This window comes from Misgurnus anguillicaudatus, chromosome 18 (assembly GCF_027580225.2).
Source record: "Misgurnus anguillicaudatus chromosome 18, ASM2758022v2, whole genome shotgun sequence".
NCBI lineage: Eukaryota > Metazoa > Chordata > Actinopteri > Cypriniformes > Cobitidae > Misgurnus > Misgurnus anguillicaudatus.
Window position 1 is genome coordinate 22,729,756 of NC_073354.2, and position 72,089 is coordinate 22,801,844.

The window sequence follows — 72,089 nt, forward strand, 5'->3', positions numbered from 1 at the left end:
ACTTGATAGCAGCTTAGCTTGCCGTTAGCTTAGCTGGCGACTGACGTATTCCTGTGGGCGAAGTTTAGTCAAAAAACTGTTCTAGTGCATCATCATTAAAGCAGGAAGTAGAGGGCTGTAGTCCAAACCGGCCATTCGCTGTAGGCTTTGAAAGACGAATTCTGTCACAGAATATATATCGCCTTGCAGTGAACTTTGAGCTTTATCATTTTACAGGTATTATTTATGCTATTAAAGCAACATTACACACCAACTAGGGTTTAAAAAATGGTATCAGGAAAAACGTGACTTTTAAAACAACCCAGCACTGGGTCAATTTTAACCCAGCATTGTGTTCTGTCCAATATTTACCCATTATGGGTCAAAAATAACTAAGATATTTTTAGAGTTTATAGCCTAATATAATATATCAATATTATAGCAAAATACACTTTCATAGCCACTAGCAGGTGTTGCAATAAGGTGTATAGTGTTCTGCCAATCACCTGTAATTAAATGTTGTGGTGGAGGAACAGTATACTAACACACATTTTTTGCTGAGGCCTCATAGGAGCACATGACCCTGACTCACTCACCAGCCATAGGCTGTTTATAACAGTCCCCATTAGCAGCCAGTCTTCTCTCAAGAAGCATGCAGAGTGCTTGGGCCACTTATCGGAAGACCTCTGGAAAACTTCAGCTATTAGCATGTGTGTGCATAATGATTTGTAGCACGGAGAAAAGAAGGAGCGCGAGGGGGAAAGGGGGAACACGGCAGACAGCTCCTTTCACAAGATTGGACTTTAAACCAGCCAATTAGTCGTTTCACACATAGGGAGCATTGTGCAGGTCACACATTAATTTGAGAAATGAACAGGAAAAGTGGAAGCTGGTGATGTGGAGAGAAAGAGAAGGAAAGAAGAAATAAAAGAGCGAGAGAGTATTGCTTTAATTATAGCAGAATTGCATTTTACAGATTTGCAGCCCATCTTCTCTATCTCTCCTGCATATAAAAAGCTTTTCTTTACCTTTGAATGTCTTTCATTTCTCTTGTCAGCAGAACTCCAAAAAAGGGTTTGACAGCTAGTAAACACTCAACTTCCAGTTTGACAGAGAATTTGTATCTTTATGGGATTTGGTGACGGTAAGCACAACTATTTGTGCTTCAGGCCTTGTCCTTATACGTTCCTGTATGTCTACATGTACAGGCATCTAATTAGCTGTAAAGCTCCTACTCACTGTCATGGGGTATCGACATTTGAAGAGTAATTCTTCCATATCACAATATTATTTACAGTGTGTAAAAAAGTGTATATTTTTCGACCTAAAGTCTTGCTTTATTAATATAAAATATAAAAATATAAAATATTTGATTTTTACCTTTTTGGAATCCATTCAGCTGATCTCTTTAGCATAGCTTAGCATAATCCGATTAGACTGATTAGACCATTAGCATTGCGCTAAAAAATAATCTTTATTACGCACTGCCCGAAAATCATTTCCCTAGGTTACTTTCAATAGCAGGGTACTATTTCGGACACTGCGTAATATCATTGAGCCTGCTGCAGCCATGTTACGGCAGCAAAGTCCTTGAATATTACGCCAGAATGAAAGTACAGTTCCTAGCCATATCTGCCTAGAAAATTGCAACTTTTAATTATCCGTCAGTCTTAGTACAAAATGTAACTACAGAAGAGTCCAATTTTAAATAAGAAAAATATCGAAACTCTTATTTTTTGTGCGATGCTAATGGTCTAATCAGATTTAATGAATTATGCTAAGCTATGCTAAAAGTGGTACCGCCAGACCTGGAGATCAGCTGAATGGATTCCAAACCAGTAAAAATCAAATGTTTAACTCTAGGGGAGCTGGAAAATTAGCCTATTTTTTTTTTTTTTTAAAGTGGAATGTCACTTTAAGCTCTTGTTACACCAAGAAAATATAGCCCTACAAAGCAAAATGATCATTCTCACATTGCATTTATCTGCAACTCGTGCCAGTGTGGCTCCACTGAGGACCAGGAGAAAGTTTACATTACTGGAGAAAGAAGCCTATATACCAGCAGAATCAATCTAATCAATTCACCGGACCACAATGGCTCTCTGGCAGGGGAAAGCAGAGGAAATATAGATTGTTCAATTATGTTGTCAGATATGAGAGCAATGAAAACAAATAACCCGAATCTATAAGTGCCTGAAAACTTTAGCTGGATAATACATGTACTCATTTAAGAGCAGTCAGCCACTATCTTGTGTGACTTGCATGGAAAACACAACACCGGATTTATCAAATCCTTAGTATGCCTTTCCCGAAGCCTCTGTGAGGGGAATGTTCATGCAAATGTTTACATTTAATAGGCATGCTGAGTGTGAAAACACAGACCTGTCATATCTGTGAGCACACGGACCCATTGTATTACCATTTGCCAGGAATAGCCTACTGGAGGGGTGCACTTAAGCGCACTCTTGTAGGTTATATTTATGGGCATCTTGGTGACACTACTATTGTATACTCTTTCAAATACATAAAGGTTTTTGGGAACATCCATCTGTCAGAGAAAGAGATTTGCTTGTTTCATCAAGCAATATGACAAAGAGATTGAAAGGTATGTTTTATAGCCAGGCAATACATATTAATCTAACGTCCTGACCTATGGTCCCTGTTAAAAAAACTGTTCAGTGCAACAGCGTGAGAAAGGAAAGCACACCTGAGAGACTAGCGGTGATAGTTTTGGTCAAAAAGGTAATGACATACTCCTCTGTGGTTAGTGCTTTTACAGGCCCTGCATGCTTATCAGTCCACAAAATCAGCAGGAAGTAACAGAAAGCAGGCTTATCTGTGTTTTGGTCTGGAGCTTTGGGGGAAGGGTGAGGAGGGATTGAGACGTTTGAGTTGGTCATGATTTTTGCGGTCAGGGGTGGAGGGGGCACAGGGTGAAAAAATATACACATAATCTAAAATGATTCATGCAGTTTTCATAATAAGAGGTTTTGATAAATAAAAACTGATTTTGTTTTTAAACGAATACCAGAAGTGCTTTGAAGAACGCTCGAGGGTAAAAACTTAAAAATATTTTATCGGATGTGCCTTTTGTCTACACGGCGACAGCGTTTTTGGGGCTTAAAAACGCAAAAAAGTGAAACCACCCTCCAGAATGGAAATCTTAAAAACGCTCTACCGTCACGTTCTCGTCTAAAGAGTAAAAACGCAAAAGTCTGCTCACGATGGCTCTCGGCAGTTCAGGAAAATAACAAACAAACATGTCGAGATTGTTTCCATATGTTCAAGTTGCCATAGCAGCTCTGATAAATATACAAGAGTCTTTCCAGCAGTGCCACCTAGCCGCCTGGAGTGCATACTACATCGAATATCACACACTTTTGCGTCACCATATGCACGCAGATTTCCCCCTCAAAACGTTAGTATAAATGCGGAATAAAAAGTGATAACGCAACGCCACTTTGCGGTTTTCTTTTCGGATCGTTTCCATGTCAACGTAGCCTAAATAAATGATAGACTAGATAGACTACTAAAAATTATCTTCAACTCAAGCGTTGGGTCAAAAAGGGTTGAACCCAACACGTATGCTGGTTGGTTTCAACTCAAAATGCTGGGTGGTTATTACACCGATTATGCTTAGTAAACTGATAACGTGTTGGGTCACGTAAACGCGTAAATGCATTTTTGTTTTGTTTTATCAGGGAAAGCCCATAAACGGTGTAATCAAAAAACGTTTACACAGGTAGTTTTTTGCTCATTACCTCGATTTCGCGTTGCATGTAAACACCTTAACCAGCTTTCACGCAGTTTTGTTCATGTGCACATGTCTCACTCAGCGTGTGAAAGATAAACGTAAGCGCAAAGAAACGCATAAAAAAGTCTGCGCTCGACTCAAGCAGTTGGTAGAAAAACTGTGAAAATAAAAGCTACAACAGTATAGTTTAAAGGGATAGTTCACCCAAAAATTTTTATTCTGTCATCATTTACTAACTCTCATGTAGTTACAAACCCGTATAAATTTCTTTGTTCTGATGAACACAAAGGAAGATATTTTGAGGAATGTTTGTAACCAAACCGTTTGTAAACCACATTTCCTTTCATAGTATTATTTTTTCTTACAATGGAAGTAAATGGGGTTCACAAATGGTTTGGTTACAAACATTTCTCAAAATATCTTCCTTCGTGTTTATCAGAACAAAGAAATTTATACAGGTTTGTAACAACATGAGAGTGAGTAAATAATGACAGAATTTACATTTTTGGGAGAACTATCCCTTTAAAACAGATTTTCCGTCTGTTTTTTTTTAAACTATATGGCCGTGACGTCACTGCCTGCAAAAAACCTGACAAATCCCAAGTAAACGCAATTTTCTGCATATAGCCGGTTTATTGATTTGCATGTAAACACATGATAAAAGGTTTCTATAGTAAGCAGACTTTTGATCTTAACTCACTTTTAGGTCCAATATAAACATTTTCTGGGATAAATCAACCCAACCTCTGGTTATGTCCCTTTCTAAACCCAAATTAAGAGCGTACAAACAGGCAATTTGAAAATTGGTCCAAAACGTACACATTTAAAGTTGATGCAAAACCTTTAAGTTGAGAAGACCAATAACCTTCTTCCTTTAAGGGTGCACTCTGTAATCTGATGTGACATCTCTTTGCATAAACATGACAAGCTCAATTACAGAAATATGAGGATAACGGAAATTCTGAGAGTCGACTATAAAAAAATCCAGACACAAAAAGCATGTAGACACAATGTAGATGACAGCCAGTCCAGATGAAAGCGGCAAAATGCAGCAACATTTAAAGGCTTTCTGACTCATGCAACAAAGAATATTGTGACAATCTAAGGACTGAACAGAAAACCAATAAATAGTTTAAAAGCATGCTGTCATGTCACGCTTCCTTCTTTCTTATTTTTTTTTACTCTATTTTTGGCCGATCTCACTTTGAACATTCAACTGACATATGTCACAAATGACAGAACAGGATGTCTGTGTGCTTACAAAAATAAAGACAGAAGATTTGTTTCTGTGTGGTAAGTGTCAATCAGAAGATTCATAAAGGGTTGAAGGAAGAGCACGAACAACAGGCTATTCTGTATCTTTCCTGAAATGGATGATGTCATCTATTTTCACATGAGAGCGAAACCTCTAAACACATGAAAACAGCATGTTTTAGGTATCAAGTCAGCATACTGTTACATTAATGTATATGAATTACTCATGTGTCAGTAAATTGTGTAGATTTAACATATGTATGGTCAACACGCAGAGCGAAGTGGAGAAAATCAGATTAATCCTTAACATTCCATCATAAAATATTTTAACATGTCTGGAAGGCAACTAAGTAGTCTGGGTTTCATTCCACACCAAAAATATTATGCACCTGTCAGAATCATTGATTTAAAATTGTGTATTCATATGCTGGTGCAGCAGACTGGTGTTACTAAATATCATTTTATAGATAAATAAATAGATAATAATTGTCATGTGTTGCATTATTTACCTGTTGCTGAATTCTACAATATGAAATGAAAGCAGATCATGTAACTTTGAGCTCAAGAATTGTGTAAAACAGTTAAGAAATTATATAATCCAGGTTAATTTTAGACTGGTTAGACTGCTAAGAACTAACTCCTAACCGTGTGTCATTTATGAACTCAAAAAGATGTTCATGTTTACATTATTTTACAACGAATAAAAAATATATAACTGCGATTTGTTAATGAAGACAGCCATGGGTAAAATTACAAAATACAACTACAGATCACATTTCAGTAATTTAATATACTATTCTACTTTAGCACTACTATAGCAGCTAACTAGCCCTTCAGTCTAACATTACATAGGAATAATACATAATAATATTACATATATCTGTGATGACACCTACCAACAACAGAGCCTCTTTATTATATTGTTCCACCCTTTGCGAGACTTCATTAACACTGCCATGATGAGCACCATTAAATGTCTGTGATATTGCCTCAGAAAACATAATCCTTAGGCCTTCATGATGGGCACTGTACCTTTAAAACCTGTTATGATTAAATGAATCCTGATGATTCTGAAATGTTTAAACTTTGTTGAATTTATTTATTTATGCAGATATGTCAAATTAGCACTCAGACGTGTGAATTTAGTTTAATTTAAAACACAGTGGGATACTTCTCACTATGTATATAAATAAAATATTACAATAATACCTTTCCTCCATTCACAAGCAATCATGCTCCCATAACTGGTACACCACAGTGAATGTCACAATTCAAATAAAAGCTTAAGCCAAAGAACACACTGTAGCGAGTATAGAAATTTGGTTTATTTAATCTATCTTTGTTTGGCTTTAAATAATGGAAGACACAAACATGACATCATATTCTCTTATCAGAGAATGGGAGCGGTAAAATTTGACAGATGTTTTGTGAAGTATGACTAAGTTTCTTATTATTCTATGTCAAGAATACTGCTCCAAAGCAAGACGCAGAAACCCAAAAGTGTAAACATAATAAAGATCAGGACTGAAGATAGAGGGTATGTGTGAGCTGGTGAAAATCTTCTGAAACTTAACAAACAAAAATGCCATAAACATCTTCCTGTACAAATGAAGCAACAGGCCAAAGGTTGGATAAACTTATATGATGTAACCAGAAAAAACTTGGACTCACTTCCTGACCAGTTGTGTCTGTAACGCGGTTTGAGTCTCGACTGTGTGGTGCTCTTAAGCAAGGCACCTTATGCCCAACTGCTCACTAGGGCTGCAGTGATAGTTGCCCATGCGTGTTCACTATTCACTAATGCAGGGGTCACATTTCGTATATGGAAATATTTTACAATCACATCACTTTCACTTCACTGACCAACAGAGATACAGGTATAAGGCCTACTAACAAAATGATTTTAAATCAGGACCAAAGTAGTCAATATTCATCCAGTACAGTTTTAGTCCTACATTTTTAGTTTTCAAAAACACTAAAGAGGTGAAAAATTATAACGATTTCTTATTATTGAACAACTAGTTATACAAGAGCCACTAAGCTCTTAAAAGGATTTAGAAAAAAAACTACCAAGTGCTTTTAGCTTTGAATGGTAACAAACCCCTGAACAGAAGAATGTATAATCAAACCCATGTATCTTGGCAGATGCCCAGTGAATGACTTTCCTCCTGTAGATTTACGTATACAGCAAATAAGAGAGGAGATCAAACTCTTTCCCACCAGTTAGTTCCCTTCCCTCCACCCTGCACACAGACTGACATGTGCTTTCAAGTACACTTCTTTTCAATAAGTCAGACCAGACTGCTCACATAAATTGACCACTGAAAAGTAGTCTTAAGTATAAATCACTGCATTTCAAAAGCAATATTTCCATTGCATGGAAAAGGCATAATAGTTATGCCTCAACTGGTCTCGAAGGGCCTGATATTAATCTAAGGGAAATTAACCATTATTAAAAAAGCACATTTTAGACTTAAAATAATATGTTAGATTATTCTCCATCCTCTGTGGATGAAACAAAACAGAATCAGACAATTATCAGAAAAAGATATTTGTGCATCCTTTCATTGCAGTTTTTATGCGTTTACAATGACTGTTCTGCTGTTCTAAAATTCCACATCCCAATCAACCCAGTTTATGCTGGGACACACACTTTATAGGGAGTCATAAGAACTTGACATTTAACATGCAAATGATGGTTAAACAAAAAAAGTAATTGCTCTTAAAGAGCCTGATCACTCTTCCCAGGCCAGCACTAACTCAATGGCTTGCTACATGCATAATGCAGAAAGCAAAGAGGGTGGTGGATGGGGGGATTAAACCAATCAAAAGCTGGCTTCATCCCACACCGCGAGATTTGATTTCTTAAAGGAGCAGATGTTTACCAGTTAAAAATAACCCCACTGTAATGACTTAACTGCAAGATTTTGCATGTCCTGTTTGGATCAGTTTTAAACACACAGACAAACACACCATTAACCAGACATACATTTTCTCATCAGTTCCAGCTGATTTATTTGTGTCAGATACAGACTTCAGCATGACGACATGTAACTCATTTTCTTTGCTACAAAACGCAGATGGTCCATTTTGGGAGTATATTGCACAAAAATAATGAAAAACAAAATGTGCCATTGTGATAAAAAAGCAAAACAAAATCCAGTTTTACACCTGCTATTTGGGACCCATTCACACAGATATACATAAACTCCTAGCTTTACTATATTACAGAACATATACAATCTTCATTCTAGTACCAGAAATGAGGTCTATGTGTTTTCCCCAAAATTCCACTGTACACTTCTCTATAGAAATGCTTCAGATCTACAGCTGTACATTTGCCTCGAGCAAAATAATAACAAGGCATTTAAATGCAAGTTGTTGGTTTAATTCTTGCATGCTTTTACAAATGAAACCGGGTTGAAGTGCCTGAAGAAACCTCATTTACAGCACAGTAAGAACATTCCCCTTTAACTGTACAAAAATATGCCAGAAAATAGTTTACTTTATTTTTTAAAAAGATGAGGTATGTTGGTTATGTATCAAAATGCTTCCTGCCATACCTGTGTGTAATCTGCTTAAACATTCCCATGTTTGCAGGGAAACGGAACTGGTTACAAAAAAAGAAACATTTGTGGCATACAGAAATGACATAAGACCTCGGGAAAAGTTACATCCTGAACAGTGTTTCTGAATCGCCTCCATTCGGTCCAGCAGCCGTTTTGCCAACTCCCTGTAGAGATTTGGGTGGGATGGAAATGCATAGTTCAGATTTTACATTTGCTCTCCACCTTAGTTTAAGCAGTTTTACTGCAATCCCACAGATCAACCATAGACAACCCTGTCATAGTTAGGTCGCTTTGCTACGTTACCGGTGACATAACGTAGGCTACGTTCCGTCGTGTTAACCCCTACAACCACAGAGGCAAAGTCAAACGATAACCTGAAGACGCCTCGCTTCTAGAGGACGTTTAGTTTAGTAAGTGAAAACCAAATCTGAAAAGTTCGCCTCGAGCCAGTCTCCCGCGATCATTTCACTGAGCTCAGGGGTGCAATAGTCCGGGAACTCAAAGTGAGAACCGAGGCTGCCCTCGCTGAACGAGTCCAAATCTTTATCCACCAGAGAGAGGCAAAGGTTTCCTGAAGTGTTCCCCAAGTCCGCTCCGTGGGAGCCAGCCGCTAAGTTTAAACTGAAGTCCACCAACAAGTCGTCGGAGTCCTCGCTGGAGCTGCTGGACGAAGAAGAGACGGACCTGAATGAGGATGCTGGTGATACGGAGGCGGGATACGCCGAACTTTGCTTGGTAATGTTTTTGAAGTTGTAAAACAGTCTGCCGCTCGTGTGCCTGGACTCCTCGTACATGCTCGCGCCCTCCGACTCGGCAGCGGAGCTCAGCGTGGGGCTCGCGGGAACTTTGTGCAGTCTGATGGGCTCCTCGTCCTCCTCGACTTTAATCCGAGAGGGGTACTCGTCATCGTAGTCGTCCTCATCATCGTCGTCGTCGTCCTCATCTTCATCATCGGTAAGTTCCCTTTTGATAGACTTGTTCACTTTTAAGTTTGTGAATACGTAGTTAAACCTACAGTCTTGGGAAGATCTCGCGCTGACGCTTCCCAGTTTGCCGGGTTTGAGTTTCGTGCACTTCTTTCCTGCTGCTTTGACACTTTTGCTGATCTTCTCCGGCGACTGCATTGCCGGTTTGGCAGCACCGTCCAGTTTTGGTTTTTTCTTGGGTCTGTATTTGTAGTCGGGGTAATCGGCCATGTGTTGTAGCCGAAGCCGTTCGGCTTCCCGGATAAACGGGATCTTTTCACTGTCCTTGAGCATTTTCCATCGCTTTCCCAGTCTTTTGGAGATCTCTGCGTTGTGCATATCTGGAGACTGCTCCATGATTTTTCTCCTCTCGATCTTTGACCACACCATAAACGCGTTCATGGGTCGCTTAATGTGACCGGTGGCCGTTTTGCACCAGTCCGGTTTCGGTTGCACCGGGCTGCACGCCATCAGCTCGTTCTCCTCCGTGTCCGTGGTGTCTCGCGACATGCTGCTCTCCGTCTCGCTGTGCTCCGTCCGCTGCACCATGTCCCTGTATCCCTTCACAGTTCACAAAGTTTAAAGATTTCACTTTCTCACAAGATATTCTCTCAGCTTCTGTACTCTCTTGCCCCGCACTAGACAAACCTCTTTTCAAAGTTACCGTACGCCTTCTTAACTAGTTCCTAGGTTTTTCATATCGATTACGTCACGTATAATTATCCAATGGCGTGCTTCGGCTCCTCCCACACGCCGCCAGACGCTCTCTTAACTCTTTGCGTCCAGTGAAAGATTTCATTTGTGAGCATGCCGGTGGGTGGGATTTTCATTATGTCTGGACAGGGTGAGCGAGACAAGCATACTGAATGAGAGCCCTGTCAGGGTATAGAGATAAAATGAAATGATAAATCTAGTGCTTTGGTGTGTTTTAAAAAAAAGGAATATTACATTTTCACAGCTAAAACCTGGGTGAGAGCCCATCATTTTTTTTTGTTGTATCCTAAAGTGATTTACCAGGTAAAACCACCAGCTTGGCCAGGCTGGCCTGGGATAACTATTTTAAACCACCAGCCTACCATCTTGTTTTTTTCAGCAGGGTTAAATGCATTTTAAAATTCCCATTATTTAGTGCAATTTAGAGAAACTGCGGGTGGCGCATGCACACTGCTGGACATGCACGCAAACTTTATTGATTCATGTCATGAAAAGGATATGTAAGTGTTGGTTTTGATTATGCCACGCTGTCCCACTTTCCGTATTATGCAAGATGAATGTATGTGGGTTATTACTCCCAAGCACGAGCGCATAATAGAATAATGATTTCATACACAGCCCACTCGCCTTGACCTACATATTTACTTTGCCTATTTATTTTTAAGGTACTGTAATGATGTGTCCAGAGAGCAGACGAGAGAGAGAGAGAGAGAGAGAGAGAGAGAGAGAGAGAGAGTGCAAAGATTTGCTGTGTCAAGGAGGTGAGCAAGCCTCTTTCTGTAGACCACCATAGCCACAGCTCTGGCTGACAGCCAGCTCCTTCTCGGATAAACCTCTCTGTCGCTCTCTCTTTTTCTCCTTCCCCTAGAGGGCAATCATTTACCCCTCTGAATCCCTTCTACCCCACCCCCATGCAGAGCTTCACCCCATCAGACTCATGCGGTGACACATTACAAATACAAGGCAGTTTTGCATTAGAATATTGAGATATAAAAAATATTAATTTTCAATGTCTGCATCTCCTTTAGACACCCCCCAAATGCCTGAATCGGATGGCTGCCTTCCACAAGCCATACTTATGTAAACCACCATCTTGTTTAAAAATGACAATATTTTGATATAAACGTTTGAAATGTCTAAAGGTGGACATTTTACATGTAATGGTACTCATCATTTACTATGAACATTGTTTTAATAAGCTTGTGAAGCCACTTGCCAGGAGCATTAAAAAATTTGTGTTGTCACATTAAATTGCTTTTGGTGCATACTCCCGTTTTATATTTATATAAATACCCGCCTGCTCTCAGAGCAGTGGTGCATTACAGTAAATTAGATGAGGCTTGTACAGAGGTAAAACAGTCCTGGCTGAAAATAGAGGTGAAGATGATAGAGAGAGAGAGAGGCAGAGACGAGCACACCAGACAGGAGTGACTCATCTTTCCTTGGCGTTTATCTTCTTTAGACAAGAAGCTGCCACTCACACACTGGAGAAGTGCTAAAGGAATGGGTCGATAGACAGTCCTGACTAGAAGTTATCTGATATTGAAGATGCAGGAATGTATTCCTTCTGAATGGCCCCTAGACGGGCTTGTTCAATATGCTTTCAATCTTAACAGCACACAAAAGGCCAAAGTCAGATTAGGTGACCGAAATGATGGAGGGACACTTGCAATGGGTGGAGTGCTACATTCACATAAATGAGTTAACAGACCTGGCGTCCTGGCCATTGATTGCGAATGCGATGGCTAGCTTTGGTCTCAGGGGCCATAGCTTACCTAACGGCTGCCGTTAGATGTGTGAACTCAAAGCACTGCTGAGTAGGTGTGGAAACGGGCTGTTTTGCAACACTTTGTTTTATTGTCTTGTAAAACTGCGTAGGTTAAAATATTTGGGCTAAATAAACTTGAATGATCTCAGGTTAAACGCAATTGCTGTTTAAGAAAAATATGGGTAGTAATATCTCCAGAAGAACATGGTGACATGCCATACATGATTTTTTATTTTATTTTTACAGATGCCTACAGGAACTTTGGTCTGTCAACTTTTAATTCACCATGCGTGTTTTGCTCTGAAGCTTCATCTAGTTTTTATTCTTCAGTGAAAATACCACGGTCACTGTGATTTGGGGAGAGTAAAGGATTTTGTTATCATGGTTAGATAAGGAGCCTCTGAAGTGGAATACATACTGTAATGCAATTGACCCCATGTCTCCACACTTTCAAGGTCTGATGCTTGGCAGACCAGAGTGACTTCACGGGAAGATAAACAGAAAATACTTAACAAGCTGGTGTGTGCTGGTTTTATATAGTTGTAAAGGTTTTCTCGTACTAAACACAGTCTGAGGCTATGTCTACAGTTATCCATACATTTGACAACAGTGTTTTAGTTTAAAACGCTCTTTGTTCACACTAGCATTTCTAAAAGCTCCTTATTCACACTAAACATCTGAAAAAAGTCCACGTGTTGCGCATGAAAAAACGTAAGACGCTTCGAAAAGCGTAATTTGCGTCACACATTTGTTTATTTTCCGCCTGTTTGAATGCAATCTGGAGTATTTACAAACGGACATTACTCTTTAATAACGCTATTAAACTGGACAGCAGGAAAACAACTGAGGTACACTGTCGTACAGCATCTTGCTTTGGGCTGAATAGGTCACATGGTGGCTTCACACGACTAAACAGCATCATCATTTTCGAAAGGCCTTCTTTTCACAGTCCACAATGTGAAAATGCTTTCAAAAGAATAGTATTTGTTGACAAAAATGCTATCTCAGTATGAAAGGAAGGCCAAATAGGAAAGAAAAAGATGCGGTTTAAAGGGTCACTGCACTTTTTTTTGAAAATATGCTCATTTTTTACCGTTTTGGAATCCATTCAGCCGATCTCTGGGTCTGGTGCTAGCACTTTTAGCATAGCTTAGCATAATTCATTGAATCTGATTAGACCATTAGCATTGAGCTAAAAAATAACCAAAGAGAAGAATCAAGAATTTTGCTGCCGTAACATGGCTGCAGGAGGCGCAATGATATTATGCAGCATCGAAAATAGTCCCATTAGTAACTTTCAATGGCAGGGGACTATTTTCAGGTGCTGCGTAATATCATTGCGCCTCCTTGATTATTACGCCAGAATGAGAGTATAGTTCCTAGCCATTCTGCCTAGAAAATCGCAACTTTTAATTTTACATCGGTCTAAGTACACGATGTAACTACAGAAGAATCAAGTATTAAATAGCAAAAATATCGAAACTCTTAGGTTATTTTTTAGCGCAATGCTAATGGTCCAATCAGATTCAATGAATTATGCTAAGCTATGCTAAAAGTGGTACCACCAGATCGGCTGAATGGATTCCATAACGCTAAGAGTCAAATGTTTAACTCTAGGGGAGCTGGAAAATGAGCATATTTTGAAAAAAAGTGGAGTGTCCCGTTAATTGAACAACATATTAATGTGGCCAGGCCTCAAGTTGATTTACAAAATGAAAAAAACATTTCCTCCAGTATGTCAAAAACACTTCTGCAACTTGTGTCATGCTGTTTACAATATTGATAAACGTCACATATACAGCATACAATAAAGTTACACTTCAACTGAAAGTTACTGTCTAACTTTATAATAAAAATCTGGACATATATGGCTTTGTAATGTCAGGCAGCACTGACATCACAAATGAAGCTGTCGACATAAGTTTACTAAGCATATTATGCATAAAACCAGCCAAGTACTGGTAGGTAAAGAGCACTTGTTTGCCACTTTTTGCAGTAATAGTAAACATGTATTCAGAGGTTCTCGTGAGGCCCTGACCCGCTATAATGAGAGTGTGTTTAGACTGAAGGCCAGGCTCTGTGTTGATGGATTGCACTGCCTGAGGGAGAGTTTTTTCTTCTCTCTTGACACCACAGGAAGGCTCGACAAGGTGCAGGGTGGACATAGATTTCTGTGAGTGTGTGTGCCCTTTTCAAACTATCGATTACTGGAGCCGATTTCGTGTCATAGCTACAGGCCTCATGCATATGGGGTGGCAAAGGGCAAGATGAAAGGCATCAATCAAATAATGTTGCTGTATTATCTTGTAACAAAAACACCTATGGTGGATAAATAATAGGCATGTTTGTGTTGGTCAGTTTGTGTTGTGCCTCAGGGGTTTTATTATTATCCAAATCGCTAGCTGAGTTGCACCATAAGACTGTGATGAGTGAAAAATGACCTAGTTTTGATAGAGACTGGAGTCGGTCCAGATCTTTGTCATAGAGTCAGAATTTAGTTCGTTCTTTTAGTTGACAAGCCAAGTTTTGTGCAACAAGAGCTAAGTTCCCCAGTTCCTATATTATGTAAAATTGCCATGCAATTTAAAGAAATTCAGATCCAAGACTTAAAAAATGTTTTTCTCTGTGAAATTTTACAGGGAACCAGGTGTTCCCGAAAACCACTGAATTAGTAAGCTGTCATGGCTTTATTTGCAAACCGCTCACAGCTACAGTACCTGAAAATTGAAGTCCTCTGCAAGCCTCTTCGCTGCACTTCATCCTCGGGGCAGACTAATTTAAAGGTAAGTAGTGGATGTCATCAATTGTGAACAAATAAGACAATGGCGAGGAGGGGCTGGGGTTGAGGAGGTGACAGCGCTGGAGATGGGTTGGAAAAGAAAAAAATACAAAGATAATGATCACGACTGCCGGATAAAAGAAGCTATTATTTCACAGCAGTTCATCTCGTGTTGACATTCCAGTTAATTACCTGGTGCAGGAAAAGAGAGGTGCGCCGAGCCCGGGCGCGATAAACACAGAAAGGCTAAAGTTGAGGTTGCAGGTGGTCGTATTCAGAACAAACCTGCAGGTAACAAGATCCACAGCTTGCACTTTATCTGAGGCACCACGTCAACATCCATTAAGAACGCCCGCGCTCCCTCGCAGTTTAATGAACGGTGATATGCCACACAGATCAGTAGGAAGTGGTGGTGGTGGTGGTGGGGGGGGTGTTGCTGCTGTTAAAACACGTTATTTAACAAAACTAAAGTGAAGTGTGAAAGGCTTTTCCCTTACATAAAAAAACACCTGAGGAGTTGTGTTCTCCATGGGTGTTGAAGCGAATAATGTTATGACTACAAAGCAGAACATAAAAGCAGTCTGAAACGGTCAATTATACATGCAACTATCGCATGATTCTCAGATTTTTTTAAATTAACATGAATTGGAACCCAAAATTAACCATGGTTTTATTACAGTTAAATAGACATTAATCTATGACACACACACACGCAATCCTCTGAATGCTTATGCTACAGGCACCTTTAAAGTTCAACCCCCACGTCCAAGAAGCTCCGCTCTCATCGACTGGTCCTAATGAGCCAGAAAGGAACTTGATGAACCTGACTGACACACAACTCAAAGGTGTTGGGAGGTTTGGTGCTGGCAAACCTACTCAAGCACAGAGAATTCATTATACTGAGAAGCTTGATGCTCTTTGGTTTTCTTTATACGTGAAGATTTAGCTGAATCTTCTCGTCTATTCATCAATGTTACATTCAGTCATTGGTGTAACGTATTGCAAAGTAATTAGTTACTGTAATCCAATTTCTTTAGTAGTGTTACAGATCCTTTAAATTCATCTAATCAGATTATAGTTGATTTTTAATTTTAATAGAAACATTTATTTATTAACGTCTCAAACATTCTCAGCCAAGTATGTCATCTGTATATTTTTTATAACACTAAACCTGACATTTCAGCCTGGTCTCACTGTTAATACGTAGTATTTACACGTAACTTTCAAAAACGTGTTTTTTTTTGTACGTTTACATACATGCTAAAACGTACAATGTAGACGTATTTACAACATTTAAACGTAGCATTACGCAAAAAAGTTTATTAAAATCATTTAACGTTACTGTTACAAAAAGCATAACAGACAGACAAATGTAATCACAAAAACCTATTTATTGCGAATATTAAAATCAGTACCAAAAGTAGTAAAAATGACGAAGTCCTCTCTGGAGTATATGAAGTAAAGTAAAGAGAAGTATTAAAGTTACTAATCCAAGAGAACGTTGATTTGCATTCCCTCTGTCACGGCGCATTTTTTTAAAAATTTCAAACGTAGAACGGAAACGAAAATGGTGGAAATATGGTCACATGGCATGCAAGAGCCAATGAGCTTTTGATATCACTGCCGTAAAGCAATGTGTCGTAAAGCTTTTTGAGGCGCGATATTTTAATTCAAATTTATATTAGCCTATAACAAACGCGCAATCTGACTTTACGGTTGCTGATGAGAACTCGGATCAAGATCGCTGGATAAAGGGCTGAATTTGGATCTGTTCCTCACAATCGTATGAATTTTAAAGATGTGGATACAGCAAATGAATAAAAGTAACATCTTTTGTGAATTTATGTTGTATTTTTGTGTAATTATTGCTTAATAGTAGGGCTTTAAGGATTTATCGTATATCCCATTGAAATTGATTCTGAATCGCAAAGCTGCGATTCTGTGTTTCATGCACAGCTTGTGCGTGTACTACAGCATTTGGTCAGTAGGAAGTCCTTATCAATCTAAAATCATTAGTCGGAGTCATTTATAATGTGCATTTAAAAAAGCAACACTCGTTAAACAAAATCATTCAAAATATTAATTATTATCATGAAAATACCTGAAACAATTTGAAGAACAGCGATATATAAATATTCTTGTAGACATTTCCTGGAATAGCGTTTGTAATGCTACTTCTTCTGTGGCACAAAGGGTGTTTCTGCATAAGAGCGCCCCCTTGCTTTTGGATGTGCCGGGATTTCACCGTAATTCATAAAAATTCATTCATTGAGATAACGCGCATTTGCACGGTTAATCAGTACACCCCTACTTAATAGTAATAATAACGTATTGCATAGAAGACGGCATAGGAGAAAACACGTTTTTGTGTCATGGCAAACAAATTAAATATTAAAAAATAGTTAAATAAATACAGAAATGTTATTCATTTTAAAGTTTTAAAATGTTCAATATTGTGAAATTCTCTGAATATCATAATCATTTCATTAGGTAAATGGGTAAACTGTCTTAAACAAATAAGTAAGGAAATATGACGCCAAAGCCCGCAATTTCAATATTTATGAATAGGAATAACTTACGTACAAATTTGTACCTTTGTAAAGCTGTACATACGTAAATAATTTGTTGATATTATACGTTTCATTGTGTTTTAAAAGTAACTCAATGTAGGTATGGTACAACCACACTGAAACGTAAAAATACACGTATTCTTATGAGATCACGTTGGACATTTGCCTAATCAAATTTTCATGTTATTTTACCATTTACAATTAAATAATTTAAATGGCAGATAAAGGAAAATGAATATAGGTCTTGGCAGTAGATATTCACATCACCTTAAAATATGCACATATAGAACGCATTTTCCACCATTCCATATCAAAGGTCTTTATTTGCCTTTTAAGTGCCTTTCTTCTCTTTATTCCACAAATGTCAGTCATTCTTTCTTATCACATTATCTCAAAACGTCACATTTATTTATAAAGTAGAGAGGTTCTGTCAGAATGACATTCCAAATCAATGTCATAAAATCTAATACTGTAGCACTGCTGTTTTTCTGAAAGATATTTTGAGGAGCCCTTATATATTTAGAAAGCCTTTCATGTTCCCATGTCCTTAACAGCAGCATTATACTTTTGTAGCAGATGTTCTCCAACAAATTTGCCTTTTCTTAGAGCTAAATTGGCCCCAGTTGTTCTATGACCGCAGGGGCTGAGAGAAAAACTGTATTGTGTTATCCAGTGCCTACTCAGTATTATTTGTAAAGTGCATTCAGTTGAAACCCTCCTTTTCAAATTCAAAATACATGCGATAAGTAATAAAATGCTAATTTATAGGACCTGTATCCACTTTCAAGACCCGTGTTTTTCTTCCTTATTAGAAGGAGCTTTCTGTATGTCTTTATTCCACTCTCCACACATAAGAAACATGTATCCTTTTTCCACTGTGATCTCAATGTTATCTTTAGTTGTGAAGATAGTAGTGTTCCTTCACAGCTATTGACACAAAGCGCACACATCATTGATGGATGGCAGCTATTATAAGGCAAAGCCCCTGCTACCCCTCGGTTCAGGCAGAGGCAGGGATTAATCTAGCCCATTACATTTGGGGGATGGGGAGGTGAGCACATTGACTCTGATTATGGAGACTGAAGCTGGAGACTCATGGAGCTCTAGGGCCCCTTTTACACCTGGTAATAACATCATTCTCGGGTGATCCAATCACAAGTGGTCAGCACATGTGTAAATATGGTCCAATGTTTTAAGATCTGATCACTTGCATTTGAAGGTGGTCAGAAATGTAACACAATGACCGTATTGTAATGTAAATGCAAATGCATACAGATGCATCCTGGACCCCAATGACTGACCACTTAAATTAATGCACTAAAACAATGGTTTTATACTTTGGCATTATACATGTGGCTTTTTAAGACAAGTACTACTTGACAGATCTTGTCATGTGTGACTTGAGGTGGAAGTCAGGGCCGTGCACAGGGGGGTGGGCCGGGGTTTGGAGACACTGCCTTTCTGCCTTTATCTCAACCGCCAACGCCCCCTTAAAATGTTCTGTTACTACTCTGCTAAAGATCCACTGATTCTGATAATCCACTTCGTGCAATGCTGATCTGACGTCAAGACTCAACGTTGATCTGACATCAAAATCCAACGTTGATCTGACGTCAAAATCCAAGTGGATATAGCAATCTGTAAATGTTTTTTCCAGTATAAGTCTGTGGACATTTATTATGAAATATCAGCTTACAACCTAAAGGGTTTCTGCAGATATTAAAGTCTTAATTCACCTTGACATCTGCTCAAAATTGGGTATTGACGTCAAAATCCAGCATTGGCCTGATGTCAAAATCCAACATTGGCCTGACATCAAAATCAGACATCGGATCTAACGTTGATCCAATGTCAAAATCAAACGTTGATCCAATGTCAGGATCCAATGTTGATCCGAATTCAAAATCCAACGTTGAACCGACGTCAAAATCCAACGTTGATCCGACGTCATAATCCAACGTTGATCCGTCGTCAAAATCCAACGTTGATCTGACGTCAAAATTTAACGTTGATTCAACATCAGGATCCAACTTTGATCTGACGTCTAAATCTAACGTTGATCCAATGTCAGGATCCAATGTTGATCTGACTTCAAAATCCAACGTTGATCCGACGTCAAAATCCAACGTTGATCCGACGTCAAAATCCAACGTTGATCTGACGTCAAAATTTAACGTTGATTCAACATCAGGATCCAACTTTGATCTGACGTCAAAATCCAACGTTGATGCGACGTCAAAATCCAACGTTGGCCTAATGTCAAAATCCAACATTGGCCTGACATCAAAATCAGACATTGATCCAACGTCAGGATCTAACGTTGATCCGACATCAAAACCCAACGTTGATCTGACGTCAAAATCCAATGTTGATGCGACGTCAAAATCCAACGTTGATCTGACGTAAAAATCCAATGTTGATGCGACGTCAAAATCCAACGTTGGCCTGATGTCAAAATCCAACATTGGCCTGACATCAAAATCAGACATTGATCCAACGTCAGGATCTAACGTTGATCCGACATCAAAATCCATCGTTGATCTGAGGTCAAAATCCAATGTTGATGCGACGTCAAAATCCAATGTTGATCCGACGTCAAAAATTTTACCTTGATCCAAAATTCCTGAATATGTATATATGACATCTTTTAGGAAACGTCTCAGAGACATCTATAATAATAATCATATTTTATTAAAACCATATTAATAGTACCACCTCCCTTTTTTTGTTTTGTTTGGGCTACTGTCCCAAATGTCTTTGCACGGCCCTGGTGAAAGTATAGTCCATTTTTTTACGTCTACGCGAGGGTTTCATTATTAGAACAGTGTACGTGTACTATACGCCCACAAGTCAAATGCACCTAAGGATGAGTAAACTATGGGCTATTTTTAATCTGCGGTGAACTATTCCTTTAGGTAAGTGATGTGTGCAGTTATGAAATCCCCTTGCAAAATCACAAGTGGTTACAGGAAACACATATAAGATAACAGTTGTAAATGACTGTCTGTCTCACCTGACAACTTGTGATCGGGTCACCGGAGACAAATGTTAATACAATGTGTAAACACAAGGTTATTGTTTGTACAAAAATATCTGGTAAGTGTACGTGTTATTTCAAAATGCAACTGAAAGTATTATATGACATCACTTTGGGTTCACCCAGCTTTATGTCATTGTGGTTCTTGTGGCGATGATCCCTTCGCCACAATATGTTACATCATCATTCCATTCAACCTATCTGATTTTATAGTGGCAAAATCAGCTGTGTTAACTGAGTTTGCTAAGAAAAAATGAACATGATAATAGATTAAGTGTCTAATAGCAGAGGAGAAGAGATAAATGGGGTTGTTGCATGTTCATGTAAAACAGTCCAGTAATTTCCCCAGGTCATCTACACTTACATTTGCACATTTTTCATGTGCATAGAGAAAGGGAGGAGGTACTTTATAATTTCTGATGAGGCTAAGATGTGGGAGGTAGTTAAAAAGATAGAATGCTAGAATGTTCAGTGAATCGTATTATCGACTAATCTATTATAGCCAATTAATTCATGGTGGCAACTCGGACACAGTTTTCTAATTTATTACACCGAAGATGAACAGAATCTTTCTTCGACTGAATGACGTAAATCTCAATTAAGTGGGGCAGTAAAAGAGTTGAATACTATAGCAAAATATATAGAAGAATGTCTTGTAAAATTGTACAAACCGAGTTTAATACCTAAAGATATATTCACAAAGTACTTAAAGGAACATTCCTATTTAAAAAAAAATATATGCTAATTTTTCAGCTCCACTAGAGTTAAACATTTGATTCTTATCGTTTTGAAATCCATTTAGTTGATCTCCGGGTCTGGCACTAGCACTTTTAGCATAGCCTAGCACAATCCATTGAATCTGATTAGACCATTAGCATCGCACAAAAAATACTGCCAAAAATAGTCCCCTTGGTTACTTTCAAAGGCAGGGGACTATATTCGGGCAGTGCGTAATATCACTACGCCTGCTGCAGCCATGTTACATCAGCAAAGTCCTTGATTATTATGCCAGAATGAGAGTATAGTTCCTGGCTCCTAGAAAATCACAACTTTTAATTTTCTGTCGGTCTTAGTACACAATGTAACTACAGAAGAGTCAAGTTTTAAATACGAAAAATATTGAAACTCTTTGGTTATTTTTTAGCGCAATGCTATTGGTCTAATCCGATTCAATGGATTGTGCTAAGCTATGCTAAAAGTGCTACCGCCAGACTCGGAGATCAGCTGAATGGATTCCAAAACGGTAAGAATCAAATGTTAAATTCTAGGGGAGCTAGAAAATAAGCATATATTTTTTTTTTAAAAAGTTGATTGTCCCTTTAAATCAAAGCCAATATCACAAAACTCTGTTGTAACTGAAACTGGAACTTAAGAACTTAAAAAAACAAAGTATTTTGTATAAAAGCTTGTCATTAAAGACTGTGGGACAGTTTCCAGACAAGGTTTGGATAAATCCAGGACTAGGCCTTAGTTATATTAGGACATTTAAAGGTAGTGTGTAACTTTTTTATAAGGATCTTTTGAAAGAAATGCAATATAAAATACAGAACCATATTTTCAGTGGTATATAAAGACCTTTCATAATGAACTGTTATGTTTTTATTACCTTAGAAGACATGTTTTTATCTACATACACCAAGGGTTCCCTTACATGTAAGTCGCCATTTTGTGCCGCCATGTTTCTACAGAAACCCTTAATGGACAAACTTTTTTTTACCAAGTTGTCTCTGAAGATGACATGTTTGTCTGGTGGCGGCTACCGTAGCTTCTCTATGCGTTTCGGTAAACGGTGGACTGAAATGTTGGTTGAAATAACCTCACCACTAGATGCCACTAAAATTTACATACTGCACCTTACAAGCATACCTTACAAAAAACAATACTGGTGTGCATCTTGAGACAAAATAATAACACCCCACTGCGTAAAGTGACATCGGAATGACGTCTTTTTCATGTAATTTTTGGACGTCCGAATCCGGTCCATAAAAGGGGCTGTTTTGTAACGCCAGGCGGCGGCTTTTTTTCGACGTCTTCTGCACATCTAAATGTTTACATCCGTAGGACCTCCGTGTAAGGAAAAGAGAAATGAAAAAAGCGAAAAGAGATGATTGTCTCTTCACTTCACCCATCGCAACACTGAAACACTTCAGTTTCCTGCTGGCTGTGGGATTCAAACTATCGATCTCTGGGTTACAAGCAAGTCTCGCTAACCACTCGGCCACACAACCATATCTTAACATTGTATATAAGACATACTTATTGCATTCATACCATGGACCTAGTTTGGACGTCGAATAGATGTCCAGAATTGGTGATAGACCGGCGGACCCAATATAGACATGATCTGCATGTCTATCTGACGTCCTGTGTTTAGTGGGACTGATGTATGTTAAGATTCAAGATGTTTATAAATTAAGGCAGCTCAAACATGCCTTTTGGTCTGGGACTAGGATAAGCCCTGTCCGGGAAAACACTCCCGTGAGTTCTTATATCTATTATATTAAGACACATAATGCAAACTGTGCTATAACAGCAATGACCCTGTTGTATTTTTCCAATCAATTTAATAGATAATCAATTTAAGCATTGACCCTAATGGCTAAATACCTTATTCACTGTGCCCTCTGAGACAAACAAAGTGTCTGGAGGGGACATACTCATCTAGGCCATTCTCCTGGCAACCTGTTATTATTTATGGAGATTATTAATAGCACGCCTTTGAAGATGAAAAGGCAGAAGAGCTCTTTCCGATCACGTCTCGGTTGCTTGGCAAGTTCAGATGGAAAGCGAAAAAATGGTTTTGCTTTTCTCATGGCCGCCACTCTATTTTGATAGCTGAAATTTGCAAGCGCGGTCGTGAGAGTCAGAGGTTTACGGCTACATCCTGTATTCAGATTTACACATCAGAGAATCCAAAATGAAGTGGAAAGAGGGGGTCTTTTCAAGGTGAACTACTTCAATGGCTGTTGATGGGAGCAGTTCAACAACGTTCAAAAGCTTTTTTGTGTATGCTAAAACAGTTATCTGTCTGCTGGGCTCTCTGCCTAAAACCTGTCGCAATAAAAACAATTTCTACATGCCAGGTCATGCTAAGCTCAAACATCCTTCTTATCCCAGTGTGTCATAGAAAGGTAAGGTGAAATAACTTGCAAGGTTTCGGTGCTGGAATGTTTTTCTTTATCAACCCTCATGTGAAATGGATTGCTAAGACACATATTTGAATTTTTTCAGCTTATTACTACCACAGGTGGAATTTGTTTGCTTGTAAGTGTGTTTCATATCAAGTGCAGAAAGAAAATTTATATTTTTTTATTATTTTAAGTAGTCTATGTCCATGAAGCCAAAGTCATTGAATTTTCACTACATTCACAACACAAAGCAATTTGCTAAGGGTAACAAAATAAATGTATGTAAATGCATTATACATTTTCTTATATATTAACAACAGTCTCACAGCATTTTGTAACTGTTTTAGGAGATGGCTAATTCATACAAATTCACACTATCTCATATGTTCATATTACTAAGATCTGTTTTTGCACCAGCGACGCTGGGTTTTAAGGCCGGAGTATAGTTTGTTTTTTATGTGTACACAAATGTACACATACCGTTGTATGCACAGCCTTACAAAGTATAGTTTGTTTGCTTGTACGTGTACACAGACATTCGACACATGCGCATACCTACATACTACATTCTCCTGTATGCGCATGCATGGCATACAATATACTAGTGTTGTAAGACTTTTTAAAGGTCTTGGTCTCGTCTTGGAATCGACCGCATTTTTACTCGGTCTCATCTCGGTCTCAGACAAAGAGGACTCGGAATTTTATTTCAAGACCGGTCAAGATCACCACTGATGGCACATCACAAATGTATTTTTTATCATTAATTTTATGCAGTTTATTCAGGTTGTTATATGATGTTTGCATTGTTTAAGCATTGTTTAAGTTTTTACCCAATGACAATTTTTCTAATTTTATTACTAAAACACCTGCATTGTGTTAAGTGGATGTCAAGCCAGAATTCAGAAAGTTGATTTCAGCTCTTTAGTGTTTGTTCACTTTTATTTGCTTATACACTGTAAAAAATAATTCAGTGGCTTTGTAAATATCACTAAAATAAATTATTAAAATAACTTAATAAAATCTCTTTATGTCACTAAGTTGATTTTTTGAGTTAGACAAACCAAAATAAATGACTAAAAAATAAACATATATTTGTGTGTAAAATGTAAAGATATTATTTAGTTGTATACATCAAATAAAATAAGTATTTAACTAACAGATTATTTCTAATAGATATCCTTAATATTTGTTGTAAATTTGAATCAATATATTTGAGAATGTCACACTTATATATTTTAGTTTTCAAAACTGTAATAATTGCTCATTTCAAGTTAACATATGTATTTAACATCAACAATAAAAAATTGTAAATTTCATGTATAACTTTAACTATGATTTATTCAATATTTTTGGTGAAACATTATTAGATTGTATTATTTGAGTAAATGTAGGCAAAAAAATTATTAAATCAGATGTAAATTTAAAAATCACAAAGCCAACGGTTTTTTAATCAGCAGCAGAAGAAACAGCGCCTCTTGCAGGAAGACAAACAACATCAAAACTCCTCAAAAATCCTGGTAAGTGTTGAGTTTATAAATATTTACACTTGTTTTTAATGAAATATTTGATGTGTCCTTGCGTAAACAACTTAAGGTGTATTTATCTGAATACTTTCGGAGCCATACCGTAAACTGGGTACAATAACAGCTTTCTGTGCACATACTGCTAGATTAATCATGAATATTTTTATTTTACCTATTTATTCAGGTCACCATAATACAACTGTGCTACTTGTGTAAAATAATCATTTCTGATCGTTTTATTACTGCATAATGTGGTTGTGTGGACAAACACGTGTAAATCTGTAGTTGCTTATAGTCAGGCGATCCGAAATCCGGTCCTCAGTTTCGCTTCACCCGGACTTATTAGACCTTTCACATGGAAGCGGAACACAACTTTACAGAGCTCACACGCTTATATACATTTATATTAATTATCTCTAGACTCCATATGCCTATGCTTTATTTTGCTTTTTTGTGTTAAGGGTGTGGCACACCGGTGGAGATGCGCTGGGTCTCGTGTAGGAGAACTCACAGTTTCTGACACCGCACCGGACGTTCGCATTAAATAGCGCGAGGTTAGTCAGACAAAGTTTACTTCCAGATATAAAATATGCATTCGTAGCCTTTGTAAATCGTTACAGATTTGAGACAAATGTGTTATTTTAATGTTAAACTAAGTGGCGCTCTGTGGCAGCGTCCAGAGTCACAGCGGACAGCCGTTTAAATAAAGTTATCTTTGTTGCAGGTACAAGTGCTGGTGGTCCAACTGTCCGGGTTCAAGAAGTGATTCTGCATGCTGTGAATTTGAGAGACCTCTCAGAGTTTATTCAGCTGATTGTTTTTGTAACATGTACAATGTTTGCCATTTTCAATAAAATAATGTATACAAATTGCTTTGTTTATCATTGATAATTGATGGTTCAGTATGAAATAAATTTATAACATTAAGTAAATAAAAATAAATTATTTTAGTTTAATAATATTCACAAAATTTTCAGCTACATCTAAGTAACATTTTTAATGATATCAACTAAATTTTTTAGTAGACTTCACTGGGATTTTTTATTGATTTGCTTTTATATTTTTGATTCCATCTACTTAATTTAATTTGTGATAGGAAATTAATGTAATTACTGAAATCTAATCGATTTCATAGCTTTCAAATTTACTAAATTTTTTTAAGTGTAAAAATGCTTCACCAAAAATATTGAGTAGATAATAGTAATAGTTTTTACAGTGTAGGCAAAGATAAATTCCCACATATCTGCAATGCCTTTGATTATTTTATCAACATCTCTGATGGCATACACGCACGCACGTACGAACGCACGCACGCACGCACGCACGCACGCACACACACACACACACACACACACACACACACACACACAGACAAGAAGTGCCTTGCATTGGTCTTAGTCTTGTCTCGGTCTCGGCCTGTCTTGGTCTTGGTCATGACTTGGTCTCAGTTTAGGTGGTCTTGACTACAGCACTACAACATACGCAGGGTTTTATAATCCAGTGGTACGCGTACAGTACGCACGGACTTTTTGGATGATAAAAATTATGTCATGCACACTGTATGCAAAAAAAAAAGGAAAACTTCGATTTACATATTATAATTCTTACGAATTAGCCACCTTATAAAATATGAATTTCCATCAGTTCACGCTGTAATTAAAGTGGCAATCCATAACTTTTGCATCTATTTACGCAGACTGATCTCACGGAAAGTCATGTTATAGTCACGCAAAATTTGATCCATTTATTCGTAACCATGGCACAAAATTCAGCTTTTTTTGTGACACTCACACAAATTTCTATAAATAGTTTTTCATGTGCGTTGCACAACTTTCTTTTTCATTTCATTTTATGTATTGTTTTCTCATTGATTTTTCCTATTTTCTTACCATTGTCGCTGTTTGGTTTAGAAGTGAGGTTACATTTTTAGACATCCTAACCCAAACCTCAACTCTAACCCCAATTCCAGGCGAGAATAGTTTTAAAAGCGGAAGAATAACATGTAGAAACCAATACATAAAAGTACATCCTAACCCCAAATCTAACCCCAATCCCAAGCGACAATGATTTAAAAATATGGGAAAAAAGAGAAAGTCGAGCCACGGACACGAGAAACTATTTACAGAAATTCATGCAAGTGTCACGAAAAAGACATTTGTGCTCAAGGCACTTAAAAAAGCTGAATTTTGTGCCATGGACACAAATAAATAGATCAAATTTTGCGTGACTATAACACGACTTTCCGTGACATCATGTTGCTTTACGTGTATTGAGAAAACAACTTCACACTTTTAACGTAATCCAAACCGTAATCCATTTATTAATCTTAGCGTTGTTTATTGTCATAAGGTAAGGAGACCGTTTTGAAAACTGATTCTTTATGTACAGTACTTGCTTAAAATTTTATTTTTATCCAAAAAGTTATGCAGTTTTAAACAACTTTGTTGTAAAAAGGTAAAATGTTTTTCTCATTCGTTTACGTCTGCCCAGTGCAAAGCAACACGCACCCATTCCCTCCATCGATCTGAACATTTCCAGCTGCTGATATGTATTTAATATCCCCTGAATGCATTCCAGTTGTGCACCTCCTCTCAAGGCTATACAGCCTTGCCTGCTATTTCATTTTTTCATTCTGAAAGGTTGTGGGCGATGATTTATAGACCATGTCCAATTGGTTTCTGCGTACCAGTACTGGGCAGGGTGTCACAAGTGTGTTGGTACAGTAGGTAAAAATCCAATAAGGGAAGGGATTAGGGGGCTCGATATGGGTACAAGCCAACATAGCCAAAAAAAGAAACGTTCAGGAAATCAAGTTCCCCATCAAAGAAAGTTTTATGCAGGGGCCTGTGCTAGAGGATTTTTACCCTAATTACCGTGGAGGCTGAGCAGCCCAGCGTCAGATAGCAGGAGCAGTGAAACATAAGACGCTTCGGCTGCAGGACCAGCTCGGTTTGCTACGAGCTTGTTATAAAAAACCCTTTCACCCATTGATACCCTTTTGAAAAAATGAGACTGCTTGCCTTCGGCAAATAAAAGTGTACAGGCACCAAAAGATTCTTTTACTGGGATAATAAAGACATGTGAAACAGTCTTTTCACTTGAGAGAGCCCTGCATTAAGTATTCTTTGGGAGAGAGAGCATGGATTTCTGTCAGTGGGATTGAAGGGGGTTAGAACAGCTGCTGAGGGCTTGGATCTGAAACCATGCTGGCTGCCTGTTTGAAGAGGGCTACGGCTTAACAGGGTCTTCTAATACCTCCATTGTTCGGCATGCAGGGGTGCAGACCTCTAGTGCCAGTCTGGGGTGAAGAGGTCCACAGCTGCTCTGAGACACTGAGGAGAGAATGGCAGTGAATACTGAAGCTTTTCTGGTGATTTCATCCTTTTTTTGGACTTAAGGAGTAAGGAGAGTTAAAAAATTTAATTTAAATGAAAATGTCAAGGCAAGTTATAGCAAACCTTTGCTCTTAACATTGGAGTCTAAGATACATTGTAATCGTATGGTTACATTTTAAACTTTGGAGGTTGTAGGCATTATGATCGCCACTATTGTGCAAATAAAATGTATGACTGATGTCTCCATTCCAATGCAGCACCACTGAGATAACTTTAGACCAGGGGTCTTCGACATGGTGCCCGCGGAGAGTCTGTGAGGTGCCCGCCAAAGCACAATTTATTCATAATCTCAATTGTAAAATGTATTCATTACATATTTTTATAATTAGCTTGGCTTGGTTCACGTATGTTCACATTTTAAAAATAAAATAAAATCAACAAGTAAAGCAAAAAAGTTTTAAGTAGACTATATCAAAAATTAGCCCTCCAGATTGTTTTATCCATTGTGGTAGCCCTTGCTCACAAAAAGGTTGGAGACCCCTGCTTTAGACTTAGACATTTCATTTTCACCTTTCTTGGCCCAAACGTAACTTACGGTAGACTTTCCCAAAGAATCAATTCGCTTGTTGAATCATGACATAAGGAATATTGTTTCTGGGTCCACTCGTTTCAATAGAGGATATTATTTAAACAGGCATTATTTATTCATATTACACATTTAAGCAAAAATGTTATAGTGTACACAGCAGTCTCTAGGCTCACAAAATTACTGACAATTATATATTAATAATTTGTAAAAAAAAAAAAAAAGTCCATTAGTCCATGTCTGGTCAACTCGGATTTTGTTATGGAGATAAAAATTAGGATCTGGTGTTTTGGTAGTTTTGGAGTGTATATTAGTGTGATTTATTTTCTAAACAAGCAGATAACAACAGCGTCTGAAAAGATTATTTCTCAAACAAGCCAAATAATTAACAAGTTTAGCCGCTAGTCAGACCGATAAACAAACACAGACCGGAAGTTAACTTAGGGCCAGGCGTGTAACCGTGGCAATGTGCGTGCATTCAATGAAACGATCTATATCAATAGTAGAGAATATAACATTATATAACACTGGCCTTAATTATATACTACGTGAATACAAAGAGAGAGTGCGTGGGGTGTATTGGTACACAGAAGTCACGGTTTGGTTCGTACCTTGGTTCAGGGGTCATGGTTCGGAGCGGATTCGGTACAAAAGAAAAAAGCATTAAATACCAAATGCCTGGGATCATTTATTAATAGTTAAAAAAGGCAGTGGTGGCCGGTGACTTCTTTTTTCGAGGGCGCTCGATGCGAAGTTCGTCACAACATGTATTTAGCCCATCATGTGTGTGGTTCCTTTTTTCAAGATATGTGTTCTGCACGTCGAGTGATCCTGTGTGCTTCACGTGTCTTGTCAAAATAAGTGCCTGCTGCAGACGCGTCTAAAGTGTTTATGATAAAAGAGACGCTCGCGTTTGCCAGATACTCGCATAATCTCATGCGTAATCAGAGTTTACTGTTAAGGGAGCTTGTTTTTTGATGAATTTTACTTTATAAATTTACTGGATATACCTTGGTTAAAATATGTTTTCTGTAGTGAGTGAATGGGATATGTGTGGTTACTATAATTTTCCTAAAAATACCATAGTAAAACTATGGTGAATTTTCCTGAGGGATAAGTGTTGTTTAGAGTCACTTCTCATAGCAGCAAGCACTGGGTAAACACATATTGTCTTCTTTTAAGAGGTGTAAGTGCACTCATCTGAGATTTGCGCTGTTGAGACCCGCCTTTACAACATCAGGTGACACACCATCCCCGTCCTATCTACCCCTCGTGGATCACCTGTAACTTAATCAGATGCAAGCTGTTTGCCGCACTGTGCAGACCGATCGGCACATCCAATTCAAGTATCGTGAGAGCAACTCAAGCGATTGCTCCTTGACATTCACTTCTTTAGGCTTCTTATTAAGCTTTCAAAAGGCTCTCATACATGTATTCATCGTCAGACTGTGCGCACCAAAACGTGACGGTTCGGGCAAATACACATGCCGCATATATATATATATATATATATATATATATATATATATATATATATATATATATATATATATATATATATATATATATAATGCTTTTTTATCTATTCCTCAATACAGAAGCATGTTAAAATGATTGTTCATCACTGGTGAGTGGGAACAAACAACTCTGCCTATTTTCTTTTACTAAATCAGTATGTGGATGCAAACTTTAAAATCATTTGACGACCAAAGAGTTAGGAGCAGACAGCTGCAATTTTCCGTAATCTGAATTTATCCGCCGCTACCGAGACGTTCGTAGGGAAGCAGCCGCGAGAATAATAGGTCTATTGATCTCTCTTGCGTCTGAATGCGCCTTCCATTGACTTCCCCCTTTGGAATAGCACGAATCTGGATCACAATAGGACCCCAATGCAAATTCTAGGCACTGTTAAACATCCAGGCCAGAAGGGAGCGTTCAATGCATCCAGCACCACTGACCCATGCAGCGGGGTCTGAGGAGAATGCAAATAATATAGGACTCTATTTTGGGCAAGACTAGGGTGGATCAGAGTCGGAGATTGAATCTGACCTCTGGTCATGTGGCTGCCTGGTCCAACAGTAACCCAAACAAACACGGTGGAGAGCCTTCCTGATGAGATTGAAAAGGGAAACGTGTGGGTGTAGTCGCCACAACCAGAGTAGCAGCACATAAAGTGGAAAACACTTTGTAGTATAATTCACTGACTCGTGGTTAACAATGTCATGTTCTTCTATTATGCTGTAACCTTCCTTGCATAGAGATAAACACGCAGGAAATGTAAATATGTAACGTGTTAGAGTCGACCTATATTTTTGCAGCCCATCATCAGTCGAGTTTCAGCTGCCACACTTGACCAGAGCAAACAGTTCGTTTGTATCAAACCGGTGAGGGCTGCGCTCAATTCCATTTTTAGTTCTCACCTCGAGCGCACTGCCTGCATTCATCTTTGACTGGAGCATTGTTAAACAACATTAAATCAGGTAGACAAGCGAGACAATTTCATTATGTGTCTAGATGAAGGTAGCAGACAAAAGTGAAGGCGGAGATGAAATCTACTGGATGTAATGCAAATGCAGGACTGCGATCAGCTCAGTAAGGGGGCTGGGGGAGTAGATCTCCGGTATATGTTTGGAATAGGGCGAAAATTGATTTATGGATGAATTTATTGGAATATAGCGTTGGATAAATCCAGATTTTTTGAAAATATTTTTTATGTAAATATATGTCCTTGCATGTAAAAACCCATCTGAAGTTTTTTTTTTTGTAATTTGCCATTTTCTACATAAAACAAAAACAAAATAATGTTAAGAATATTCTGTGAAAGGATGATATCTTTTATACTGACTATATCTTTACAGTCCCAGAGTGGATAATCTGATAACATCACCCTTGCAGTTTCAGCCAATCTGTATATTTTGTGAAACGATGATATCAGCACCCCACATCTCGACCCTTAGTCAGACACCGCTATGTTACGTAACAGCAATAACAATGGCGGATTACACATGCTTGTGTTTGTGCTGCAGAAGGTAGTGAGCAAAATATTCTGCTCCTTTGCTACTACGGTAACAAATGATTATCCACAACAACAAGTGCTGCATCCAAATACCAAACTTGAGGTCTTGACCACTTGAGAGCGTGTGCATGTGACAGGAAGTAAGTGTGCAAGACTGTCCCATGTCTTAAAACTGGCAAAGTGCAGTGCCCTTAATGCACACTAAACAAACACACTGCTTCGGGGTGGTATTCAATTTTGCATTTTGAAGTAGACGCTATCTGACAAAGCTCGCGCTATTTAATGTGCACTTCCGGTTTACAATACCTCCGAGTTATCCTAGACACGACTAGGCCGGTGTGCGACCCCCTTTAGTCTTTTGGACGAAAATGCTTTTTAGTTTTAGTCACATTTTAGTCACTTATAAACTTAATAGTTTTAGTCAAGTTTTAGTCGACGAAAATACAAAAAGGTTTTAGTCAAGTTTTAGTCGATGAAAACACAAAAAGGTTTTAGTCAAGTTTAAGTCAATTTTAGTAAAAAAAAAGGTAATCTTTAACAAATTAATTTAGGTTAAAAAGTGTGGTGTATTTAATACTATTAAAATGTGCATTAAGGTTGTCCCTGAGGGCTTGCCGTTGTTTAAGTCGTTGTGCCTCCTGCGCATGTCATAACAAAAAAGTTGAGCCTGATATACCCTCATGTTGAGTTTGTGTGTTACGCTGACACCTCGCTTATAAAGTTGAGAAATGCCTGCCTTGCCTTATTTAAATACACCACAAAAAGTATTGGAAATGGGCTTAGGTTTGACAAGTAGATACATGTAAAACCTTAAGCTTATCATGAAATGTGTCACAAGCCGATTGTTGAGTAAAATCGAATGTATATGATATGTTAACAGCGTGACTTGTTAGTTACCTTTACTTCAGGTGCCGCTTGAGATTTGGTGGTATTCTTTCCACCTAGTTTGTGGCCACATTTACCGTCCTCTCCCAATATGCATTCCGTTTTTCTTTCTGATGATTTATACTGAAAGTTAGTCCATAAATCATCTCGTTGTTTCCGTTTATTGGCGTCACTGCCACGATCCTTCGAACTCGCCACAGCCGCAGGTGTGTTGTTGTTGTTGTGTGAAATCTGGTGCGCGTGTGCGGCATGGTGGCAGCCGGGTGGTGGGCGTACCCAAAACAAGGAAAGGAAGCGGCAGCATTGCTGTTACTTTTTAGCTAAAAACAGACAGATTTCATGCAAAATAGGGAGAAATGACATGCATTGTGAACGTCAGACTTATAATCATTTTCGTTCCGTCTCGTCTCATCAATGAAAACTCGAAAGTGTCTCGTCATGTTTTCGTCACCTTAGAACCATTTTAAGCTAGTCATCGTCGCGTTATCGTCATAAAAAAGGTACGTCAACGAAATCATTTCATTATCGCAATCTTTCACGAAAACAACACTGGTGGAAACTTTTTAATTGTAAGTTAATTAATGGATATTACAAAATTTTAGTAAATAAAACTAATAAGTTTGGTGCAAATTGTTGCCACCTGGATTGACATTTTTATACTTGCTAAGTGTGTCCCACTGGGTGAATAATTCAACATGAACACTTGGGATCTTCTTGCCCACTAGAACACTAGTACAGTCTTTACTACACAGGAAATACATCATGTATGTAGTCAACATCAGGTGAAGTGCAAAGACCGCAAGTGTGGGTATTTGGACGCAACCAAGGTGTGCATCCCAATTCAGGGGCTGCGTCCTTTGAAGGCTGTATTTGAAGGCCAATGATGTCACCGGGCCGCGACGAAGGCTGTCCCAACTCAAAGGCTCCTTCACATGCAGCCTTCATTTTCCCTGAAACCATCCATAGATGGATCCTTCACAGCCTTGGCTATCCCAAGATTTAATGTGCGCTTGCCACGTCTGAGTATTTTGAAATAATGGCATGTAAACTACATCGATTTGAGTAAGTGTTTGTTTCAGTAGTTGCTTTTTTATGCAGATATTTATTGAAAACTTAACTTTACAGAAAAAAAAGATTTGGATAGGGAAAGCTCTGGCTTCATGTGGATGTGGCCTTAGTGACTGACAGCCTTAGTCCCTGCATTTACTTTCATTATATGGAAAATGGAAAAAATTGCAGTGTCAGCATTCTACAAAACGTCCTCCCTTGGGTTCCACATAAGAAAAGTCATATGGGTTCGGAAGAGCATGAGGGTTTAATAATATCAGCGAGTAAATTAAATTTTAATTTCGGGTCAACTGTCCCTCTAGGCTTTTTTCCTCTTCTGCAGTGAAACTGTTCAACCTATCAGGTGTGAATGTTATATGTCTGTCAGTTCAGCTACAGAAAAGTCATTAGAGACAACAACCTAATAAATAAGTTTTAAAGCCCCCAGTCATCTAGGAACCTTCCACTGTCTGGACTTTCAATTAAACTTCACCTAATAAATACCATCACCTCTGCAAAAGGATAATGAGCATATTCAGGTTTGGCCCAGACTTACAGGAGGAGCAACCTAGCTTTAACACAGTTACCTAAATTGCTCTTTGATTTTATGAAGAGGGTTTGACACAGTCCCATCTGGAAAAAGGTATGCTGAGGAGAACTGCCTGTTTTCATTACCCCTGTCTTCAGTAACTTTCATCTCATATAGAGAGACCAAGTGGAAATGATAGGCTTTATACAAATACACACAATGTACATAAACAAACATACAAACAAGGTCTTTCTTTCTTTCTTTCTTTCTTTTCTTCTTTCTTTCATTCTTTCTTTCTTTCTTTCCTCCCTCCCACCCCCTGAGGTCATTATAATTGGACCCTCATTTCCTGAGCTCGAATCGTCTGACTTCCTATAATGGACTTGGTTCTTCTCATGGCCTTGTTACATTCAAATAGGAACCAAATGCAAATAGCCAAAAAGCCATGGCCATCAGATAAAAGATTGTGGCGACAGACAGAGACCTGATCAAGAAAGTTTATAGCAGCCACTCCACTGTTGTTTAAATGTGTTTTGAGATAACATCAGCAAATGTGGAAGTTTTACCCGTTTGACCTGGAACACTGAGTCGCCACTTATTCCATTACATTTTGCATACAGATAAGCTAAAAATAGCTTGGAAACTTTTGCACAAACATTTATTTCTATGGCTGGAATGTCACATTATCCACATTATGTATAGACGCATGTTATATATCAAACATTAGATTTTGTGATAAACTTGAAGGGCCTCCTGAAGCCTAATGGTAATATGTCAGTGTAAATGACTGGTGCTTTGAAACACTTCATTCACAGTACAGATTTTGTTGATAGTGCACTGGTTTATTTTGTTTTGACTGCTTGCATTTGAACAGTCTATGGTCTGGTAACAATAGATCCTTCCCTCAAGCAAGTGTTTTTGCTTACCCAAAATTAACATATGACTAAAAGACTTTAATGAGCAGCATTCAGGACTCCTGCGCTTATCTCAGGAAATGAAATAATCACTTGATTTTGATTTGAGATTATTTTAGAGTCTAATAGTCTTTTTCTCATCCAGTTTAAGGTCAGTTTGTTTCATTCACATACATTTAAAGAAGACAGCAAATGTTTTTGCTTCAAACTGTCTTCCTGTTTATGGATAGACTGGTCATGCAAAATAACAGCATGAGGTTTTTCCTGTCAACATAATCAGTTTGGACATGTTTGTGATTGTATTTTCTGATAGTTTTGTCAACCTAACGCTACACCAAATGTGAGATAGGGAATATGGAAAAATGCCTGACACAAAACCTGCACATTTTTAACCTACACGTTTTTCTCACGCGAAATCACTTCTTTAAGCAAAACTATAACTATGTGAATCTGTCAATGTCGTGATAGTTGCCCTAAACAGGTGGTCTATCTCACCCTCATCCATAATAGCCCCCATGTCTGACCAACTCATGATCCATCACCACTTCCTCTAGGCTGATATCATTCTTGTCATCACCTGGATCTCCATTGTGGCCTCCATCAAGACTTTTCCTGTAACAGACCTGCATGTCTGCACACAAACACCCAAATGACTTTCCTTAAAAGCCAGCAGAAACAAGGAGTTAAAACCTGTCACTTCACATCCTGTAAACTAGCACATGCTGTTTCTGAGAAAAAGCATGTTTAAAACATCCACAGTAACTGTAAAATAAGCATAAAACTACCCTTTAAAACTCATTAGAGAGACATTAAAATCTGCAGGCGGTTTGTCTTTGATGCCTGTCATTATTAGAGTATAGTAAAGTCCAGATGAAGGGGTTAGACCGGTTCATGTCTGGGATGCAGGTGATTTAGTTTCTCTCTGTAGGGGGCTCCCTCACATGTTACTGTGACATTCCATGTGCCAAAGTATTATTAATGACTTGCTGAACTTTTACAGGACAGATCAAAGGTATCGATTAAGGCTTCACATAGAAATTCATTGATGTACAATTTCGGGCATATTTAGGGGACGTTTACACAACACTAGTGGACTACAAACTGAGACGTTTTTCATTTGTGTTTGTTTGCGTACAGATAACATTGTTATCAAAACAGTCCCTGTTCACACGGCTGAGTCTAAATATTTGGTGTTTCAACCTGATCTCACGAGAATTCGTACATATTTTACGAGTTGGCTAAATGGTATGAATTCATACGAAGTTAAAACCGAACCCCGCACCTAACCCCAACGTCACATGGGGTCAAGGCAAATCGTACAAAAACTTACGAATGTGGTCGTATGAAATGCTCGTGAGATAGCGTTGGGTGTTTCAGTCTGTCCAAAGTACGATTTCAGGACTACTCAAACTTACAGAAACATACCGTATTTTCCAGACTATAAGTCAAGTTTTTTTGCATAGTTTGGCTGGTGCTGCGTCTTATTATCAGGTGTGCGTTGTAAGTCAGTATGAATTAATTTCGACATATATGAGGCAAGAGAAACCATTACCGTCTATAGCCGTGAGAGACCACTGCTCCTGTACAGTGTTGGGAAATGTTACTTTTAAAAGTAATGCATTACAATATTACGTTACTCCCAAAAAAACTAATTGTGTTACTTAGTTTCTTTTCATGGAAAGTAATGCTTTTACGTTACTTTTTAGTTACTTTTGCGTTATTTTTTCTTGGTTGAGGCTTGATTTCTTTCAGGCCTTGAAGGTGTTTTTTATGACTGAAAAGTTCTGCATTTAGAAATTGCATATATTTTATCACAAAAATGTCTATCTCAGTTTCTGACTCAAACTGTTCCCACACAGGCCTGTACGCATAGAGTGTATAATGTGACTACGTTCAGTTTAATTCAGTACATATTTTTTTTAATTGAATTAAGTAAACTAGAAAAAGTAACTTGCATTACTTTTTAAAAAAGTAACTCATATATTAATGTGTACATTTAAAAAGTAATGCGTTACTTTACTCGTTACTTCAGAAAAGAAATATTATTATGTAATGCACGTTACTTGTTATGCGTTATCCCCAACACTGCTCCTGTATTTATATAATTTAATGAATTCAGTGATTTGGAATGACAAGCCTGCAAACTCGCTTCGCCTATTCAGGCTTCCAGGTATGTTCTGTATGCTATTGTTTATCGTGTAAATAACTAATAATGTTATGTTAACGTATGGACACCAATTCAGGCTGCTGTTCTTTGGGCTATTGTTTAGTTAAATAACTCGTCTTTCCAGATTAAATGTGTGTTCTTCAGCTTGGATTTTGTGAAATAAATTTCTAAATAAATGCGACGTATAGTCCACTGTGACTTATATATGTTATTTTGTCTGCATAACGCATTTTTGATTGGTGCGATTTATACGATAAATATACTGTATATACCCCAACCCTAACCCCAAACCCCCCAAAATGTTAAAGTTTGAGGGTTTAACATAAACTACGTTGTTGTCATGTAAACAAATTTGAAACACCAAATATTTAGTGAAAGCCCTGTTCACACGGATCTCTGGAATCTACTATAAAATGGTGTATTATGCATGCCACACTGTAAAAAAAGATTTTCGGTTCAACTTAAAAAGTAAATGTTCTTGCTGTCTAAAAATTTGGAGTTTAAGTTGACTTTTTTGAGTTAACTAATATATTTAAGTTGAATTAACTCAAAATTTTAAAGCAACACAAAATAGCCACTGGTTTCACAAATTTGCATTTTTGTTGTTTACACAGAGACGAGAAAGGTGACGTTTTCGAAAACTTGCACTATGAAACCCACTTTAAAACGGTTGCGTTTTTAATCCTCTAAAATTGTCATGTAACTTAAATGAACAGCCAGAATTAGTAAAATGTTTTTTTTTGTTGTTGTTGAAAAAAATAATTAAAAATGGTGTTGTGTTACCGGCCCCTTAGTTTAAGCATGTTTAAGTTCACATTTTGATGCCAAATGTTGCTTGTTTTTCACTTTTAAGTGTCTGCCAAACAATTTTTAGAAGAGATTTAGCAATAGAGAAGTGACAATCCTGGCGAGTGATGAAAAGAGAGAGAGAGAGGCTTTAAAAAATCCACACCTCAGGCCAGCCATCTGTTACAGAAGCTAAAGAACAACAGAGAAGGCTCATCGTGACCAGTCACCAATATCTGTGTACACACTCTGTCTATCAGAATGTATGTACTATCAACAGCTGGCCATTACCTGAGGGTAGATTTCTGCTCCGTTAAACATTTGGACGTTGCTTCAGGGGTTCGAGTTGTTTTGTGGATCTGTATTAGGTACTCAAACCATTTGGGCATGTTGTATCATATTCAATTTTTATTTTACCACATTAAATGTTTATATTAGACAATTAGCATGACATCAATGTTGTGGATTGCCAAAGCTAAAAATAGGTACACTCTGCTATGTAACAAAACATTTTTATTACTTCAATACACTTTGAGAAAAAAGAAGCTGTCACTGGGGTGGTAGTAGTATCCTTTCAAAAAATATACTTTGGTACATAAAAAGGTGCTTCTTAGTACCCCAAAGGTATATATTTTTTTTGTAAATGGTACATATTAGGACCTTTTTAAAGGGTACCGTCGTAGTGATAGCTTTTTACTAGTGATGCACCGATGTACCGTCCACCGATATGTATCGGCCTATTTTTGATGAATTTGAAAACATCTGCATATTGGCAATAGCACGAGAAACGCAGACACTGATTGTTTTTTCAACATAATTAATCAAAATAAATAAAATATTAAAATAATTAAATACTTCACAAAACAAAATAAAATACAAATTATAGTTTGTCAAAAGTGCGATGGGGAAAAAAATGTAAATCACGTTGTTAATCACATAAGAGATTACTTATTCATGTGAGCCATGCAGGGGTGAGTTTCCCAAACAACGAGGTAACTCGTTGCTGAACGACCATAGTACGATGCATCGTTGGAGAAACGACCTAGCTACTCACGACTGCTTCCCAAAAGCATAGTAACTTTGTCGCACATTCGTCGTTTGAACCATGTTGGTTTAACAATGAAGTTGATGATGTCACATGGGAGGTGAAGTACTAATTAATCTATGCAAATCGATTTAATGTCAGATTATTGCTGTAAATAACATATATTGCATCGGAAGACTGATTTTGTTACCGTGATTTAGTTATCGGTTGTTTATTTTAAAGATATTTAATTCACGCGCAAGTTCCCTCTTACATCACTCCTCCCAAGGGATTTCCCCAGGGTCTAAAAGCACGTAGGCTGCGCTCATGCACAGTTTCAAATGCAACGCTTTAAATACAAACTTAAAGACATAAAATTTGTAATATATTTAGAATGATGGATATACATTGTACTACATGTTTTTTGCTTATTTTGTTCAAAAGCATGATTAACGTAAGTCTACATATGATAATAACAAGGAACTATGCTTCTAACGACAGGTCAAGAGTTAGCGATGCAGTTTGCGAATGTTCGTTTGAATGATGGTTTCAGTAACACCAAATCATTGAACGATGTTAGAAACGATGGAACTTACGATGTTCGTTGGCTAACGATGCTTTTGGGAACGCACCTTAGTCAGAGTATTTCAGAAAATGTATGCAGTCTGGGCTTTTTTCAAAATCTCGGAAAAGACCAAAAATCGCCAAAATTGTATCTTACTTTGTGCCTCTCTTATAATGTTGGTTAGTTGAATGTTAAATAGATCCAATCCATGTTCAGTAAAAGGAATGCAGTTGATGCAGAAATAAACTAGCTAATAGGACAATTGTATAATATTGTATATTACAACATAATAGTGTTAAATATTGGTATCGGCATTGGCCAGTATTTGTCTGTTTAAATTGGTATCGCCCCCCAAAAACATCATATCGTGCTACTTCTCCCTACTTTTTACTTTTATTTCTGACAGTGTACTGTCTATATAAAACTATAAAAACTTTTTTCCTATTAACATTATGTGGTTACAAACAAACCCAACATGCGTCAGTCTTTTTATGGCAATGTATCTTATGATTCAAGATTCAAATTGATTTTTTTGGCATGGTATAAGAGACTTGTCAAAGCGTAGAAATATTCAATAGACACATTCAAAATAAAAAGTTTTACAAATATACATTGTTCCAAGCCATGGTTGGGTAAAATATGGACAAATCCAAACATTGGGTTAAATTACCCTTGAAAATGTCCATATTAAATCCAGTGATGGGTTGACACAACCCGGTAAAAAGTAAATGTTTTTTTTCTCCTATTTTATCATTGTAAATTCTTGGTATTTTCTACTTGTGTTTTCTTGGTAGCACAAGAACACAGTGTAATCTGTGGCATGTTAATTACCATTTATTTGCATGTTGAAAAGTACTGTAGCCCAGATGTTACATTATAACATGTCATAATTTTATTTTAGGATTAGCCTACTACATATTATTTAGTAATTATTTTGATTCAAAATATCGGTCCATAACCATAAATGCATTTATGTACAAATATTTTTTCTTAAAAGTATTTATTTAATGATTGGATATATTATGTTAATTCCATCTAACATTACAACAGTCATTAATTTGCATTACTTTACTAATGGTACTCTGATAACAATGTTCCTCAACCTCATACACAGATTGGCCTTGAGGAATAGTGTGAGGATTGTGTTTTAAAAATGCTGACGACTGTACAGAAAGACACTGTAGTGGAAACAGCAGAGGACAGAAGCTGGAAGGGCGGGGATTGAACCTTGCATTCATTTGCAAAACACTCAGGGAATGGCCCATCCATTTCACCCTGGCCTTTTCCAGACCCCCCGCTGTAGAGATGCTATCTTGTCACCTTAATAATGGCTGTGCATACAAAAAGTGGCTTGAGCTCGGTTGGCACTTCAATTCAGTTCTGGAGGAGGGGCCTAGATAAACACCTAGAGAATGACTTGAATGATAGCACCAAAGGCCAAAGCTTTGCCTTGGGATTCACTTATCTGAATGGTAATAAGAAATGCAAACAGAACCGAGAGTGCAAATAAAAAAGGCACAGTGTTCATTACTCATTTGGAGTAAGAAGAAAAGAAAGATGAAATGGGAGCAGATGGAAAGAAAGGTCTTCGGTCTTTAGAAGGCTTTTTTGAGGTTTTCAGAAGGACCAACTACTGCTCTCATAGATTTGAGGTATCAAAACTCGACTCCAGAAAATTCTGGAACATGAGATGGGTTTGTGTGGCTACTCCGGGTCGGACCGCTTGATAGGCTGTCTGCCTTCTTGAAAGCTCGCTAGATCAATTTGCAAGCGGGAAGGAAATACCCCTGAGGAAATCAAATCCACGGCTATTACACAGCCCTGCCGCTGGCCAAATACATGCATATACAATTGGGATAGAGCAGCTGCAGGTGACAGATAAAAAGTACGCATTCAGCATTTTCAGACCTGACTTGCCTGTCCTCCACAGGCACATACATATTCAAATAATTACTGTGAGGTACTGAATGAATATTTGATATCAATGGAGTGAGCATGCTTAGTCATATCTCATAAAACAGGCTTGGTAACTCCAGGCTTTATGCCAAGTAAACAATCAATTTTGGACCCCTGAGCTCATTGTCCTGCCGTGGGGTCCTGGTGAGAACAATCCCAGCATGCACTCTGTGGTCAACTTCATTAAAACTCTCCCTAAGCCCTACCGCCAAAGCCTTTAAATTTGCACAACAGAAAAAGGTGATGTATGACAGTCATTGTCTTCTGAATACATTGGATTGGCATAAACAAAATTAGCATTTAGTATTTTGTAACTATCTCAAAAATTACAAAATGACATTGACCACTAGGCCACAAAGGCAATTGATTTAACAAATATGATGCAGAAGTGCTCCTGTAGCTCAGTAGGTAAAGAATTGCATTAGCTGTGCAAAATGTCATGGGTTCAATTCCTAGAGAATGCACATACTGATAAAATGTATAGCTTGAATACACAGATTTATCTTGTTTGCTTAATAGACCACATGGCAAAAATTATTTATCACTGTGAGAATACATCAAACTTTAAATTCATCAAACTTACGTGCGAACATGCACGGTCGAACACACAGCCTTGTAAAGCATATTTTATTTGACAGAAATGGTTACGGTTACCAAAATCTGATGGTGCACGTACAGTGCGTGGACCCTTGAATATGCATAAAAATGGGACTGGCTTTACTACACAATGTTTTGAACTGAGCTACAGTATATTTAAAGGAAAACACCACAGTTTTTCTAAATTTTACTATGTTCTTACCTCTACTTAGATGATTTAATACACATTTTTTCAATGTGTGCACTTTAATCTTTGTACAGTGCTTAGTGAATGTGTTAGCATTTAGCCTAGCCCCATTCATTCGGCTCCAAACAAAAGTTTTATTTTGTGCCACCATACTTACTCATGTAAGTCATAGGGAAAACATGGAAGTGTTTGGTGGCTTCTAAATTCATCCCTGTTTGGAGCCATAGGAATGAATGGGGCTAGGCTAAATGCTAACACATTCACGAGGCGCTGTACAAAAATTAAAAGTGTACACATTGAAAAAAGATAGGTATGTATTAATTCATCTAAGTTGAGGTAAGAACATAGTAAAAAATTGAAAGACGGTGGTGTTTTCCTTTAAAATGTGTTATAATTTGCACCTTCATTGGATTTTTTATTGTGTCACAATTTGTCCTTGTCTAATATTGTGAGTAAAAACTAAAAACTGACTTTTTTAAATAAAAACAACTCCTAATGTGATTTTTCACCGCATAAGTTTGGAAACTCCATTTATAAAGGCCATTATAAAGGTAGGTGGAAATATAAAAAATATACATCTTGTATGACCTTGCAGTGTGAATATAATTCAGAACAGTGAATAAGTAAGTGGCACACATTGACAAATTATGTCAAGAGAAATTCATACATTTTTTCACAAATGCATAAAATGAATCTGGGATGAACAACATCATCACTGGCTGTTCATCTCGTAAATCATCACAAGGCTAATGGAAGCAGCAAATACATGCACACAAAAAAAATACCATACACATAATAACGTATGCTACAATAACAACAGGAGATCTTCATTTAAAGTCTGTGCTCAGCTCTTTGATTCAGAAACTGTTCCTTTTTCTAGATATGATCGGATTTATTTTGTTTTCCTTGAGCTTCAAAGACAATTTCTACTTTACGGCATGCAAATGGGACCATCCGCATGCTCGCAGGATTCTTTCTTAGCTTATCTGCAGCAGAGCAGGCCTGGCCAATCTTATCCACCTCTATATGTTCAATATTTATGGAGCGCAACGAGCTCTAACCAATGTTTTCTCCTTTTACTTCCTGATAAAAAAATGAACAGTGTGACACAGACCATGAAGCTTTCATCAAACTCTGGCTCTGTTTTTATCAAGAGAGACCACTGACCAATTGAGTGAGCTGACCCCCATTGCCCTGGACTTATAATCTTATGAATACAAATTTAGGATACAGTCACAGTTTCTAGACACACCACCTGAATCCCTCAAAGCAGTTTTCCCTGAATAATATAAACATGGACACAATGGCTTTAAGACCAGCAGTTTTTTATAGAATATGAATCTATGGGGCTGTTTAAATGTGGTATTAAGATGCGTTTAGGTCGATCGGATCACAAATGCCGTATAAATGGCATGTAAAATGTTTTTTAAGCTTGTCTACTTTTGACCACATTCAGAGGTACTTGAAAACACATACTAATCTACTTTGTAATTTACTGAGCACAATCTTTCTCCATCGTTCTTGCCTATCATTGATTAAACTAAAGCGGCTGCTCTTCGCCCTTTTTATCCCTTCAAAGTAATCAGGACAGAAACACTCAAAAGTGGACAAAAGATACAGATTAAAACACCAGGTGTGAATGGACATCTACTTGTGATCTGATCGACCAAAACAGATCTTAAAACCAGGTATGAATAGGGTCTATACATCTGGGATCAGATGTTTTCAAAAACACATATACATGTATATGGACCAGTTTGCAAGGCTCCCCCTCCCTCACACACAAGAAAGAAACTGGATATGTTAAAAAGACACAGGCCTATTGAACAATATCCCCTACTATAAAACAATCACAGCTCTGGGAGCCAGACCAACTTCTCTCAATGACTGATAGTAAACTCCTGCCAAGACAGACGCAGTAGTATAAAAAAAAAGAAAGAGTGCGAAAAAGTTTTGTTTGATTTAACCATCGCTATGTAAATGTCACGAAGCCCAGCAACATGTTTGCTAAATACACTTGCAGGTGGTGTTAGGGGAGGGGCATACTTATCCTTAAGATAAGCTTTTGCCATTTTTTGGGAGTACAATTCATGGCCCCAATGGTATCATACATACTAAAAACGTACTTATATCAGGGCTAGTTAACTGTGGTCCTGAAGGGCCAGTGTCCTACAGTTTTGTATGTCAGAGTAGTATGTCCAAATTACCCAGATGACCTACTTCTTCCAGCAAGATCCTGAAATGTTCATTAGATGGAAACTTTACTATCCTGTGAGCCACTGGGAGAGAAGTTATCCAACAAAGAAGAAGAAATGTCTGAAAGGGGTAACACAGCTCTATTCAAATGAAGAGTTTGGTTTCAAAACGCAATAAATCCATTTTGACTAATTTGGGTAAAAATGTATTTTCTATACCAAGAAAGTGACAAGATGAAAAACACTATTTTCTGTTACAAACTTTCACATAGCATCTTTTAGGTTATAATAATATTACAAATTCAAATTCATAATTTGATTTTCAAAGATTTACTATAAAAACTGATTATTTTTTCCGCAAAATACAATAAATGCATGACAATTTTTTTTTCAAAATGCTATAAATTTATTGAATCAAATGTATAAATCTGCATTTATATTTGCCATGTTATATTTATTTAGTTGACTAGTGGTATACACTGATTAAACTTGAATGGCATTTATCAAAACACTTACTTTGACATATTAAAAACACTGTCATTGCTGCCGTCATCCTTGGGACGTCGTCGCTGAACTTTTTTGACAGCGATAAGCTGTAAAATGTTTTGGTTCTGCTTGATTTTCGTTGACTTTGAGGAAATAATGGAACGTTTTTCATAAAATCCTCTGGGGTCAATGTGTTAGCATGACAGAAGCTTAATGCTGTTGTGTGAGAACAAGCAACAGCCAGCATTTTTTCTTCACCCGAGTGCCTCTCGCGTAAATTATTCGATTTTGATGGCTTACGTTTTTTCCCCGCCACAGAAAACCACCACAGGTTTATCAATGCCATCAAAAATAAGATTTTGTTTTTGTTTGTTTGTTGATCACGAAGTACAAAGTAGATGAAGGAAAAAAATTCTGTGTGTATTCGAAGCACTGCCATTATTGTTTACAATGCGTGGAATGGTGCGCTGTGATTTATTGAGCGGATTTATTGCATTCTGCAGAGAAGAAGGACTGGCGTTTGTCACGGTTTGGAAAAAAGAAAGAAAAGATGACAGAATAGCACGGTAAAATGAAGAATTTACTTTTTAATACTGACCAGATACAATACTGATTTTGGAGGTAACTATTTTTTTAAATGCCATTTATCGTGTTTTGGAACCAAACTCTTCAAATGCAAATACATATATTAAACAGCTGTCCCTTAAATTTGTTAAATTGCACTTGTTTAACGTCATTTCAGTTAGCAACTAACTAGTTGTTATGACAACGTACTGTTTTAAAACTCGATGACTGTCACAGTACACTGTAAAAAAATTCCGTAGAAATTACAACGTTGTTGCAGCTGGTTTACGGTAATTTACCGTAGATTCACATCTATGTTATTTAATGGCAAGAGTTTGTTCAAAGTTAAATAAATTCCAAACATCAACAAGTCCTGATCTTTACAGAATAAAACTAGACAATAACAGCCTCATGCAAAGCACTCTGGGAACCAGAAATCATCATCAACCTTTTTCTGTTTTTTGCTTCAGATTTTGTTTCCCAGAATGCTTTGCCAGATGCTGCTTTCCTAGTTCTACTCTGTAAAGACAAAGACTTGTAAATGTTTAATGTTCATTTAACTTTGAACAAAATGTTGCCAGCAAATAACACAAATTCAAATCTATGGTAAGTTAACGGCAACCCAGCTGCAATTTCTACGGAATTTTTTTACATTGTATGCGATTTCAGATGCAGGGGTAAACTTCGATTACTTTGATCTTTGATTGAGCTTTTACAGGTGAGTGGGTTTTGGGTTGGTGCTAAACTTTTCAGGACAGCGGCCCCTTCAGCAGTGGATTTCACTTGCATTGACTTAAATTCTGCATTTTGATTTCATTAGGTCTTCAGTGGGATGCTATTGAGATTACAGACTATATTATTAGATGACCAGGGTAAATTAAACTCTCCATAAACACGATGTAAATGATCCACTGCTACGCCATATCATTTTGTATGACATTATTTTGTGACATATTTTTGTTACAGGACTACATTAAGAAGTCATGCTCTCTTCATCTCTCTCTTTCTCTCTCTCTCTCCGCAGGGGGCCTATGGCTGTCTTACAAGGCACCAATCTCTGTCGAGAATTGATTTTCATCATCCCGCCACACCAGAAGGCTCAGGTCACATCCCGGCCTGCCCGAGCAAGATAACAGTAAATAAAGTGATAGTAAGTCATCTGGAAATTAACAAGAATAATTGTGATATAGCTTTAAATTGGCTTTAGGAAAGCATTAGTTAGTCTTTATCCTCCTTTTTACGTAGAGTGATTTTGTTTGTCTACATACTTCTAAGCATATAATTTCTCTCTCTCTCTTTCTCTCTCTCTCTCTAAAGGCATTCCATCTGATTATGAGTACTTTGCAATCTGCGACAGTTTGATTGATGCTTCACCTCCATGAGCAGAATTTTGAGCAGCACCTCCTTGAAGCAGCCCGTTATGTGTCTGCAAGCTGGTAACCTTGAATTTATGTTTCCACGGCAACAGAGCTGGTCATGCATTATGGATTATCATTGAAATTCTACACCACCTACCTAACATAATAATGGGGACTTGAGACTTAATCAAATCAGTCAATCCGTGCGGATGCTTGTGCCTTTATATATAAGTGATCGTTATATCATTCTGTATGATTGATATTTAAATGTATATGTTTACTTGTGTTTGTCTTACAGTATGTGTAAACATACACACACTGATAGTCTTTCCATAAAATACAAAGATGAGACGGCAGCTGGTAAAACATTTCCAAGCTGCTCAGCTTGTCTATGTGTGAGAATCTAAATCTGAGGTGTTAAACCTGTTTCTACTTTGGACGGGCCGCCCACAGTTCTTTCGCTGACCATCTGACTGCCGGATTTAGAAACTCTGGTTAGCTGGTTTTATGCAACCTCACATAGTGAGATTTCTTTCAACAGTCCACCTGGAAAACAAAGTCACGTTTGGACGGAGTTGAATACAACTGAGGAGCTCAGATGCAAAAGCCTCTAAACGCCACCTCTGTCAAAAATGAGAAAATGATATCGAATACATTAACTGATTAACTCGTATTATACGTTCATCAAATACTTTTGCTTTAAATCCGCTTAATCCCGTCCTCATTTAAAGCAACACTAAAGAGTTTTTGCTCTTTGCTGCCCCTACAGGTTGGAAGTGGAATTGTCCATTACCACTGTCGTAAATAATTTAGCCTACTGTAGGTCTGCCGTAAAGGCAAGTTTTTGTAGTTTTCACTCGAACTACAGGACCACGACCCAACGGTTGGAAACTTCTTTAGTGCGGTTTTGGCCGATAGAAGGCTGCAAAGCGAATGTGAAAGTGCCGTTCTCCCTGTTTCGAGTGGATGAACGACTGAAACTTTTTTGGAAACGTTATTTTAAGGTACAAAAACTCTTTAGTGTTGCTTTAAGGTCATTAAAGTCCTTTTCACACAGAAATTACGGAAAATACACGGAAAATGCTTCCAGGATTTGTCCGGGATCGTTAGATTTTTGGGTTATTCACACTACTGATGATTTTTTGCAATCTGTGTGTGAATTTACACACATACCGTAAAAATCCCGTAAAGACACGTGCCGTATTTAAACTCCTGCAAGTTTGCTAATTTTCCGTGTTTTCTTGAGAGAAAAATGCATGTGCATTTTAGTTGGAGAGCACCAATGGTCTGATTCACGATTTTACATTTCTTTGGTGTGTAGGTGTGTATAAGTACATGTTATTGATATGCAAAAGGTACAAACCCCAAAGTAAGCGATGATGTGAATTATCGTCTCCAACGTAAATCTCTTTTCTTGGACTACAACAAACACACGGATTGTAGGCAACAGTTTACTTCCTGGGATTGGTGATGTAGACAAGACGGACATTATCATAATTCCTCTCGCTCAGAAGCCTCCCTGCCAATTTTATGGAATTTTTTGGGGATCGAAGTGGTGTGTGAATGAGGTTTTGGAAATACTGCGTTGTTTGCATAATCCATTAAAAGTCTGAAGAATACATGTCAGACGCACTTGGGTGGTTTTGAGCTCTTCAACTGTTTTAACAACTGACAAGTTAAATCCTCATGCCATCATCATACTTGTACCTCAACACTCGAAAAACACAAATACACAGTTAACATCCACCAAACATGAACAAATTACTGTGATTTTCACCCTGTTTGTCTTTGCCGCAGAAGATTATAGAGTACCTAAACTACCAGAGAGTTCCCGTTAAACTGCCAGAGACGCTGAGTCACACACTTCACATGAGGGTCAATGAGGCCATGAAATATAAATGCAGTTTTAAACATCCTGGTCCGATCGCTCAATCCTCACATCAAAGCTGTAATTACTTTAGAGTACTGTATCGAGTAACGTATACAGCAGGCTTGATCTTCCTCTGCTAGGCCGAAATTAACACTTTGAATCAATGTGCAGAAAAGCAGCGCTGTCTCGTCGTGAAGGTTGCAGTATTGTTCTGTCACAGTATTGACTATAAATCAAGCGGGAGGTTCATTACGAAGACATGGAGACAAAAGACGGAGGTGTTATGACTTCATAATTATGAACCAGAGGGCAACTGACAGCGCAGGGTGACGTAACCCCATGAAACCAAAGCCGTGCAGTGATTTATAGCACATGTACGAAAGCGCAAGAAAGATTTACGTAGGACGTGCATAGACGGACGGCTACAGCTCCATTCCCCAACACAAATCTTTAATTAATTTCTGTATTCGTATATAAAATAGCTTTTGTTTTTGATAGTGTAAATGAGGTGTAAACTGGCCCTACCGCCCTTTTAACATTCGCCTAATGTAACTGGTTAATGACTAATACAATATTAATGTGCAAAGACAATGTGAAAGATAATGACTAAATTGTGACAGTTGAGGTGGGAGGGAAGCGAGTGGGACTTTGATGCCTGATTAAGCAACTGTATCAGCTGCTGTCTCTCGCCTGTCAAGAAACACTCTCATAAATTTCATTATAAACACAGTGTGGGTAGATAAGGCCAGATCTGCTGTAAGAGCCAGAAAACATTCTGGTGTGAGATCAAAGATGTTTTTCTAATTAACTGTAAACTTTTGCCTCTCTATCGCCATCTCTGTTTTAAACATAAAATTGCAGGTTACTTCTGGGGGTACAACACTTACATATATTGGGGTAGTCGTGGCCAACTTGTTAGAGAGTCAGGCTTGTAACCTGAGAGTTGCTGGTTCGAGTCTCATAGAGACAGAGCGCAGCGCGTCATAACCTGAAAACCACGCCCACCGGGGGGAAAACAAACCAACCGTCTCCACTGACTTTGTATTGCGAGAGGCTGCCTCCTTGTCATTTCTGGCTTATAACAAAAAACAGAATAATGCCTAAAAGCTGCTGTGTGACAATATGTACAGCTAACAAGGCAAAAAACCCAGAAATAAGTTTTTATAAGCTGTCGAGCCGCAAAACTCAGCCTTTAACTCTTTCGCCGCCATTGACGAGATATCTCGTCAATTAAGAGAAAACGCTTCCCCGCCAATGACGAGATTTTCCGTCTTTCCGCAATACCGCTATTATCCATCAGGTGGCGCACTTCCGCAACTTATACAACCCGGAAGTAGCGCCTCACGTGAAAGAGAAAGAACTATGTGTATGTTTTTAAAAGATCGCTCTGCATCTGATCTCTATCAAAAGTCCTTCGCAAAAATTGAATTATCTCTGCTTTTTGCTCAAAATTGGGTGTTTTTGAAGAAACCTACACATGTTTGACAGGTGATTACAAGAGAACTAATGAAGGTAGGATGAAACGTTTTTTTTTTTTTGAAAGCAGAGGGTCTGTTCTTTCATCTGATATATTGTTTGTTTGTATATTTAAAGAAGTTTTTTTTTAAAAAACGCTGGCGGGGAAAGAGTTAAGGAGAAAAAAGTGTATCGTACACTAATATGAGTACTATGAAAAGTTGCCTGTTTCCACTTTTGTGTCTTTAAATGCTCGTTTTTTGGGGTCGACAGCTTATAAAAACGTATTTACAGTTTAAACTTAAAAACAGAATGATAGCTGCTGTGTGACAAGGTGTACAGCTAACTAGCCAAAAAACCCAGAAATACGTTTTTGTAAGCTGTCAACTTCAAAAAACGAGCGTTTAAAGACACAAAAGTGGAAACAGGCAACTTTTCATAGTACTCCTATAAGTAGAACTGCGTCCACTAGGGGGAAACGTAGTCGGCGATCCACTTTTTTCTCCTTAATGGCTGGGTTTTATGGCTCGACAGCTTATAAAAACTTATTTCTGGGTTTTTTGGCTTGTTGTACATATTGTCACACAGCAGCTTTTAGGCATCATTCTGTTTTTTGTTATAAGCCAGAAATGACAAGGAGGCGGCCTCTCGCAATACAAAGTTAATGGAGACGGTTGGATTGTCGTCCCCCCCGGTGGGCGTGTTTTTCAAATTTGCATAACTGTGCTCTGTCTCTATGGCCGGCAGGTTGTGTGACTGGTTGTGACTTGCCTATGAGCAAGGCACCTGTTCCCCATTGCTCCCTGTGCGCTGCAGTGATAGCTACTGATTTTAGGATTCAAAAAGGAAATGTATTGGACTAAAAATGGGTCAGACTGGACCGTTTTGCTTGTTTTAGAAAAAAATTTGGCACTTGTCAGCTGATCACGCTATGAGAGCAGTTGGTCAATAAGCCAAACCAGGTGAACACCAGTTTTGCCATGATGGGAGACCAGCTAAAACCAGCATACAAGCTTAGGCTGTTTATTTTTTCTACTCAAACTTCACTTTCAGTGTAACCTGCAATTTACTTCCTTAAAAATGAACCTGGCATTACCATTATAAAGATACCTCCCAGCATCTGTGTTGAAAAAGCATTTTAAACCACGCATACTCTTCTGACTTTTCATCCAATTGTCAGAAACACACAGCGAGCTAGAGCGATGAAAAGCAGCGATTCGCGTATTCCGTCAAATACTGGGTGCTGTGCAAATTAAAAATTGCTTGGTCAAATGAGCTGCTCTGTCTGACTGAGGGCTACACAATTGGTGGTGACAGGTCCCGAGCAGAACGTGTCAGAGCGGTAATGGCGCTAAGGTAACCAGATGGCTGGTGATGGATTTGGCTGTCTGAATCTATTCGTACAGCCCAAGCGCGCTAACTACACGTTGGACTGCTGCATATTCCCCCATAATTAGCTGCACATTTCTTCTTGGCTTCTACATGACATCCAGAAAAACACAGTGCCTCGGCGCTGATAGAATATTTTGGAGGTGCAAATTAAGGTTCTGACATATCATCTCTGAGATGGGGAAAAGACGCAATGGCGCGGCGAAATGCTTTTAAACAGAAAGGTTCTTATTTACATACTGTGCGTACACAGCAAAATAAAAAAATACAAGTCAACACAACGTTTGTCGAAAAGAAAATTGAAAATTCCATCGCCATCGTTTGCGAGTCTTGAACAAATGAGAGCGGTATTCACATTCCTATAAGATTAAAGAACATTTCAGGTGAAAGCATGTGTTTTTTTGAAAGCATTTGGTGGCTGGCTGTTTTTATACATGTATGCCACACATAGAGTTTTTAATTATTTGTTCATTCTATTATTTTATGGATTATTTTATTGTATTATTTTATTTATTCTACTAATTTATTATTAATTTATTCAATTATTTTATGGATTATTTTATTATTCATTTATTCAATTATTTTATTTTATCTCATGTTTCTCCTGAGAAATCTCACATATGTCTCTATTAGAGATAAAGAAGAGATCTTAACAATGTCACAAAGATCAGATTTATAATGTCTGCAGTAAATTATGAACATTTCTAATCTAAAATATATTAAACTAGATTATCTTATACATTCATTTTATACCTCCAGACTTTTATGGGAGGTTTCCCAGGCAGGTCTTATCCTACCCCCAGACTAAAATGCATGTTTGTGCTGCCTTAGTTTAAAACCATCTTACCCCGACATATCTTAAAGGGATAGTTCACCCAAAAATGAAAATAATGTCATTAATGACTCACCCTCATGTCGTTTCAAACTCGGAAGACCTCCGTTCATCTTCAGAACACAGTTTAAGATGTTTTATATTTAGTCAGAGAGCTTTGTAGCTTTGCAGTGATGCGTATGACGCAGCTGACGTGTTACCTGGTGCGCCCCAGCTGTTTTTTTGTGTGTCCGAGGTTTGTCTGAGCTGAGACGGATGCTATAAGTTTGAAAAAACAACAACTTTGCAAACATGTCTGAGGATAACACGTCAGCCACGTCACTGCAGTCACATGACTCGTGCGCGCGGTTCACAACAGAACCGGAAGAGAACACAATCCTGAATAAAGTCATAATTTTTGTTATTTTTGGACCAAAATGTATTTTCGATGCTTCAACGCATTCTAACTGACCCACTGATGTCACATGGACTACTTTGATGATGTTTTTATTACCTTTCTGGACATGGACAGTATACCGTACATAGATTCTCAATGGAGGGTCAGAAAGCTCTCAGACTAAAAATAAAACATCTTAAACTGTGTTACGAAGATGAACGGAGGTTTTACGAGTTTGGAACGATATGAGGGTGAGTCATTAATTACATTATTTTCATTTTTGGGTGAACTAACCCTTTAACATATATTAGTGCCATTGTTTTGTCTTAAGATGCGCACCAGTATTGTTTTTTGTAGGGTTTGTTTGTAAAAACTGTCCTAATTTAACTAACGCCTAGTCCTGAATTAATCTAAACCCTGTCTGAGAAACTGCCCCTTAATGTATTATATCATTAATATCTATTTCACCTAAACAATTTAAGAAAAAACATCTGATACAATGTTGCTCAAATAAGCTTAACTAAAACTCAACTGACAACCAAATCTCCTGAGCAATAAAGTGTAATCTTTAAGCAATAAAATTTTCCTCTGGGCTGGTGTAATGACCCACTGCTTTACATAATGTGCAAAAACTCAACTGCTTCCTATATAAGAATCAAATACGAAATCTAATCCGAAATTGTAAGTGAACACTGCATAAAATGACGCTGGTGGTATATCCCTACAAATCCCTCTCTGAATCTACACAATCATATAGGGTTCAGAGACAGCAGCTTCTAAGCTAGAAAAATCTCAGTGCAGAGATCCATACAGGGTTGTTTATCTGCTCCTCAGGGATGGTTAGAGACATTCAATGACAGCCACAGATCTCCATCTCTCCCTACATCTCCCTGCTGGCAATGGGAAGGGGGTCAGGGGTGAAAGGAGAGGGGGGCTGGTCACACATTCATGCACTGATATTCTGCTTGTCTGGCTATGGGGTGATTGATGGCCGTAGGTTTGAGGCCTGAGATTTTCTCCAGCCATGGATCAAGCACCTTGAGAACGTGTGTATAGAAATGGATAAAGCCAAGCGGCTAAATCTAGCGCATGTGAAAGGAGATCTTTTGCTGACGAAAAAGCATTAGCACAGTCATCGGACCAGACAAAGCATCTCTTAATGCTTAGGGGAGCAACAATAGTGAAGAAATCTCTGCAAAATCGCTAAAAAAATGACCACACATTCACAAAAATCGCCTTAGCTTTAGGTTATTCGTTGGCACTGTTGGTGTTATTGTATCGATTGAATTTGTGAAAACTAAAGGGTTTGTGTATTACGTGTTTAAACATTGAGTGCCATCACCAACTACTGGCCTAGCATGCATAATACAGCATTTTTGTCATTTTCACGGATGCATGTAAATAGGAATTAATATCCCAATATTTCGTTTAATAGCACAATGTAGCTCAACATATCACACTAGCGAGATTCTTGCCGATACACAGCCTTAATGTTTGCAAAGTTTTGCATGTAGACAACAACAATGTCAAAAAACTAGGGCTGTGTATCGGCAAGAATCGCGCGATACGATACAGTGGTTGCTGTGCGATATGTTGAACTGCTTGGCCCTCTGATGATATATCGGGATATTTCCTATTTATGGAACATAATAGGATATGACTTTAAAAAAGCTGTCATTGAGTGCATTTAAATTCTTTTTTTATGCCGGTTATGCTTAATAAACTGATAACGTGTGCGATGTGGAAATGTGTAAGATGGTTTTCTTAATCGGGGAAAGCCCATAAACAGCGTAAGCAAGAACTGATTGGCACAGGTTGACTGTACTATAGGCGGTGACATCACTGTCTGCGAGAAGCCTGACAAATTTCCATCCAACTCCCGTTTTTGCTTAGTTTGTATGTAAACACACTCATTGAGAACACCAGTGGCGTCCGGTGAATTCTTTTTTTGAGGGCGCACGATGCGAAGTTCGTCACAACATGTATGTAGTCCGTCATGTGTGTGGTTCGTAATTTCAAAATATGTGTTCGACACCTCGAGTGATCCTATGTGCATCACATGTCTTGTCAAAATAAGTGCCTGCTGCAGATGCGTCTAAAGGGTTTATGATAAAAAAGACGCTCGCGTTTGCCAGATACTCACATAATCTCATGCGTATTCAGAGTTTACTTTTAAGGTAGTGTCTTGCATGTATTTTGTGAACGTGAGCGTCTCTTTTATCATAAACGGTTTTGACGCGTGTGCAACAGGCACTTATCTTGATAAAACACGTGATGCACATGGTTCACATGACGCAACAAACACATATATTTTAAAAACACGAACAACACACATGAATCTGTTCCCTTAAACTCACATTTTGATGATCCTATAGGGTGTCATGCATGGTTGATGGTGTTGATGGCATTAGTCAGTATAGTTTTTCTATGAGCAGTAGTCATGTGACCCGACCCCTTCCATCTGAAGGGTCTCATGGGAAAACATGGGTACATGTGCCGATAGCCTCCGCTTGTGGGAACAGCCCATCTCCATCCCGCTGGGGCCCTATAATCTCTCATGCAAAAACACAGTTGGATGTTTAGTGTTGCTTGGGTGCTGTAATAATATTGCAGGTTTGTTCTTCTGTGTATGAAAGCACTTTATTTATCAGACACAACAGAAAATCTGCAACATATGTATTCTGTAAGGGCTGCTATAGGTACAGCTCCTAAATTCACTACACAAGGGGTGTGAACTGCTGTATTTAACAGTTTTTTTATAGTGGTGATTTGGCAACATATTTTGCAATGCAAATGACTTTACTTGTATTCACCTACTGTACATAAAAATCCAGGTGGATCCTGTTGGATGATCCATGATGTAACTCACCAGACTCAATCCCATAGCTATCAAGGGAATAGTGGATTTTTATATAGCAACTTGAGAACTACAAATGTGAAAGTAATGCTACTTCACAACTATGATTTAAAGAGCCCCAGTACAGTAGAGTTCAAAGCAGTCTGTATTTCAGAAGGATAATTTACTATGTATGAGTGTATTTTGGCACTGATCTATTTGTTGAACACGATGTTCCCATTATTTATGCAACCGTTCCAAACACAGTGCACTGGCAGTGTTGAAAATGCCCTGGCATCACAGGCCTTCATTAATCGGTCACATCAAACCCACAGAGAACTAAAAATACATCCTCAGCATGTCACGGCAGATGAGAAGCCAAATGGAAGCACTTAATCATAGAAAAGTTTTTTTGGACCGTTTCGTGACTGTGAATATTGCTTTTTCTGTCCATACAACCAGCGTGGTCAGAAAACATTTGTTTTAATTAGGCAGTAATTTGTGACACAGTAACAAGATTACTGCCATTTCCCCCTAAAACCCCTGCTTATTTAGATCATATTAAAGCAGTGTATTATAAATGAGTAAAATCCACACTGTGCATGATTCTATTAAAATCTACGTCGACCCTCAAAATAATGCTGGGTTGTTTTTTAACCCATGTGTGAGTAAAATATGAACAAACCCAACCTTTGGGTTGAAACAATGTAGCATTTTATGTGTAAACAACCCAGCACATATTAATTTAAACCCAATTTGTTTATATTTTACCCAAACAAGGTTTAAACAACCCAACACTTTGTCTTACAGTCCAAATCGATACACAGAGTCAACAGTTTAAGATATGGTTGTAACATCAAACCAATAACAGTTTTGTTTTAAAATACAAATTACATCATTGCCTGATATCACAAAGCCCACATAAGAGCTTATTCAGTATATTTTCACGCATAATTCTATCTATGTAAGGCAGCTGGTGGACCCTGCCTTCACTTAGCCCCGGCTCTGTTCGGCTCTGGCCCGCCTGTGAGGAGCTAAGCTGTGCAGACCGCGTGTATCTGTTGTGTGACAGGAGCCTGGCACAGAGATGACTCAGTTGGCAGACACAGTTGGCATGGCAGTGGCACAATCCCCACTTGGCTGTCTGTTATTGTCTGTGTGCCAACTCGGAGTTGTACCCCAGAGATGCCCAGGGGAGGCAATTGTCTCAGAGCTTACTTCACATCTAATGGAGACACATCACCAACAGCCATCTTTCTGACGGGAATGAGTTTTATCATTCAGAGATCAGGGAGGTACTCTTAGGCGGGTAAATTTGATGCAAAGTGATTTGCCACAGTGTGCAAACCAAACGTTACTCAAATACAGTAGATTATTTAATGTAGATACAGTAATTCTGAGATTATATAAAGTGGCATTAAAAAGCATAATGAAGTTAGGGCACAAATGCCTGAATAAAGGCTTTAAACAACAAATATCAAAGAAAGTTAGCATAAGCTAAAACATTACATAGGTTATTAAAGATGACGTGTGGAAAAGTATTGTGACACTTTGTGTTTGTCAACTTTTAGTGGAACATCTGTGGTTAATTTGCTTGAACATCTGTAAGAACCTGAGAGGGACGGCATACATTTACTACAAATCACCTTGGCAGCAGTTAAAAGTCATTGCAAAATGGTTCCGAAAGTTTTCAGGAAACCTCTAAAATGATTTGTTCTTGTTTTGATCCTCTTACTGTCTAATGCAATGATAGTTAAACATTTTAAAATGTGACTTAAAAGTACAAATAATAGCGATACATACTGTAGATATGTACGAAGCCCCTAAGGGAACATGGAGCAAAAATCAAATAAAGTTTAGTTTTGCGTGCGCAAGTGAAACTATCGTGAAACTATCGTGAAACTATCGCGTGCGCACGTGAGACTATTGCGTGTAGTTTCGCATGCGCACATGAAACTTTCGCTTTCACGTGAGCATGCGATAGTTTCACGTGCGCACACGATAGTTTCACGTGCGCACACGATAGTTTTACGTGCGCACGCAAAACTAAACTTTATACAATTTTTGCTCCATGTTCCCCTAGGGGCTTCGTACATATCTACAGTATATATGCGATAGTTTCACGTGCGCACGCAAAACTAAACTTTAAAAAAAATTCTGCACATGAAGGTTTCGCATGAGCACATGAAATTAAACTTTTGATTTTTTTTTAACCCAATGTCCCCTTAGGGGCTCGGTAAATATGAAAGTATTTGTTATTAAAAAGAATAAGTAAAAAATATAGGGATGTCATATAACCTCGTTCTTAAATTATCATGAGAAGATGGAAAACCTTTCCTTTCCACACACACACATAGGCTGACCCACCCCGTGCTTTGCGACACACGACACTTTTCTTTAGCTTTTCAAGAATAAACGGGGGTGGATGTAGAGCGGCGGCAACCGAGGCAGAACGAGAGAAACAGAAAACCACAAAGCGTCCTTTATCTGCCTCTGGATTGTACAAACAGCGCTTGCCCCCGCGGAGGCTACACTCCTCTGGGGTGTGGTTAACCTCTCAGGGTTACCCACCGACCGACTCTCTAATAAGCATCTCACAAAAGCCTGGACTGTCCAAAGGGGAGGAGAAGAAAGAGGGAGAGCCAGAAGAGGGGAAGGAGCTAAAGGGAGGGGTAGAGAGGCAGATGCCAGACACACAGAGAAGAGCAGATGGGGCTTGATGAATCCTGAAAGGAAGGAATTGAAACCCGCTGAAGTTGCCAAAGCGGCCAGCCGCAATTATCGCTGCGCCGTTGGGTTCATTGTCAATTAGAGTGGCGGTTGCGCCGAGCAGCAGCTGTGGCAGATGGCGAGCTTCCAGGAGGAGGAGGCAGGGAGAGGAGATGGGACCTGGGCCATCCCCCTAGAGGGCCTTGCTCTCACTCTCTTACTCTCCATAGTTTTCTCTCTGATAACACAGTGATGATATTGGAGGCCTCCAGGCCTCGTATCACACAGTTAGTCCTCTTGAGACTGAAAACTCACACCCTTTACGTGGCACCTGCCGGGTTGTAAAAGGATTTAAAAAATAAAAGATTTAGAAAGACACTGAAAAGTTTCCACACCGCTGTAGTAATGTGTGTAAACCAACTTTATGATTAACATTACACTTTAAAAATATTTTGTTTGGCGAACTGAAGGCCAAAGATATTGTTTAACCATACAGGTTGTATATGGGCCCCTAGCTGAATTAAATAGCTCTAAAAGTAGACTTAAAGGGACACTCCACTTTTTAAAAAAATATATACAAAATTTTCCAGCTCCCCTAGAGTTAAACATTTGATTTTTACAGTTTTGGAATCCATTCAGCTGATCTCTGGGTCTGGCTGTACCACTTTTAGCATAGCTTAGCACAATCCATTGAATTTGATTAGACCATTAGCATCGCGCTAAAAAATAACTAAAGAGTTTCAATATTTTTCCTATTTAAAACTTGACTCTTCTGTAGTTACATCGTGTACTAAGACCGACAGTAAATTAAAAGTTGCGATTTTCAAGGCAGATATGGTTAGGACTATACTCTCATTCTGGCGTAATTATCAAGGACTTTGCAGCTGTAACATGGCTCCAGCAGGCGTAGTGATATAACGCGCTGCCCGAAAATAGTCCCCTGCCATTGAAAGTTACTAAGCGGACTATTTTCGGCTGCTGCATAATATCATTGCGCCCCATGCAGCCATGTTACAGCTGAAAAATCTTTGATTATTACGCCAGAATGCGAGTATAGTTCCTAGCCATATCTGCCTAGAAAATCAGAACTTTTAATTTTCCGTCAGTCTTAGTACACGATGTAACTACAGAAGAGTCAAGTTTTAAATAGGAAAAATATTGAAACTCTTTGGTTATTTTTAGCACAATGCTAATGGTCTAATCAGATTCAATGGATTGTGCTAAGCTATGCTAAAAGTGCTAGCGCCAGACCCAGAGATCAGCTGAATGGATTAAATCTATTCATGTATTATTTCAATTTTTCATGGAGGACATTTATATTATCTCAAGTTGGACAGTTTGCTTAATCAGGTCAGATGAGATTAGGTAACGTCTAAAAAACTATCCACCTGACATTTCAACGTTAAAGGGACATTGCACTTTTTAAAAAATATACTAATTTTCCAGCTCCACTAGAGTTAAACATTTGATTTTTACCGTTTTGGAATCCATTCAGCTGATCTCTGGGTCTGGCGCTAGCACTTTTAGCATAGCTCAGCACAATCCATTGAATCGGATTAGACCATTAGCATTGTGCTAAAATATATATATATATATATATATATATATATATTTTCCTATTTAAAACTTGACTCTTTTTTACCTTTAACCTCACTTCATTGAAGTTACAACATACAAAATTCCCAATACTTAGATTATAGACTATTTTGGCAATATGTAAACAACACTGAAATGAATTAAAACGGTACATCTAGCATCTTTAAGCTAACATCAGTCTCTATAAGACTTGAAATATGTAAAACAAACTAAATACTAAAACAAGAATTGCTTTTTTACCTGTGTTTTTATGTCTAGTAGGGTGGCCATTTGTGCCAGTTCCGCCGGACACGTCCCCAACATGTTTTCGGGTTCGGTCTCCGGAAGTCGCGTTGGTCGACCGCATACATCATCAAGGTTTAATATTTCGGGTTTAATTTCCAAAAAGCAACCGTTACATTTCAAGGTAAGAATGAAACAACAATGATTGTATGTCTTAAACGAAGTAAATCTTAATTTTCTAATGTATTTTAACTAAAATGTGATGACGTATGCGGCAGAGCAACGCGACTTCCAGAGAACGAACCCAAAAACATGTTCGGGACGTGTCCGGTGGAACTGGCACGAATGGCCACCCTAATGTCTAGCAAAATTACATACATTTTTACATTTATACAGTGTATGGCGGATCTATATATTTGTGCTAATAGGTTAAACAAGCACAATTTGTGCTTATATATCAATTGTCATAGAAAATTGCCATATCATTTTTAAATTGCTAGGGATATTACATTTCTGCTTGATTACCTCCCATGAGCCATTCAGAAATTGCCACATATTATGTTGTTATTGGTAAAGAAGGCCATTTCCACAGGCCACAAACCAGCTTCCAATTCCGTTATCTATAAATACACCTCTCTTAAGTCAACCGTCCATACAGCCACTTCTTATTTTAGACTGGCAGGCACAGATTGCGCTGTCCTGCAATGGAAGGCATTGAACTGAGGAGGGTGCATTGTGTTGGTTGTGTTGAATCAGGTTGATTCAGCTGAATTGGTTATGCATTGAATCAGCTTTGCTCTGTAGTGAATTTGAGTTTGACTCCCACAGTGTGAAAGCTGAGGCTTTGCCACTGTGCCCTATAACCCCACCACCTCTATAGCTGTTATTTATCATACACTTTGTGTGTGTTTGTGTAGGACAGAGAAAAAGTATCAGAGAGAGATAGAGAGAGATTGTGCCAGCTTGCTGCTATACTTTACATTTAAACATGTGCTTTTGTCAAAGTACGTTTATACATGTATTGATGTATGTCGCTAAATCACTGCATATATATATATATATGCTTTTTAAGGCGCAGACTGCGCTAGGCCCCTCACTCTCACATCCATGGCCCCCAGGGGCCCCCACCTGCAGATGGGAGTGTGCCCTGCTGCTGCCCGGGCCTGCAGGGGCCCATACAAACACTCCATAGTTTCCACAGTGACGCCTGCATTGCGCTCACCACTTCCCAACTCTTGCTTTGTCATGCTGTTTCTTTGGGAGCATGGCAGCTGATAGAGAAGAGGTGGAGGGAAAGGGAGGGCGGGCGGGTGGTTGGGTAACGGAGCAGGACTAAGGCTGGATGGGGGTCAAACCCTCCATCTGCTCATGAGAAGCTCACAGGTCATGGCTCACAACAATGGCCATTAGCAATGCTGACAGGCGGGTCAGGAGGCCTCATCGTCATGGAGACCAGGGCAATGTGGGCCAAGGGGTCTCGCTTTAGCCACCGTCGTGCAGACGTATGACTGGACTCTTTTCATCACGACAGAAAAGTGAGGTGTGAACTTTTTAAGGACTTCTGTCTGCATCTGCAAGATCTCTCTTTGGACCCAGATGGTCAGAGGAAGTCATTTTGTGAGGTTTAGGATCCATGTATGCACTGGTGTTTGAAATTAGGACATTTTGATAGTTGAGGGTGTAAAAGTATTTGTGTTAGTTTATATAGCAAACCAAATTTTGCAAGAATAATTAATAATCGCCAACATAAGCACAACCCAGCCATTTTTAGAGTGCATGGATCCCAACCGGGTTCAATCCCTGAAAACACGCATCATGATAAAAATGTATAGTGTGAATGCCCTTGAAATCTCTTTGTAAAAAAGTATTTGCCAAATGAGCATGACTTTACATAATAATTAAACTTAGGATGGAAACAACACTAAACATGACAACAAATATATACCAACCATTGTCTAGATCTACACTAACAGATGTTTAATATACCTGGGACAGTTTAAAAGCATTCAAACTACAAGGACCACATGCTGCTTTCTCCAACAGGAACAGGAAAAACACTCATAAAATCAATAAATAAATAAAACAAGAATTTGAGATTTTAAAGCAACTCAACTCAAACTTTCCTAAAATAGTTTTTGCTATTTTGTCTGTCTGCTATAAACATGATCTATGATAAAGGCTGTTTCATCCCACGTTTGGCTTGGGAAGATCAAACCTAACCATTGGGTTAAATTAACCTAAAATGTCCATATTTGACCCAACCATTGGTTAAAACAACCCAGCATAGGTTAATTCAAACCCATTTCTGTTGGGTTTGTGCCACACATCTCCTGAGAAGTGAAGCCAAAACATTTCAACCGCCCCCTGGTGGTTGGCTGCAGTATAGGTCTGAAGCCCCACCCTCTACATGTAAACCAATCGTGAGCCATATCAATTTACACTTCAAAACATTTTTTTCAACTATTATTTTTGTTATGTTATGTACTTTTAAGTGTTTGTTTTTCTAATGAGCTTGGATTAAGTTAGTTATTAGATGCTACTAAAAAGGGGCGTTGCCACGGCTCCACCTCACAATCACTACTGCACAAACTCTTGCTGCAACTAAAACCGCATACTTTTCAACCATATAGTAGGCAAGAAACATGTGAAGAAAAGAAGTATGTCAGAATCCACAGTACTCATAAAACAGTAGGTGAAAAGTACCCGGATGACCTACAGTACCAGCTAGATTCAGAAGTGTGCATTTAATGGATGCATTAAATGCATTTTTGCCCATGATGCCATGGAAGAGGATTTGTGAACAGAGATGGTAGAGACTAGGCGAATGTAGTATATCCAAATTTTATTTATACTATATAAAAAATACTTATTTGAGCTAGATTGTAAGTAGCCTACCTACTCAGGACAGTATGCGATTTCGGAAGCAGCCACAAGCTTCAAATGATGTAATTGGTGCAAGATGTCAATCTCATCAAACATGTTTCTTTACGTTTAGCAGCAATGTTGTAATTAAGTTGATAAAGAGTTCATTAAACAACAGAGGCGTTAATCTTGCACGCTGTGATCCCTCTGTTTGTTTGCCTGCCGCTCCAGACGGTTTGTCCAGCTGCAGACAGTTTGTTGACAGGGACATGGTGAGAAGCTTGTCCACACTGTTTTAATGTCAGCGTGTGTCAGAGAGGGGTTTCTTGGACATAAATATGAATTTGTCCAAATGAAAAGGAGTGAAGGGCCGACTCGATCACATTGTCAAAAAGCTTATTCTACCGTTATCTCTTTCACCCTGTAAAAGTGTGTCAAATCCATTCCTTCTCTCTCCAAGCCTCCCAGGTTTCTCTCCCTCACGTGAAAACTTATCTGCCTGCTGGAGCTGAATGGCCAACAGCCCACAGAGAGGAGAAAGAGAGAGAGAGAACGAGAAAACAGGATACCTGTTCCTGCAAATCTTAATCGCTCAGACATATAGAGCGAGCTGCTGTGGAGATATTGATTTACAGGTGAAAGCCGAAACACCAGTTTCCAGCTACTTGAGATAGGAGGGAGCTTAGGGAGAACTTGCTGTTGCATAAGACAACAGGCCACTGACCTATTTAGTAGCTCCATGTTGGGAGCACTTAAAGGATTAGTCCATTTTCTTTAAAAAAAATCCAGATAATTGATTCACCACCATGTCATCCAGAATGTTGATGTCTTTCTTTGTTCAGTCGAGAAGAAATTTAGTTTTTTGAAGAAAACATTCCAGGATTTTTCTCATTTTAATGGACTTTAATGGACCCCAACACGAAACAGTTTAAAATTGTAGTTTTAACGGAGTTTCAAAGGACTCTAAACGATCCCTAACCAGGCATAAGGGTCTTATAGCGAAACGATTGTCACTTTTGACAAGAAAAATTAAAAACATGCACTTTAAAACTACATCTTCTCATCTATCTCTGGTCCTATGACGCGCCAGCGCGACCTAACGTCATTGCATAATGCCGTGGAAAGGATGTGTGTTACATATATGAAAGCACATTTGCGGACCATTTTAAACAATGAACTGACACAAAGACATTAATTAGTATCATTCCACATACAACAACGTCGGAACGGTCCTCTTTCTCCACACTTGTAAACACTGGGGCGTAGTTTCGATACGTCATCCGTGACCTCTTGACGTGATGACGTATTACGTGAGGTCGCGCTGACGCATCACAGGACCGGAGGAAGACGAGAAGTTGTGGTTTAAAAATGCATATTTTTTATTTTTCTTGGCAAAAATGACAATCGTTTCGCTAGATAAGACCCTTATGAGTCCTTTGAAACTGCAATTTTAAACTGAATTAAAACTCTTAAGTGTTGGGGTCCATTAAAGTCCATTAAAATGAAAAATCCTCAAAAAACTAAATTTCTTCTCGACTAAACAAAGACAGACATCAACATTTTGATAATTTATGATAATTTCTAGTGTTTTGTCAATTAACTTTGTACTGTTACAACTGTGCTCCACAAAAAATCACACCATACCTGTTTTGAATGATAGGGTTGAGTAAATATATTTCTTTAAGCCTATAAGGCAGAAAAAAACTTTACAGTCTATGTTTTTTGTGCTAAAGCAAAGTTGATTGCCGCATTGATTATGTTATTCAGCAAATTAGATGTATATGTGACCCTGCCTGTAAAAACACTGCTAAAGTTGTTTTGTGATTTACTGTTTTTATTTTACATATAATCATTCAACATAATGTAAAGAACATTGACACCAATGTAAAATTAATGGTTAAAAGCAAACTTTGATGCTCCAAATCTTATAATTAGATCATATACAAACAGGGTCACACATTTTTTATGTGAAGGTATAAAGAATAAATTCTCCTGTGTCAGTGTTTATTAATGCACAACGTCGTTGGCCAACACCTACTGTAATATCTCATTTAAGCATTTAATGGGCATTTAAGGGCCAACTACCTATTAAAACATTTTACGTTTATATTTAATTTGCTATTTATTGTATCCACATATACACATATATGAGTCTCAGTACAAATGTGTTGACTTAATTAAGTGCCCTTTCACAAAAGCTATTGTGCAGATAATTTTATTTTTTTGGGGGTGCTCTATAACAGTTTGACATCAGCGAAGCCTTCAGTCGCTGCCGATTGGAAGATAAAAACTAATTGGAAAATAACAAAGGGTATATGGCAGGGCAATTAATTCACTTTAACATAATGTGCTCCAAACATTCATATAATGTGAGCTGAAAACCTCGGCCTTGCCACAAGATAGCTGTAGGTGATAGTTTACTGCATACTTTTTTTGTTTTTCTATTCCATTATATGCTTTATGTCAAAGGTGCCCTCCTTTTGCACGTCTCCCAGAACAAACAATCACAATAAATTATTCAGTTATCCGTGCAAAGCATTAAAATATTCCAAAGATCCTGACAAACAAAGCTCTCGGGAGCAGATGTTCGCTGACTTTCAGCGGAGCCTTTCCACCAATTTTCGCTCTCATTTTGCCATTACTTTGCCAAGTCTTCTCCAGCAGGATATGAAACCTGGGCAGGGTCATGGTTTGGTAATGATGAAGATTCAGAAGCCCTGCTAAGTGCTAGTCTTCTTAACCTGATTACCGAGCTCATGCACACTGCCAGAGAGAAGAATATTCATTAGGGACCCACTGAGAGAGCTGATAAAACAGCAGACAGCTGCACCGCCGCGTCTGCACCCTCGCTACGTGCGTGAAATGCAGACATTAGCATGTGAAAGAGTTCGGCCTTCCCGGGCCCCTTAGCAATAAGACTTAAAACGCTGCTTATTCGCTCATTGCTTTGCTACAACATCTCTTTGCCAGTCCTACAGTCACAGTAAATGATCAACTTTTCAAGCTGTCCCTGAAATTCAAGAGGTCAGAGTAAGTGTGCAGAGATTAAAGGGATAGTTCACCCAAAAATAAAAATGTTGTCATCATTTACTCACTCTCATGTTGTTACAAACCTGTATAAATTTTGTTGTTTTTATGAACACAAATGAAAGTATTTTTAAAATTTTTTGTAACCAAACCGATCTTGGAGCCCATTTACTTCCATAGTATTTTTTTCCTACTATGGAAGTGAATGGGGTCCACGAATGGTTTGGTTAGAAATATTCCTCTAAATTTCTTCCTTTGTGTTCCTTAAAACAAATACATTTATACAGGTTTGTAACAAAATGAGGGTGAGTAACGGATGACATAATTTTATTTTTGGGTGAACTATCCCTTTAAGAGTCATAAATCTGTCCCAGCATTGCTTTAGGTTTAATCCTGCTTTCTTTCATTTTACTGTATATAAACAGATTCGATTATTGTAAGAATGGTATCAGTGTGGGCTTGTGTAATTATTTCACTGTATATATTATTCATCATTTAATTGTAGTTTTAACCATTAAAATTTGAATTAAAATCTGCAAAAGTAGGAATGTTTTTTTTTATTTTTAAATAAAGTCTATTAACAATTTCACATAATATATCAATTTTTGTTGTTATATTAAAACTGCAATGCATATGATGTGTCACACTTTTCACTAGACCTCTCCCAATGGTCAGTTTATATTACGCGTCTATCTGAACACATTTGCAAACCGGCCTGTCTTTAAAAAAATATTCTCCATACATTTAGTCTCAGTAGCCACAAAGTTAAATACATTTACTGAAGGCTTTTAGTGGTAGGCTGGGCCTATGCGGGCTGTTGATATTGCATAAATCATACACATCTCCTGACGGTTTGTGCGGCATGTCAACCAATATGGAAGCATTAAAGTAGCCCCATGCTTGAGTTCTCTGCCTAACGTTTCTGTAAATGTCATAAAACATCAATTATATCTGCCTGCTGCAAGGGGCTGCTTGACATTTCACGCTATTTTGAGTTCCTGGTGGAATCTCAGACACCAGCACCATTTTCTGTTTGTCTGCCATATCACAGCAGTCCCGTGGCTTAGATGAGCACTTTCTTCTATATTTGTATCAATGGCAGATTTAAAGAGAGACAGAAGACCTTATCTAATTCATCCACAAAACCGTACGGCTCTTAGCCGTACAGATGTGGGGAGCCAGATCAGATTTGATGAGTATAAATTCGATTATCTGTTATGATTGAGGCTCTGTTTGCTAAAAAACATTTTTTTCCTTTCTCTGTGATGTTGCCTTCAAGTCTGTCATAAAGTCCCAGTTGTTATATTAGAAACTACTTTCTTTTCTTGCAGAAATATACATTTATTTAAATATATTTTGGTTTATATTAATAGATTTTCTGTCCTTCTGAAAGCTTGTTTGTCCAAATTCAGTCTTTTTCATGAAACAAAAAAATACAATTTTAAAACATCTTTTTAATTACTTTTTAATACTTTTTATTGGTTAAAAATTAGCAGAACCCACTGGGGTGGTTTCCCGTACAGGTATTAGCATAAACCAGGCCTAGACCTTAGTTTAATTATGAAATATAACTAGTTTTAAAGGATTAGTCAATTTTCTTAAAAAAATCCAGAAAATTTACTCACCACTATGTCATCCAAAATGTTTATGTCTTTCTTTGTTCAGTCGAGAATAAATTATGTTTTTTGAGGAAAACATTCCAGGATTTTTCTCATTTTAATGGACTTTAATGGACCCCAACACGTAACAATTTTAATGCAGTTTAAAACTGCAGTTTTAATGGAGTTTCAAAGGATTCTAAACGATCCCAAACGAGGCATAAGTGTCTTATCTAGCGAAACGATTGTCATTGTTGACAAGAAAAATAAAAAAAATGCACTTTTAAACCACAACCTCTCGTCTATCTCCGGTCCTGTGATGCCCCAGCGCGACTTCACGCAATAAGTCATCAGTCAAGAGGTCACGGATGACGAATACGAAACTACACCCCAGTGTTTACAAGTGTGGAGAAAGAGGACCGTTCCGACGTTGTCAGTTTATTGTTTAGATGGTCCGCAAATGTGCGTTTCATATATGTAACACGTGACCTTTCCACGTCATTACGCAATAACGTGAGGTCCCGCTGGCACGTCACAGGACCGGAGATAGATGAGAAGATGTGTTTTAAAGTGCATGTTTTTAATTTTTCTTGTCAAAAATGACAATTGTTTCGCTAGATAAGACCCTTATGCCTCGTTTAAGATCTTTAGAGTCCTTTAAAACTCCGTTAAAACTGCAATTTTAAACTGTTACGTGTTGGGGTCCATTAAAGTCCATTAAAATGAGAAAAATCCTGGAATGTTTTCCTCAAAAAACATAATTTCTTCTGGACTGAACAAAGAAAGACATCAACACCCCGGATGACATGGTGGTGGTCAAACCATCTGGATCTTTTTTAGAAAATAGACTAATCCTTTAACAAACACAAAGGGCACTGATGTATTTTAAGATATGTCATTGCAAGTTGTTTTCAGTTTGGACAGCTGTTACACATATTTTAGTCTAGGACTAGTCTAATCCCTGTCCGGGGAACCGCCCCATACACAAACATAAACGATGACCAATAATAACAATGCATGAAAAAAGAATAAAAAATAAAAAAATCACAAAATATGGAGATACAAGCTTTTGAAAGGTCAGCGATGGTATGTATGAATTAATTTTTATCAGTATTTTTTAATAAAGAGTTTTATGTTTTGATTAAGCCCTGCTCAATGTCAATTATGTTTTTCAGAATGATCTCAGTGCCCATATTATGTTTTAATCAAATGTGTCCAGAATAGCTTGAAATATAATTTATGATAAATAATCTTAATAGGTCCTAAATCAGTGCTACCACCAGGAGCATAGTTGTTTTAGTGCTTTGACCCCTAACCAAACTTACACCCATGGTTATCACATTTAGTGGCTCAACTTAAACAGTATATTCAGTCTTTGTCACAGATAAGTTTATCCAGTGTTGGTTTCATGACAGTACAAGATGAATAGCTGCACACCAGCAGCTCACGGACAACAAACGGAAACAAACAGAAGAGGTCTGTCAGGTCACCAATAGGACCCTATGATCTTTTTTTGTTATGATGCCTCATCCTATAATCACAAAACAGCAGTAAGCTCTTTAAACAGACTGAAGCAGCATTAATAAAGATCTCTATCCTAAATGTTATTTTTTATTAAAAAAATTCATAAGCAAATTGTACTGTACCACTATGCAGAAGTTTAATGCAGAAGCGAAACAATGAATAAAAGATCTTAATAAATATTTTATTAACATTTCCATTAACTACACACTAAGAACATATAGAATATATCACAAGATGTAATCCATGCAATACATTTTAGTTATTGCAGACGAGCAGTTATTGATATAAAATACTGCCAGGTCCCACATTTAGCAATACCTTCATTCATATTTTACAGTGCATAACCATTATCCCATCCTCCCAATCCATTCAGTGAGGCAGGAAACTGACCCCTGCCTATAAAGCAAAGAAAGACACAGAGGGGTGGGGGACAGTGACATGGAAAGAGTGATGAAGATGAAGAGAGATTGCTGGGAAATGAGAAATGTGAGCAGAAAGTGAAAGCAGTGGGTACCGGTGGTAAGGTGCGAGTGGTAGTAAGGCAGTTTGAGTGACAGCTCAGTGATGGATTGTGGTCTGAATCACTGCTTATGCCCTCTTCACTCTCATTCACCCCCACAGATCTCTGACAGCCCTGTTTATCGCTCTCTTTGTAAACATACAGTCAGGCTTATATTGTAAGGTCCGGACTTTAGAGACTCCCTCCTGCTATTCTCTTTTTTTCCCTGCTGTCCCTTTGTTTTTGCTTGGCATTCATAACTCCTTTAATCATTTACAACATGGTAATATTGAGGCATTAGCAGCAGCACTATTGCATTGGGACAGTTAATGTAATTTGGTCACTCATTTAGCTTTTGGCAGAATATAATCTGTTTAAACAAATTGAAGTAGCTTCTAAATATTTGTAAACCCTATACCTGTTTATAAAAAGAACGAAAAAATTTACAATTAGAAAAACATCATTATTTTACTACATATAAAAATTTATTATTTTGATCTCCTCTGCATTTGCATTCGCCTTTCATAATTAAAGCCAGCAATCATTATAATTATTAAAGACAGGCATTTATGTAATTTTTTTTTTCATTTCGCTCACCCTGAATTCTTTCACATTTGCATATTTTCATTAACCTTGGAGAATGAATAATTTACAAGGCTCGGAAAGATGACTTGTGCTGCGATCGGGTACAAATTCAAAGCCATGCTTTCTTATTTTGTCTTTTACAGTAAGAGATGACAGGAATAATTAGGCGCACCTTAATCGACTCGCAGAAGAGGCAGCTGGAGGTGATGTGAGGTGCTGTAACTGAAACCTGAGCTGATGAGAGACTCCCCAAATCCCCCCCCACACACACTTTTGGTACCCTCCCTTGGCTCTCCAAGGAGGTGGAAGGTGGGGTGAACTGCCAAGAGGGGGTGGTGCACTGGGTTCCTCATTAGTACAGTGCGGCTGGTACAGTCGGATATCAGGGCACCAGGCTGCGCTCCTCAAGTTACCTCATTGGATCCCAGGGCACGTGAAAAAAACTCATATTGGAGACAAAGGTTTAAAGTCGGGTGGGGCTGTACAGATCTTACAGGCAGCAGTGTATCTGGGAAAGAAATGCTGGGTGACATTTAATCTCGGGGGTCTTTTTTCTTCAAATTGTGGGGAGGCAAGTAATCAGGCTATACTTTAGGTTTAATGTATTTAAGGCATTTAGAGAAGAGAGCAAGTAGTGAGGAAAAACAAGCAAAACAAAATCTACAGTATGTTGAGTGTGTTTATTCACTTCTTGCCCCCCTATGGGGTTCCCTGTGTTTGTGGAGGCGGAGAGAGAGAGAGACATCGAATGTTACCGTACACTCAAAGATGCAAAATTTCATGCTTTTAAAATCATTTAATGTTGCAGCTGTCACATCCGATTATTGATACGCAGGAATTCACTTTTATCCTCCTGCGCTTCGGGGAAAGTCAATATATTTCTGCCGGGCAATTCATTACTTTTATTCCAGCTCTGTGTACATTGCGGCTACCGAAAGAGAGAAAATAGCACACCATACATTAGTGTCATCCTTAATCAATCTTAAACGGAATCTATTTGAAGATAAACCAGAAAACAGAAGCCATACAAAAGTAATGAACCTCCATGTGGCTTCCTGGGGAATACATCCAATCTCGTAGTCTCTGAACCCCCCACCCTCCTCCCACACCTTTATTATCATGCATAGAGCACAGCAAGAGCTTCAACTCTAGGGAGGAGTTCCAAAATTCATTTTTGCCTTTTCTTTCTTTTCTTTCTTTTGCTTGATGAACCTCAAGCTGGAGGGAAAACAACTGACAGTATTTGGCAATCTAACCAGCAGCGCTGACAAAAACATAGGCAGGTTTCAAGCTAAACACAAATTAAGGTTTTACACAAACAAATCAACTTTATTTAGACTTTATTCTGTTTGAGGAGCTCAGATGCAAACGCAGCTAAACACCACCTCCATCAAAAATTAGATAATCATATTTACAGAAAACCCTTGGCATGTATTTTGTGTTCATAAAATACCTTCTCTTCAAATCCGCAT

At 38.2% G+C, this 72,089-nt stretch overlaps 1 protein-coding gene and 2 long non-coding RNA genes across 3 annotated transcripts; 2 read left to right on the top strand and 1 right to left on the bottom strand.

Annotated features, from left to right (window-relative positions):
• Positions 1-7,977: 7,977 nt before the first annotated feature.
• On the bottom strand, positions 7,978-10,200 carry sox11b (SRY-box transcription factor 11b). Its single transcript, XM_055186598.2, has one exon. It carries the CDS (start codon positions 10,068-10,070, stop codon positions 8,964-8,966), a length of 1,107 nt encoding a protein of 368 aa, XP_055042573.1. The 5' UTR covers positions 10,071-10,200; the 3' UTR covers positions 7,978-8,963.
• Positions 10,201-14,497: 4,297 nt separating this feature from the next.
• LOC141350338 (uncharacterized) lies at positions 14,498-50,295 on the top strand. The gene is made up of 3 exons (XR_012358440.1): positions 14,498-14,786; positions 46,904-47,029; positions 47,197-50,295. It is a non-coding gene; the product is annotated as an uncharacterized lncRNA (long non-coding RNA).
• On the top strand, positions 24,473-26,256 carry LOC141350337 (uncharacterized). The gene is made up of 3 exons (XR_012358439.1): positions 24,473-25,034; positions 25,502-25,594; positions 25,765-26,256. It is a non-coding gene; the product is annotated as an uncharacterized lncRNA (long non-coding RNA).
• Positions 50,296-72,089: the final 21,794 nt, after the last annotated feature.

Excerpts from the sequence above, each read along its gene's own strand:
- sox11b (XM_055186598.2), bottom strand. The coding sequence starts at position 10,070 with ATGGTGCAGCGGACGGAGCACAGCGAGACGGAGAGCAGCATGTCGCGA.